The 61,386-nt window shown below is 38.8% G+C and overlaps 1 protein-coding gene across 1 annotated transcript; it reads right to left on the bottom strand.

The window, feature by feature from the left end:
* Window positions 1-1,047: 1,047 nt before the first annotated feature.
* RORB (RAR-related orphan receptor B) lies at window positions 1,048-32,251 on the bottom strand (the record flags this gene model as incomplete). The annotated part of the gene is made up of 9 exons (XM_009581866.1): window positions 1,048-1,182; window positions 1,403-1,420; window positions 2,071-2,181; window positions 3,297-3,404; window positions 5,336-5,468; window positions 6,738-6,859; window positions 23,598-23,999; window positions 27,667-27,808; window positions 32,144-32,251. Coding segments are annotated over 9 exons (1,279 nt in total), but the record flags the coding sequence as incomplete, so codon positions are not given.
* Window positions 32,252-61,386: the final 29,135 nt, after the last annotated feature.

Genomic DNA, 61,386 nt, shown 5'->3' with positions numbered 1-61,386 from the left:
ATTCTATGATTCTATGATTCTATATCAGGACTGAAATTGCATTACTAGAGTTAATGGAGAAGCTTTTACAACACATGCCTGCAATACAGCTGGCTCAAAGCCAATGCTGAGTTGCTAGCTTTTTCAAGTACTTAGTACAGCTGCAAGAAGTAGAACTGAGTGTGGATACTCAGGCATGAACTACTGGCAGATTGCAAGAGATTTTGGTGCTTTGCAAACTAAAGGGACATATGTAGAACAGCAGAGCTGAATCAGGATTCTGATATCCATCTAATGACTACCTGCAGCTAAGCACATTTCATAAATTACATGATCCAAAATCCACTAAAATCAATGGGAAATTTTGCATTACTTAAATAGGTTTTGCCCAGGCCTAAGGCACAGGACACTCTGAGATGCTAGAAGTTTTCTGCAACTAGATTTTGTTGAATAGGGCTATAACTTGTTCTCCTTTCCAAGACTACCTGGGAGACAGAAACAGGACTTCTTTTCAATTTGGCTAGAAATTACACAACCGAATTCTCTTTCTCCCTACAGATGAGATGCCCCCACCTGATCCAAAGTGCTTTGAAGTCAGCTTTGAAATAATCTTATTGTTTCTGTCTGTTCTGCAAACTCCTACTTTTCCTGTTCTTAACTGTAAGAAAATAAACTGAAGAGAAAAAAAACCTCCAGCCGTTACAAAAGAGAAATACAGATCCTGCTTACAACGATCCCACCACCCTCTTCCTGCTTCTCTTGGCTTCATAATGTGAAGTCAGCTGGAAACACTGAAACCATCTTCTGCAGCCTCTGTTAGCATCTTACTGAAGAACGTCACAGCCCCAGCCCCAAACAAATTTCCAGGTTGTCTTCAGCTTTGCACTGAGTCAGTCTGCTGAACAGGTCACTAGTGCACTGACAAGCACTGACTGCACATCTCTGTCAGGCTCACAGCTTTGGTCTTTTCAGACTGAGGGAGGGCTGATGGACCCATCAGGACACTGCAAGTCCCCTGTCCCAGAGGAAGTCAGGGCATCTGGGGGACAGTGCACAGGCAACTCTCACCCTTGCGCACAGTTGCCAACACCTCTGAGGTGGAAATGGTGGCTGTTTGGAGGGTCCTGTCTGGAACGACCTGGCCTAACGCCATGAAAAGCCACTGGCTCAACCATTTCTCTTCTGAGCAGATGACCGCAGGAACTGTCAAAGGGAAAACAAAAGGAGCAGAGTCCTTTCAGTAGGTGTTATTAATGATGAGAATGAACATGTTGACACCATCTGGTCTAGTCTAATTCTGCCTAATATAATCTCCACCACAGTTGTGCAATAGGGCAAAGTGACCTAGAGGAAGTCTTTAGCAGAACAGGCTGGAAAAATAATTAGTGGTGGGATTTTTTGTAAAGGCCTTTCAAGGGGTTACTCTTAGTAACCTGGGGGTCTACCTCCCCTGAGGCATGTTTAAAAATACCACACTAAACTGTAAGCTTATCTACTAGATCCACCTTCTGAGTCACAAAACCCTCTTTTCTATGGTCAGACAGCCAGCACTCACTGAATGCATGCTTACCTGTGCAGAGTTATGATATGTGAATACATGAAAAAGAGCATGTTGCCTCTGGAATCACCACCTCTTACCTGGAGCTAAATTCAGACAGGACTTCATACAGATTTTTACTGCTCATGTTCTTAACCTCACAGAAAAAGCCCATCACAGTTAGGGACTCAATAACCTGCTCAGGGCTGTGAGGTCTGGGATCCCTGAAAATGATAAGAGGAACATGCACCTCCTTGAGTACCATGCTTCTCTGTATGTGGTTTGGAGGAACGCCAGCCTCCGTTGCTTGTCCACACAATCCTGCTCCATGTCTGTTACCCCCACACTGTGGATCTATTTCCAGTATGTGTAATTGCTGATAGTCTACCAAAAAGAGAGTGAGTATATTTGAGCAATTCAGGTATTCTTCCATTGCTTAATATATTGCTTAATATCGCTTAATACAGCTTAAACAGCTGTTTAAGTAGGTAAAAATAGACGTGGACAAAGATGAAAAAAAAAAAATCATTGTGGTGTTTGGAGTGAATAATTACCTGGTGATATCAGAACAGCAGATGAAAACAAGGCAATCTCCTCCTCAGTCAGCTGTAAGGAACACAAATTCTTTGCAAAGTCAAACGCTTCATTCACCAGATCATCAGAACCTGCAGACCACAGAGGATAAAATCAATGCTAGAAATTTATCAGCTCTTTAACCTGCCATGAAAAGTGGATTGTTTTGTTGTCAAAAAAAGTTGTGAGTGAACATCTGTACTTCTAAAACAAGTACCTTTCATCAGCTATTAAAATTCCACCTACCCTGAAAATGTATCACTAAAACACCCATTGAAGCACAAAAATTATCAAGAATTAGGGGCATGACCTGTACAAAAATTGCACAGAGATCTTAGAAGAGGGTTTTCTTTAGCCAGTGTGGAACTAAATGCTATTTCTAAACAGATATTAAATCTAAGAGGCATGAATGACTAGTCCTAAATAACTTCCACATATATAATTTTATTAATTAACAGTCCCAATATTTATGAAAATCTGTGAAAACATCATAAAGACCGAAATGAATCAACTAATGCACATTATAAATGCTTTAAACTTTAAAGTAATGTTATGTTTATCCATATGCAAATAAGAAAAATATATACCTATATGATAAATGTACGCATTTGAAGCAAATATCTCTCTTTGAATTTGGTCCTGAATAAATTTCTGATAATGTATCAGTCTCATGGATGGGCAAAAGACATCCATTTAGCTATTAACATTTCAGGTAGCACTCAATATCATGTTGAGAAATGAAGAAATTGTTTCAATGTATGAATCTAAATGTGCTTAAAAGTTTTAGGCAAAACACTATTTTAGGTAAGTCCTTGTTTATATTTTGTTGTAGTTCATCATTTTAGTCCCCTCATTGCTGGGGCTAAAATTGCCTTTTGCAAGACACAATTAGTGGGAGAGATTTGATACATCAAGCATAACTGAACTGTGAAGATAAACGGCTTGGCTCCTAGCATAAACTTACGTTTTATCAAAACTTCAGATGGCAGAGTAAGAAATCTGTCTGAAAAACCTTCATGCTGCTCTTTTTTATTAGAGAAAAACACCATCACTGCTAGCACTGCTTTTTCAGTTCAGCCTAGACGTTTGGAGGTTTGGGGATTCAATATTTACTAGAGATTTTCATTGTGGGTCACTAGTTTCAGAAAGACAAATCTGTCACTATGCGGCTCAATGTAATTGGTTGAAAAGAAGAACACCAACGTACCCAAGGCTTTAAACATTTGCATCCCTCCATACTTTCCTTCAAACAGAACAGTATTGTTGAGTGGGTTGAAGGCACGGCACATTCTCACCAAAACCACTTCCAAGCAGCCTATTTGACATAAAAAAGAGCAAAAGGTCCACAAATTACTGCAAAACATCAGAATATAGGAAATGTCAGGAAAATATTTAGGAAGACATCAGTCATTAGAAACATCAGCAGGGATAGACACTCTTTGAAGGCATGCAGATGATATGTCTCTGAATGAGAGGAAAAAATATTTGTCTGCTTTGAGTATAGAAAGGGACAATTTCTGGTCCAACCTAACCACCTTTTCTTTAGGCTGATTTTTCTCCCATTGCAGCAAATTGGCAGTCTGGACTTAATCTGAATTTAGGCCTGGGAAAATATTTCAATTTGAAATATTTTATTCTGAAAATCAGGCATTTATTGAAACTTCTTTTTAATAATTAAACCTTTTTTATACAAAAAAGCAACTTCATTCAATGTGTATACAAATCCCAGCTTCATTTGGGTGGAGGGGGAAAGCATCACAAAGTGTTTTTAGAGAGAAAATAAAAGTTAAAGTACTGTCAAAAACACCCCTAAATTGGGTTTTACTTTTGTTTCCCTTGTTTTTCTGTCAGGTTGGGGAATAGCCAAAGGAACCTTTCTTTTTTTCTCCTTATCTTTCCTTTTTATTTCCCAACTGCAAAAATATACAGTTTGGGAAAATGAAAGGAAAAATTTTAAGCATCCCCTAACTAAATCCAAGACTCCTGTAAGAGGAACTTTGAATCTGAGGATTCTTTTGAGTGAAAGGTCCTGATTTCTAACTCCTGCTCAGCATTAAGAGCAAAACAGAAAATATAAGGTGGCATATTTATACATGCTGAAGCTAAACAGAGTTGTTTGACAGTACGGTGAAATATAACTATATCTTTTGCTGAAGATGCAGTTGTGTTAGCTTTGCCAGCCAAATGAAGGAAGTTACTTGGGGTGCACTGGCATCTGCAGAATATTTGAAATTAGTACGAACTTTAAAAAAATATTTCTCATGCTACGACTCTGTTTTTCCAGGAGGTTGCCTGCGTGTTCCCAGGGTCTCTCTTCCCAGGGTCTCTGTATCCCGTCCCTTTGCACCTGTGCCCACTGTCTCAGTCCAGCCCCACACCGAGCCACAGCCCTCTGTGTACACTGCTGAATCACACTGGCTTTCGGCCTTAATGAAGAGGTGTCTCTTGAAATAGGAAACACTGCTTATGCTTTAACGAGCCACCTCACACAGCATCCTGCCTTTTACACATGGAGGGAGCAAGAAACTGATATGACAGGGTAAATGCAGTTAATTACCAGTAGCAGTTCACTTGGTCATACCATTTTGTCTTCCCGAGTTTGGCGGTGTTACTACATAGTCATGATAAATCTTGTCATGATTCTTCCGGAGGACAGAAATTACCGAGTCCCATGACAGGGAAGGAAACCCTTTTCCCCCTTGCCCTTATGCACACACGTGCACGCCCAGGCATGCACAGAGAGCAGGTCTGGAGCACACCGCTGTAATCCGCTCTCATTTATTCTGAAACCAACTGGCGCCAGCAGGGATTTTCCCTCCTGTGCACTGGCTGGAGGGTATTTCTGTAGTCTCATTAAAAAGATTAGAGATGACCACAGAGGCAGGCCCCCGTGAGCCTGCATTCGTTTCACTAATGACAAGTGGGGATTTTACAGGGTGGCAGATGACTGATTCGACCAGCTCAATTCACAGGGTCCTTCCACCACATGTCAGGTTGGAGATTGCAGTTTCTGTAACGATTGTGTGCATGTGTGTACTTAACAACCACAACCGACTGTAGAGGGAAGGGGATCAGAAGGCAGTAACATGATTAATGTGGAGAAATACGGAAGGGTTAATATAGCTAATGAAACAGACTGAAATTAGGGCTCCTTCAAAATTAAAATGATTTGTAGAACAAGACAGCAGAGCATGTTTCTAGTGTCCTGGGTGCTAAATCAGTCTCGAGCCTCCGGCGTTTACTCACCTGACTTAAGGAGGAGAATTTGGTCATTCTGGCAGAGCTCCATGAAGCCTGTTATGCGCTTTGCAAACTCCACCACATACTGGATAGCATGGGTGATCTGAATGGCACACTGCTGCCACAGAGCTTCTCTGGTCTTCCGGGAAAACACACACAGAAATGCAAAGCTGTGAGCAAGCGGGTTCATCAGCGCATTAAGTTCTTCAGGTGACCTTACAGAAAGGCACACTCCTCAGACTCCCCCCCCATCCCCAGGCAGAGCTAGCAGCATCTCTGCTTCTCAAGGTACCCGACACTTGTCATTAGAAGGCTGTTTTCACAAGCCGATTTCCCCAATGACCTGAACTCTGGCATTGCCTTTTCAAAGGGGCAGAATGCGTTGTCCAATGTTAAAATGTGATTCTAATGTTGGCTTTTGTGCAAGATAGACAAACGGTGGCACAAACAATGTAAACAACCCAGAATACTCTTACGGAAGAAGTGGCATAGTGGTATTAAGTTATCTAACAGAATATTTTTGCTAGTTTGAAACTTAAAATAATATATACTTAAAGTATCATTGCAATCTGAACACTGACTGTGTCAAAATTTTGTCTCCTTGATAATCATTGTCCTTGCACACACAAGTATGCAAATGAAAACTGATGGTCTTCGTTTGCATGCCACAGCTCTGCATACCGTGGTGTATTTTTATTCTTGCTAATACTGCATAGCCCCTCAGCTTTCAAAGAACAAGTTGGAGTCTCTTCTGTCTCTTCCGTGATCAGCTAATGTGCCAATTGAAATCTGATTGAAGAATCATTGCTAGTGATGCCAGTGCAAGAGGCACAAAGATTTCTGTTAACTGGACTACATCTGAAGAGGTGCCAGTGGGAAATAGTCTGAACTTGACCTGAGAATCTCAGAGGTAGAATAAAAATGTAGTGTCATGAGATAATTTTTCCACCCAGTTTTGAACAACTTCAATTTAAGGAGTACTTTCAGTTTGTCATTATCTATTGTCTATAAGTGACAGATATTTGTTATTCACATAAAAAGGGGATGCGTTCTCAAAATAATAAAGAAACAAAGTTAGGTTGTCTTATTTTCTTAAAATCTTTATAACAGAGGATCTAATCTTGATCACATTGAAGTCAGCTGAATTTCTGTAGTTTAGAATTGTGATAACAAGCAAAGCATGGAAAGCTGGATTCCATAACCATGCCTGAACTTTGACATTAGCAAACATCCCAACATGCTGGAAAGCTGCTGCTTCTTTTTATGAAGTGTCAGTCCTTTGCTTTCAGTAACCATCTCCTCAAAAATATTTAAAAGCCTGTTTTGACCTATATGAAACTCATCAGCATATCCTTGCCAAATACATTACTATAGGGAGCAGAAGAAAAAGCATATTACAGGATTGTACCTTGCTCTGGTAAACCTTAATTTCTTCATATGTGTGAGTCTGCCACGCTAGCTGGTGTAGTTCCTCCATTGTATATTGACATGTCTCCAAATGAGATTTAATGATATTCTGTGCAATTCGATCTGTGAAGAGGAGAATAAAAAATAGCTTGCATGAACAGTGAACAGTGATTTGCAATAGCAAAATGTTGAAAACATTAAAGATGTTGGAAAACGCAGATTTAAAAAAAAAAAATCTTTTCTTTCCAAAGCTACCTTTCTTATTTTTTTCATTTCTGAAGATGACTGTTGCAAAATGTTTCAGTATTCAACCCAAAGCCAAAGGATGCTTGATAAATAGTGGATCTGCACATGAAAATTACAATTAATCTTGTGAAACTATTCAGACTCTTTCATTCTGGAAGTGATTTTTTTTTTCCTGTGTTTAAATAAATGTCATTTGGAGACCCTGGTTACCTGATCACTTCTGTCTGCCCCAAGCCTGTGCAGCTGCGCAGCTCCGGCTGCTCCGTCCTGACATGGGCATTTGCATTGCTTTAGGGTGACCCATATCAGAGAAATAGGAAACAGGTCTCTTCTCTTTTTTCTCAAGTTAGTTTTCAGCTGGATCAGTTTCTGATTTAGCTCAATGAACACGAACATGGAGACTGGTGCTAGCAAGGGGTGAAAGCTAGAACTAGCATCTTGGGTTTTAGAAGGAGAGATGGGGGGAATAGATCTCACATACAGGATTAAGTTACCTTAAAGTTATTCTGAAATTGCAGCCTTAGAAAGTACTGTGTAACATGGAATACGGGATGCAAGGGGAAAGGGAAGCATTCAGTGGTGGCCCGAGACCCCACTGAAACTAAGAGTAAACTTCTCAGGGAAGTATTTTAAAGTAGATCTTTGCCCTTTAGGCCACTTGACTGGATTAAAAAGTTTTTCCAAAAAATTTCCAACATGAATTCATTAGCACTCGAAGTTGAAATGTCTTGATAAAACATGCTATAGAAATGTGATGATTTCTTATATTGCAGCTTTGAGACCTATATTTCTAATGAAGCTCAGTGTTTCAGCCTAAAGACGTTGCTTAAGCTGAATACCTTTTAAACAATGGAACAAAGTCACAGGACTGAACCGAAGCCCTTTCGCAGAAAACATGTTTGTAAAAAAGGAAAGGACATTGACAATGCATTAGCCAAACCTGAGCATGGGAAGTAGAAAGAACTAGGAATGTCATCATTTATTCATTTACATCCTCAACAGTTTGCATACAGTGGGTGGATCTGGTGCTTGGAGTCCCAAAATAAGACACTTTCTTTGGCCAAATGTTGACTGGATTTAAAAACACCAGGAAGAAGGAAAGCTGAAAAATGAATGTAAATGTGTATATGCTCCCTGCAATCACTATTAAAGGAGTGTTATTTAAAGGAGAGATGCCTGCGCTACTGTCACAGTTAGTAAGATGGGACTCAGCAGAAAGGCGCTGAAGAAAACACAAATAAGGTTTTTGTAGGAACAGTAAAACCTGCTCAATCCAATCTCTACAGACATCCCTTTAAAGGTCATCACTGTCTTTAGGTTTCCTGATGGAAGAATTGACTCAGGTATAAAGTGAGTACAGGGATCTATCCATCGTTGTTTTATGGAAGGTTGGATGCAAGTCTCAACCCATGATTTTAAGCTGCTGCATTTTATACTAAAAACCTTAGAGATAAATGGACATGTTGGAATAAAGGGATAATGAATTTAAACAGATTTTTTTTAAAGGATCAACAAAAGTTTATTTGCATTTCTTTAACCAAGAAAAGCAAGCAAACCCCACCTTTTTTAGAAAGATCAAATTTCAGATATTTATCCCCATATTGTTCTACTTAAAGTACAGTTTTAACAACATCATCTTTCTGGTAACCTCCTTAGCCACAGTAAACCTGAGTACAGAAGTTAAGCTCAAGCTATAGATTTTGTCACTTATCTTTCTGGAAGGATTTAACCAGACAGAACTGAGGGATGGTCAGAGGACCATTTAGGCCTTGTATCTAAAACACCACTTTTTGTTTTAGTACAATTTCATGGAAGTATGATTTCAACTTGTATTACACTGCTACAGCCTGAATGGTGCACCCATTGGCTGGTCTTTTGTTTGTTGTGCTTCCTAGCCCAGCTCTCCTAGCCTCAACATTTGTTACAAAAGTTGGAACAATTCACATACTTGACATAAAGAAAATGCTTACAATAAATACCTCAAATACTTTAATATTACTGCATAGACAGATTTTGAATCAGGTAAGGTGACCTGATGCCAACAATCTGAGAATAAGACCTTTTCATTTCACTGACCTCAAAATATACTTGATTAGCCGTTCTATATTACTGCAAAGAGGCTCAGCCCCACTCCTTTTCCTACCGTTTATATTTTTACCTTAGGACCGGAGAGCTGACAAACTCTTCAGGGTTTTGTAAGGATGGCATCCTGTATTTTACCCCCATACACCTTTTCCTTAGGTACCTGTGCTTGTGTTCAGCTGACATTAAAACCCATTTAGATGTGCGAAGGCCTAGGGCAATCGCAGCAAGCAGCAGCTCTGAATGCTGACATCCAAAGAGGTATCAGGTGCAAGACAGACTTGAAACTCTTGTGCCGCAGGCTAGGCAAGGCTGAGTGTGTGATGGAAAGGGTACACTGGGTCTCAGGGGAGGAGGGGACTGCTTATTCAGCATAAGCAGCAGAGGAGGCTGCTTGCTTACACTCAACGCTGGAGTCCCTGGAAGGAGCTTTGTGCAAATATAGCATACACTGGGTGTGCAGAGCTGACATGATGCAAAAAGTAAAAGAAGTATTAGCTTGTCTTGGCTTCTCAGTTGGTCCACCAAGAGAAGATCCAATGCAGGCAGAGCAAAGAATATCACTCTCAAATGTTTTCAAAGACCATAGCCTTTTTTTCTGACATTTTCAGATTTTTTCAGATCTTTTCACTAATGAAGTTGGAATCAGTACACATCTCGGCAAATCCCATGCAGAAGGAAGTTCCTAAACTGTGGGGAATAATGTACTGACATCTAGTGTAAACCTGTCCTGTCACACGGCACAGGTACTCTGGTGTACCCAAAATATGATACATTTCTGTGAGACGTGGCAGCTCTGAATCACTGCTGCCAACTGAGTTCAACAGATTAATTGTTTTGGTAGAACTAGAAAGAAAGGGACAATGAGGAAAGAAAGCAAACAAACAGCTTCATACAGCGGGAGGAGAGCTATTGCCTCGATATAGAGGCTGTGGCCTCTATGGAGGTACCCTGCTGGGGTGATGCTCAACAGCTATGTCCCTCCTGTTCTCTAGGCTAGAAGAGTCCACTACAGTTACTCCGCTCATTAAGTCTTTACTTTTGTTCATTTTGTTTTCAAAAATCTGGAGCCAGGGATTTCAAGGGTCCCCTTACACTGTGAAGCTGCATGGAGACAACTAGGAATCCTGTTTGGATGGGCTGCAAGGACTATGAAAGACAACTGCAGGATTTGTAAAGCTTATCTGCCATAGTATGTAAAAAGACAAATGTAGACCAGGTGCTTTACTCCTCCCCTTTTGTCTATATACTGGGCTTATTATGTTAGGGATATATCTCCTACCATGCATCATGATCACTTGATACTACATGATACCATGGGGAATCTGAAAGCCACGACACACCCTGGCAGATTGACTCTTTCTGGGAAACAGGGCTCACAGAAAATAACGTGTTCCCAGTGTCTGAACTTCAGTATGCACTTACATTAGAAAGCTTGGTTCTAAATTTGAAGATTTCTTAGTATTGGTACCTTGAAATTTTTCAGAGAAAGCAGACACTTTTTGTACAAATGCTATGTTTCATTTAAAAAAAAAAAAAAAAAGTCTAGAAAAATGTATTTGCTTCCAGAGAGGTAAACCAGAAACAACATACTCAGTCAAGCAGTCAATAGTTGTAGCCAATATTTTCTCTTGAAAAATCAGAAATAGTCAAACAAGATGCATCCTGGAATGACCACTTATTTCATTTCTGTCCTGAGTATATCTGACTGGTTTTCTGTAATGGCCCACTATGCTAGCTGTAAAGTCTTGTCCATTCCTAGGGGTGACAAGGAAACCTACATATTGTTGGTTGGCGCAGTTGGAAAGCAGAAACCCGGGAGGTCGGGCTGGCCTCTGCGCCCCGCAGCGGGTGGGAATGCTGCCTTTCCTGTCACAGCAGCTTGGGTACTGCTGGTGGGGTCCTGAAAGCTGCCAGCTGGATGGGGAGATAAATTAATTGGGATTTTGCAATGCAGCGGTGTAAAAAAAAAGTCAAATGCATAGTAGGAGATGTCCAGAAGCAGCTGAAAATTGTACATCAGGAAGCTGAAGGATTATCTGTCAAAAAGATTTGTTCTTATGCAGTAAAAAAATTGTGGGTTTCTTGAAAGAAATACTCTGTTCGTGTATGTAATCACTCGTCAGACAAGATGGCCTCAATGCCTACAACTAGATGGAGCAACAAAAATGTAACAGAAGGATGTGCATGTATTGTGGGTGAAACAAAGGCTGTACAACGTACAAGGGAGCATGGTAACAGAATAAATAAACATCTAGAAAATGTGCTCCTGGGCTTGTGGCTCGGTGGTTATGAGTTAGACTGTTGAGGCCAATACCTAAAGAGGCAATGTGCAAATATTGATGGGAACTGTCCTGAAGCATAACGAGGGATCTCACTGGAAGTAACAGAATTAAATGAAGCTGTCAGGGAAAAGCAGCATCTGAGGGGTGAAACGTGGAATATAGGACATAGACAAGATAGGGATGAGGAGGACTATGAGAGATCAATGCTGCTTTGGCAAAAGAAATGGCTTTTACATTTGGCCTGGCCTACCTAAAACTACAGAGAGAACAAAAAGACTTGATTCTGTGAGGACGGGCCAGTGAACAGCGGAAGTAAGCTATACCACAATTAGTGCACAATAAGTGCAACAAACCCTGGTTTCTTACAGACGTGTCAAATATCACTTGTCATTCCCTCTCTGACCTCCCACCCCCCGTGTTTGGCTGGGTAAGATGCACCATAAACAAGGGCCTGGTTTGCTCAGGCCCATTGGCCAGCAGCCAACACCTTTTGGAGTGAACATGGGCCTGGGTCATGGCTTCTGCCTTCCCCTAAGATTGCCTGTCTCCTTCACCTGCTTTTTCCAAAGCTGGTGGGAACCCAAGTACGTGGGACCTCTGCTTCCCTTCACTAAATCTGGAAAATAGCTACAGAAGCATTGGATGGTCCTGACAGAAGGACCGGGTAGACAGCAAGACTGCAAAAGCCCTATTCCATCAGCAAAACAGGCCAAAAGCATATGTTGCGAGGGAAGAGCAACAGTGCAGAAGCTATACACCCTCCACATAAACTTGGGACTACAGCTCACAACTTCCAGAACAGCAAACGACCTTTTCTGTTTCCAGTTTTGGCTACTCTGCTGGGCTCTTCTTTTTTTTTTTTCCCTCCTTTCTTTTTTTTTTTTTCCCTACTGTAATTTCTTATTTTAGATTTCAGTAGACACCTCACAAAAGGCACTCTCCAAAGGTTATGATAGCTCAAACATGTATTGCACCAGTGGGTTAGGAGCTGCTTAAACCCTAAGTATATACAGAAAACTGAACATTGCAACCTAGATAATATAAATCAGCATAGCACAGACCTGCAGGGGTCTATCATCAGCTGATGAGTCAGTCCTGCCTTTTTCAGACATTTCCTTGCAATTTTCAGAGATCTCAAACTACAATACTGAGGAAAAACTTCAACTTGGGGTCAAGTACAATGCTGGTGGGAATGGGTGTAATAACTCCATGGACTGCACACAACATTCACCAGCTGTGAATTTGGCCTGCTAAGTGGAAATTATCCACAGAACTTGGCAGTGTCTGCTTCCTACAGGGTCTTTAGTTCTTTCATTTGTCTCTCTTTTCTCAGGAGAGACTCTAGTTTTTCTCAGCTCTCCCTTCTTTTGCACTGGGAACTGAAGAACTTTGAAGTGTGCCTCCTAAAACACTGATAATCATTCTCAATTAAAATGAATAATGAATTTTTAATTTGCCACTTACCCTTAGGATCCAGTTGAGTAGCTAAGAGCTCATCTCAGCTTATATCCTAAGTTGAGCTCTCGCAGGGATCCACTTTGAATTAATGCTGCAATAACACCACAGCTTTGGCTGGCTGCTGTAAGCATGCATATCAGTTCGTACAACTATCAAAATTCCAGCTGGACATTTAAAATAAAATCTCTATTCTAGGACCCAAAATAATGCCAAGCTAGTATCAGATCAACACTCTTCTGTACCCTAATTCAAGGGTATTATGACTGCAAAACGAAAAGTTTTGCAAACTGGTTTCATTACACAGATTACCTCAAGAAATTCTTAGATGGTAGTAAAGACAGTCACACAGGGAATAAAGCAAAAGCATGTCTTGTGGTTGCTGTCTAACATGAATAACAGGTCCCAATTTTTTTAAACGAACTGGCTGAAAAGTCTGAACTTTTTTCACAGAAGAGCAGGAAGACTTTTTCCTAAAAGTGGTTGCAAAAATCTCATCCCATTTTTCATCTGTCCCTGGCATTCTCAATGTCTTAATGCACAAAAGATTTCAATTTCAAAAACTGTTCTAGATAGACTAGCAAGATTCATAACCCCCATTTGTTTAATAAATTTGTAACACTACACAATATGCAGCCTAGGAAGATGATATGAAACATTTGAACACTCATATGAGACTAGAAGCGCTTGAATTTAGTTCAAGGAATTTAGTTGAATTTAGTTAGGAATAACCCTCCCTTGTGTTCAAGTTATTGAATGCTCACTGTCAGGAACAGATTGCACATTGAGGCAATGTTACGTGTATGAATTCTGTATTTCCTCTCTCTCCCTTCAAAATAAATCAGTGTTTCGTTTGCCTTTCAAAAAAATGCTAATAAATTACAAGAAACGACAATACAATTAAATGAAGTCCTGATCTGGAGGAACCTAGAGGATGGACCCACAATTCTGTTAAATCCTAGAGGATCTTTATAAATGCTTAAAGGTCTCCACTTAATAATACTTTTCCTGGGTCTCAGCCAATTTAGTAAAAAAAGTATATTTTGTACTAATTAGAAATCATTTAGCTGGCAGCAAAAGCACTAACCAAGGCGATAGCTAGAGCTTACGGGACATGGACTCTACAGGCGCCGTATAATTATCACAAATTTATTGCGATGAGCTGTTTCCTAACTTCTTCCAGCACAGCTTATTCAAAGAGATCTTTATATTAAAATTGAGAATGTTTTGAAACAAGAATGTGCTTTCATTTATTACAATTAAGCAAACATTGCTTGGAGTGGACATTGTTCACTATGAAATCTAGAAATATGCATGGAACAATTGGAATATTAAGGGTTTTAAACTAGGGTTGGAAGGGTTTGCCCTGTCATAGTCTGCAAAAGGCTGGGAGAGGTTAGACATATAATTTAGCACTTTTTTCACTGTCACAGGCTTACATTTAGCTTTTTATGAAGATTTTAAGCAATGTAGGTATAGAAATGCTTTAAAAAAGCAATGACAAAACATTCCACCATGGTTCTATTTTCCTGTAGTGTGGCAACTTGAGTTGAATCAAAGTGGTGTCAATGTATAGTGTCAGAAAGTGAAACAATTTGGTTATCATAAGTAATGCCAGAGATTTCACTGATCAAGAGAAAAAATGTCCATACAGTCAAAAAGGAACACAAGACAGTGCTCCATGCCTTAATATCTTGCTTTAACTATTCTGGTTTACACATGACTGTCACCCCTGCAAGACTACTGCACTATAAAAACTGTGCTCTAATAATCAGTTTCAGCATTTGTCTGAGCCCTGTGTCTTGTTGCATTGCATTTTTCCACTAAACACATCCATGTGCCTCTCCAGTGTGTTTCACTTCAACTTTTTCTCGTATCTTTTCACTCTTGTATAAAAGAATTGCCGCTGTTCTGTGAAATAAAGTATCAAAACTGAATGGACTGAAGAAGGACATCATTACCTATAGAGCTGGGAACAACATCACAAACTGCATAACAAGCAGAATTACATTATTCTCAAGAATAAGGTGGAAAGTAGTGAAAAGCATGAAGTGAGTGATGAAATCTGCCAGACAGAAGGCACACAGTGTGAAAAAGTGAACTATGGCCTCGGGAAGTCAAACTTAGGATGTTGCATGTGTACTGTGAAAGAAAAAAATTGTAAAACCAAGCTTCTGTTGGCGTCCTTGTGCCCGAGGATTAAAGATCGATTGAACAATGTTGTCCAGGATGACAAAGAAATACAGTATGGACCCCAGATTAGGCTCTCAGAAAGCACGAGGTAAGTATGCATTTTGTCGGTGCTGACTGCCCAGAAACAACACACACAACATTAAGGACAGGGAGATTGACACTGAGATAACGGGATTGCTCAGATGAGGAACTAAGCAACATATCACTACTAATTCAAATCGTACTGATTTTTGCAGGTACTACGCCACTTCCATATACTACAGCGACTCCTAAATCATCACTGCCTTGCCCTCTTGATTCTCACCTGCAGTGTTTGCCTCCTCGTGGGTTGTGTGTGAGACACAACCCTGCAAGACAACATCCTTCACATGTCCCAGGCCCTCCAGGCACTGGCACCGGCTCCGGCCTTCTCTTTTTGAGGGTGTCTTGCAGAAGGCCAGTTACCATTTCTTCTGCTATTGACATTGCTGCTCTGAAGCATACGCTAGGGAGGCAGCCTATTCCTACGACTGGCAGCAACAGCACGCCTCAGTACTCGTTATACCATTAGCTTTACATTGATCTTTCTGTGTGATTTCTATTCTGACAATATTCACAGCACAGTGCTATTCCTGAGAAGATTGTCATGATATATGGTAATATATGGGATGTATGATACGGTATTTTACATATTTTGACTGCTACAAACGGTTGCTTTCTAACTGGTTTTTGGATTCTCAATAAAATGAACATATTTTGTGAAGTTTGCTTATGCAAGAAAATATCCATATCTTTTGAGAAAAGGAGGAATTTTATATACTTGCTTTAATGGATTAGAAATGTACCCACTTCAAGGAACTATATTATCATGCTTTAGAAATGTAAGCTATAGATAAGGTTGGTTTTAATATTGTTTAATGCATCTTTTCAATTAATTTGTAAAACAATCTGAAAAGTAAGTAAAACAGAACAAAAAATCACAAAATGTTCCCCATTCTCAAACTCAGTTAAAAGGTGTCACTGATTTTATTAATTTAATTGCTTAATTCAGCTGCCTATATTGTTCAAATAGTCATAACCACAATTAAGATGGGCCCTCATTGTCTTGGGTGCTGCAGAAAAACACAGTAGAAAATTATCAGTAGAAAATTTTCATTTCTTGAAAACATGCGTCATATGCCAGATGTAATTAAACTCTACCTCTCTGTGAACAGAACTCTTGATTGTATTCCCACTTGCGACACTTACCCCCACAATAAACATAAAGGGCAATATTTAAAATGGCATTTTCTGCAGCATCTGTAGTACATGGTCTGCAGTGTGATCAAACCCCAGCTAGGAAAGCCATCATTGCTAAAATTAGTGTGACATTACTAGTTGGCCTGCATTTGATATATTAATTGACTTAACTGAAAGAAAAGTCAAATTGCTTTCAGAAATAGCCAAAAAGCTTTATAATTTGCAGGAAAACCCACTCTGAGGTATATTTTTAGGCTATTTCTACTGCATTTTCAAACAGTTTCAGATTAATTGCTTTACTGTATAAACTTGAACAAGAGTTAGTAAAAAGGTACATTCCATTGTGCTTATTGAACTTTCGTAATTTGTGTTAAGTGTAGTCGAGCAGGACTACCAGAACCAACATACGACTGATCCAAAGTCCACTGCAGTTACTGTGAGGCAATGGATGCTCGGTGATTTGAAAATCACAAGGGTGAAAAAAGTGGTGCTTATATATAGTACCTTCTAGAAAGCAGTCTTTATTTTCTAAATCTACATCAAGAGTTATAACACAAACTCTGTTCTCCCTAAGTCTTCTTAAATCAGTAAGTGCTAAAATATGCACTTAGTAAAAGATAACAACATAATCAGTTATTTATGAACATTTGGAGCATTTAAACTACCAGGTTGGGCAACATAAATTCATTAAAGCCTTTATGTAAATCTGTAATTAGGCTGGTTTTGGTCTAAATTTGCAAATAAAGAGAGATTACTAATTTGGACATGGGAAAAGATAGAACTAGAAAATTTTACAAACTTTCAAAAATATTACAGTTTTCCCAACATTTCTGCCAAATTATTTGTTGATTTTATTGGTTAAATATATTTCTAAATATATGTTTAAAAAGCCCAGAATCTACAATTATAAAAAACTACCCTTCACTCCAGCATCAGTTCAGCTAGAATTCTTCAGCATCATAATGCTCTAATTTATTCCTTCACTTTTCTATCCATTTTTTATGAAGTTGAAGCATTTCCTAACTGAGCAGCGCTGTCAAATTAGTTTTAAATCTTGCCATTCTCTGTTCCCTTCTTGAGTGTATGAAAAGAGAAAAAAATTAATTAGTTAAAAAAACAGCAGAAGCAGCTCTAAGTTTTGTCACATGAACAGAAACGAGTGCAGAACTGAAATATTAATTTATTCTGATTGTCACCTTTAAATAGGTAATGACGGTAAGATATAGTGCCCTAAGGGTATCTGCGCAGAAATGCATGCTGCACATTTTTAATTGCTCACTAGATGGCAACATAGCTCTGCTGAAATACAGCTGTCCTGCTGTAGACACCTGCCCTGCAAAATTTGACTATCACCTTGGTAGGAGAGATATTAAACCATGGCTTAGAAAAAGAGGTGAAGAAACATTATGCAGGACTACAGTAACAAAACCATAACTTCTTCTTCACTGTGTGGTGTGTAGGTGGCCTTGTAAAGGGAACATTAACAGTCGTGGTTAATGTCACCTTAGGTATGGGTTTTAGAGTTCATCGCATTTTGAGTGTGCTGGTCCCTACAATGTCCCTTCGAATAACATCGAACTGACCAATACATGTTCAGTAACCTGTCTATTAACAATTGATTTGGCACAGGCAATGAATCCTGGAGATATAGAGAACGGGGTTAAAGAATAATAATAAAAAATGCTTATCATGTTGGAGAAGTGCTTTTGCAACCTTCAACAGCAAGGCACAGCATACTTTTTAAGACATCAGTCTGATGCTGGTATGTATATTGCATATGCATACCATATGCAACATACAGTCCTGCAAACATCCATGAACAGTATAGGCATGGAGGAATAAACTAAATTCTTCTACTGAAAGGAGAAAGGTGTAGGAATGGCTTTCAAATACATCCTCAGCAGAGGAGTTGAGAATGTTTCCAGGTGAAGATCTCCTCTCAGGATGTGATAGCCAATGAACTAAATGCTAAGCTCCTGTTTGTATGATATTGCAGCAATGGAAATTTAATAACTTTACAGTATATAAAGTTGTTCGCTATAGGTCCTGAGATGAATGTATGAACCCAGCTAAATTAAGGTTTACATACGCACAGGGTGTCATCTGCAGTTATCAAGGGGGCTTTTCTTTTACATACCCATCCTGAGCCAGTATTTCAAGCATTTTTGAAGGTTTTGTTTTACTGTCATTTTCCAGTCAATGGGTCAGGGTCAAAAAACCCGTGCACTATGGTGGATTTGGTAAGTAGGGCAGGTGATGCCTCCTCCAATTCTCATCACATGGCTGCCCTAGTGAGCTATTGCCCGCCTTAAGGTACACAGAGCAGAACAGTATCAGAGGGGCTGGGGAAAGGGAAGATCAAGCCCGAGCCTACTAACCTTACTTACTATTTGACTTTAGTTTTGGTAGAAATGTAAGCTCTCCAAGCCATTGGGTACCTTCAAATAGCACTAATGTTGAAGAAATGTCATGTAGATATACATAAACAACACTTTTTTCTGTAACTATAGAGGCTGGGCTACGTGACCTCCTGTATATTCTAATGGTGCCTTATTATTAACCTAAATACACGCAGCTATAGGGCACTCTTCAATTTGGCCTGGAGTGAACGCTTAACCAATCTGTTTTCTCTACAACAGTGTTCGCTAATAATTTTTTCTCATCTTTAAGAAATCATAGGCTGGTAATCTCAGCTGCAGTCACGGCAGTGAAGCTTTTCCATTAACTTTTACAGACCAAGATCTAAGCCACATATTTTGTGAGGAAAACACAATGCTCAGCTCAGTGACAGATAATATTATGCACATATATTTAAACAAGACGGCCTTTAATTTGACCAAGTCTAAAAATAAGTCTTTAATACCTGCTAATTTAAAATCACACTTGGGAGCAAGCGTTGCCGTCCCTCTGTGGGGCTAGCAGGGTGAGGAAATGGAGCTTCCTTCTCCCTTTAGGATTTCCCACGCACCAGCTGACCTCTGCGTCTCTCTCTGTGAGGAGAAAGCTGTTCTGCAAATGACCAAATTCTTGCTTTCAACACCCCGAGCAGATTTCACCCCCATGGTTTGAGCTCCCACCACAGTATGAGGGATTTCTGCCTTCCCAGATGTGCAGATAAGATGGTGGTCAGGGAGAAACAGGACCGTGCCGAGGGGTCCCTGGCAGCATGCACCTTCAGGCCATAGGTGGCAGCATTGATGGCTGGTGGGACGCACCCGGGTCATGCCACCTGTGGACAGCAGGACAGGTAGAGAAAGAGCCTGCCCAACTCATCTGGTCACTGCATCTGAACTACTTCGTGCTCTGCCCACTTGACTACAAATCCAAATCAAGTCTCTAATAAGATGCCTTGTGTTAAGGACAAAAATACCTCCTTTAAAAGAAAAAAGGAGCTGGCCTGGAAATGCAGCTGATGCCAAGCTGAGGCTCTGCTCCCGTATGCTTATTTACAAGCTTTGGACTGATTTCTTCACGCTTTAAGTTTCTTTTTGTACAGGAACTGGAATACTGACCAGTGCTGAGCCTAAGGCACAGTTCTGCCTAATGGGGAATTACCTGATTTTATCTAATTTTTCTCTCCTAAGCTCTGGCAGTTAGATGAGAAATTCGTGTTTATTTTTCTCTTTCTTATACTCAGCCCTCTCTTCCATAGGAGACATTACCTATCCTGCTTTTCATTGTGATCAGATAATGTGCAGTTATACCCTTGACTATTCAACTCATTTGGAGGAATATACTAGTACTAAATATGTGTGATGGACCCCTATACAACTTTAATTTGTCAGCACCTCTTTCTCCTACACTTGTTCCCTGGTACAGTGTTTAGAGATACTAGTAAGCATGCAATGCAGGATAAGCTATATTTTGCTTGCTGTGCCATTCTAATACTATGTGTTGAAACATTTGCTGTGTAAAAATTTTGAATTTCAAAACTGTTAAGTTGAACAATTTCCATTTCCACTACGAAGTCTACTGTCGATGAAGGTATGTTCAGGAAAAGGAGCACTTTCACATTCAAATTAAAGCATAGAACTGTTAAAGATCAAAGTAGGCCTGACCATTTTGATTCCTTTTGGTGGAATTAGAAAATTAACATGTGAAGAAAAGAATGTAAGTAATGTGTAAATTATGTCATAGACTTTCTTAGGAAATATTAATTTTACAACTGAATCAAACCGACAGGGAAAAGAAGACTTGTTATTTGGATTTTTGAGAGAACCTTACAAGCATAGCAAGCAAAAAGTAAATACTAAAGTAATTTATGCAATTGCAGCAAGTTGTTTAGTCAGGTGCAGCAGAGACCATTGTTAGAACTTGTTTTACAAGCATTTAACATTTTCATTAATAATCTGAAAGAGAGGGTTCACAGCATGCTAATTAAATGAAGAGATAATTCTACGTTGAAAGAAGTCACAAAGCATCAATGAGGACGGAAACATAACATAACAGGATTGAAAAAGTTAAAAAAATAAGAAAGAGAAAATGAGATGCAAACTTGCAAATGTGCAGTCAGAGGTATCTTAATAAAAACTGCCCTATACATTACAGAATTAAGTGAGAAACAAGTAAAGCAATAACACTGAAGTGAACTGGATACCGGTTGGCATGCGATGCAGAGGCTGCAAAGACGACTTTGATTCTGGGCTGCCTGTGAAGAAGTCTGTCCCTTGGAGAGCTTACAGCAACTTTTAGGAGCTCAAGGATGGAAGGAGTCTCACGCATTCATTTATGAGGAAAAAATTAAGAAGGTTGCACTCGAGATCAGGCAAGTGGCAAGCGAGGTTGTGTTTAAAAAATACATATATTGGAAGAATATAAATACCAGAGGAAAACTAAGACTGGAAATTTGAGTCTGGTATAAGGTCTTCAATGAGGAAAAGAACTAACATGATCTGGGACACTTAAAGCAATGGTTCAGTATATCACTAGACAATGTAGTATAAAGAAATTTCTATCAGGCATGAGGATCAATGCAGTATAGCTTTTCCATCTCCCATATATTCTCTATGATTTCATCTAATGGCTAAGGCAGTAACTTCTATTTAACATGAGTTGAGCTTATTCCTCACTCACTGGAGTGAGTAAGATACAACGCTGCGGTCAAATTTAAACACACTGTAATATGAAATCAATGCGTCCCAGTGCTTAGAGTTTTCCTGCTTTGCCTGCAAGACTACAGCTTTACAGATGGTCCAACAATCCGCTGCAGCATTGAGAGGCATTTTCTGTTTGTTTTTGAACACTGAAAATATGATTCGCCTGTGCACTAATCCCAATATTTTGTGGAACATCTCTTCCGTTTTTTTTGGCTGTGTCAGCTGATCTGTTATATTATATTATCTCTCACTAACACCCTTACTTCTCTGCTGTAGGTGCCGCAAATGACATACAACAGTGTTTGGGTAAAATCCTAGCAATTTAGGAGCCCCACTTCCAATTTCAAAAGGAAGAGAGGTAAATCCCAGCACCCGAATTTTGTTGTCAGCTCAGAAACAGTCTTGCTCCCTGAACTCTGGGGTTTTCCCTGCTTTGTGTGCTCCAGAAGGGGAACAGTGGCCAGATGACACAAAGGATGAAAGACTGGGAAGTGTGGGGTGGATTTAGGGCTGGCTGGTTTAGGGCTAGGAGAGAAAAAAAAAGAGTGAAAATTTAAGAATGATGCATTATTTCTAAGCAATCCTGCAAGAGTTCAAACTAAATGACTCTCTAAACGTCCATGAGTCAGAAGATCCCATTGACTTCAGTAGGAACCTTTAGGCACTAAGAATATAGTCCCACGGCCATATTCTTTCTTTGGGCTCACTTCTGTGACTGAGTACAAACCCTAATTTATGGACTATCAGAATTGTCGTATTTCTGGTACCTGCTCTGAGTCTCTCTGGGAAAATTCCCCTTTGGTACAGGGTGCTGCAGGGAAACAGTTCTTATGACTGTTTAAATTGTCTCTCAGCTGATTTGGAGTACCGTGAACCACTGTTGCAGGACTGAGGTTTGCACAAGCTGCACATGAGTAATATTGCTACGGCCACAGGAGCTGAGAGGGAAGTTGGAGCAGATGTTCCTCACTAATCCTCTGTACTGCTATGCTGTGGATGTAGGACTTCACTGGAGAGCAGCCTAGGCCAAAATTGGTAACAAAATGTATCCCGCTAAACAGAGTGGCAGAAAAACATAACTTTCCTCTGAGCATTTTGCAACTAAAGCACACAATTTGTTACACAGCTTCCTGCACATAAGCATCCGTGGGTAGAAAACATGCTACAGATTCTAGCTGCACCTTCATTTTTTTATCAGACAGTAACTACTGCACACACCCTTTCTGCAATGCATATCAAGTGCATGCCACATCTCCAGGGCCCTCAGCAGGTCTGAGTACACACATATATTTACACATCTCAGTTTACATCCATGAGCCAGCAAGGCCAGGCCAGAACTATAGAGGTTTTTTATGACATGACATGAATTCATTTGTTACGGGTGCTCTTGAATACCATCTTTTTTTTTTTCCCTTCTTCTTTCTTTTTAATTAAATTCCATTAACAAAGTGTTACCCTTTGATTATATTCTCAACCACAACTGATTCAGCATACTTCACTTGTTGGGGTGGGAAGTACCTAATTAGGATGCCAATCTTCTTTCATGTTATTTCTTTACAATAGAAGTAGTACTTCCAGTTGCTTTGGAGAGGTATGACTAGAGGCATTAGATAAACAGAATTCCTTCTTGGTGAAGAATCACTGTTAGCCGTTGCCTTTCAAACTGTCTCGTCTCACAGAGAGGTCTCTTTGCTACTTTTCAAAGAAGAAATCAAGGGACAGATTCTCCAGGGCATTCAAGCAGAGGAGCAGGGGTACCCACGCAACTACATTCAGAGTTTGTGCATCTCATGAATTCAGTGAGCTTGCTGTGCATGTACATCCACACACCAGAAGTAGCGAGCTGGTGCTTTTTGACAATAAATACCCTAGAATTAGCTGCCATGGGGATTTTGGTGTTGACAAGAATACGGCTGGCTGGCTGAAGAGATCATTTAACCCTGCTAGTAATGAGCTCTTTTAAACAAGCTCCCTGCTACTAATTATCACTTGGTTCTGATTGATTCATCACCTGCTTTGGCACTCCTATTTCATAAACAGAACATGAATTGCTGAGTTTAAGAAACTGCATAATTTGCAGATTTTGATAAAAACAGAACTGCCTCGATATGGTGTCAATTACTGCCAGACTGGTTTTCTTTCCTTTACTCTCTGTATGTGTGTGCACATATACACACGTGTGAACATGCTATTATTGTGTACCTGTGTATGGAATGTCTATATAGTATTTTAATAAGGACACCTTATATATACACATTACCCTACAGGAATAAGAATTTTCCTTACCTATTTCAGTCATGGATATCCCCGGAGCTAATTGCCCATTGTTGAAAGAGCTATAGGTAAACAAGTTTGGTACAGAGGTGAGGTCATAGATAGGTTCCTGCTTTATCTGTTTGATTCCAGTCATGTCTAACCCAGACTGGTCTGGGGAAGGCTGGGCAGAATCCACGTTATAATAACCCTCAGACTTCGGCAGGTCGATGACGTGCCCATTTGAGTAGGTGCTGCCAGTTTCATTATTCAGATTGCTCAAGCCGTTGCTGATGCTGTTGCTGTAAACCCTGGCGAGGGCTTCTGCCTCGCCGCTCTGCTGCTGCCGCTGTTCCTGCAGTCGCTGCTGGTGCTTCTGCACTTCAGCATACAGGCTATCCCTCTGCTTTTTGGACATTCTTCCAAACTTCACAGCTGAAAAGCAAAGCACAGTGCAAACCATTGTTGTCTTTCATTTTTTTCTTGACTCCCCTCAACCCCACCACTCTTTTGATATTTACTTTCACCGTTACTTTTGCTGTGGAAACTTGTCTTTTTCTGTGGAAATGAGAGAGGATGCAAAGCTTTACACCATATGCTTCTCACAAAGGAAAAAGTAGTGTGTGCTTGGATTTACAAGGTGACGACAATGACTCCTATTTGACAGGAGGGCCTCAGTCAAGCAACTCACTTCACACTGTGAATGTTAAAAAGACCATGCATCCTTTTATATCTCAGTGTTCACTGAACAACAACCCAGAGCTGTATGAAATGTACAGTCTGTAGATTCATATCCCATGTGATTTACCAACTTTTCACAAACCTTTGAACAGTGCACTAACAGGATTAGTACTCTGGATGAAAACAAGCGCTAAAGCCCTATTATCACATCCTTTCAAGGGGGTGTTATCTTCACACCTTTTAAAAAAAAAAAAATCTTACAGGTTAGAGTTAGAACCTAGAGGAAAATAACAGATTTGAAGGTAAACAGCACAAATGACTGTCATCTTTTCCACAGAGGAAAGTCTCAGGGATTTACACAATCAATTTACATAATCTCCATGCACAAATCCATGCATTCCTTCTGATGGGAAAGGGAGGAAAATATCAGATTGCAAACCACTCTCCCAAGGAACAGTGTTCATTACACCGAGATTGAAATTTTCAAAAATGATAGGCTGATTGCTGTGGAACTAGGAGGAGTAAATCCACAGCCTGCATATACAGTGCGTCACAGCTGATTATCTTCCTCCACCCCCTCCTCCCATCTCTCTGTAAGTTCTGGCTTTCTACTGGGCTAGATCTTGGGATCTCAGAGCAGAGATAGTTGTTAATTGTGCTCTAAACTAAAAGAGGGATACATTCGGCAGAATTTATCAGATAACAGATAAGAGGACATTGCTCTGGAAATACTAATTTCTATGTATTGTGAGGTGTATTTTCCAATGCTGAGTACTTCCAGTCCCTCCGCAACTGGGATCCATTCAGAATCATCACATTTATTAGCACAGGATAGGCTTTTCTCTCTTTTTTGCTACCCCATAGTTCAGCTATAGACCTCCAGAAGAGTCTGAGCCTACACGTGTGGATGAATGTGAAAATCTTCAGTCAGGATTTTAGCGTAATAGGAAGAGGCAGTGCCAGAGTGCCAAGGAGATAGCAGCCTCTTCAATTTATTTGCACTTTTTTACACTAAGAAGTTTTTTTTCTTGTCACTAACCTCAGCTTACTCGTAGCCCTTCACACAGGCTGCAAGCTTCCTCACACGAACACAGCCTGCCCCTGGAATCAGTCCATGGTGCACTGCACACCCTTATGGACAATACACAATGACTGTATTTTGAAAAATGCAACTGTGTATTTTCTTCAAATTTAGAGCCTCAGTAATAAAAACAAACACCCACTGTTTATTCTCATTATATATTCATTAATTGGATTCTCCAGCTGCTGTCAATTAGCATCCTGCCTCCGCATGATAAAAATGAATCTGTTACATGGCTGAGAGGTAAAAATCACATTCAATTTCTCTGTTAAAAAAATCCATACAGCCTATTTTAAACGTGCAAGAGCTTTTAATGTCATTAAGTATAAACACCCTTACATAAACAATGACAGAAGAAAGTGATGCTGTCAGAAGAATCACTCCCTTTGTCTGTACGCAATGGTCCCTGAATTATAGGTTGGGAACACAGTGCTGTCAGTCACATTAAAATGTCCCTGTGATGCCTCAAATCATTGGAAGATACTACTTTTAGAAGGAAAGCACGTGATGTTAAATTACTGAAATGTTACTACTTCAATCTCCTCCGGGAAGAATCGGGAGCTAAGGCATCAAGTAAGCTGCATGCTAGGACCAAAAAGGGTTCATAGATTAAAGGCTAGACTGCAAGGTCCCTCCCAGACTGGGGAGACTGGTGAGCAAGTTGTTTCAGTGAGACATGGTACACACTGAGGTAAGAAAAGACCTATTACAGTGCAAATTTAGAACGAGTTTATAAGCTGTGGACCATCTGAAGAAATAGCTCTTTAAGTAACTTCTCCATCAATGACTGTTAGTTTCAAATGACACATTTTATGTAAACTTTCTAAGACAGAAAACTGCTGCCAGGCAATAAAAATTAATATAACCTGCCTTCAAAACCAGAACGTTTTATTCTCATACTTCCTGACCTTTTGAAACGTATCTGTGAGCTGGAGAAACGTGTCTCTGCCCTGCACAAGCAGTGGTGACTGGGGCAAGTCGGCTGTAGGCAGCCTTGCCCAAGCCTCCCACTGCCTGCAGCTCTGGTGTGATGCACGTTCTCAGCCTGCCGATCACAACTCGTCACACCACAGTTTGCAAGGTGGACCAGAGCTCTGTAAGGGCTGAAGGATACAGCTATCGGATACATTGTGGAGCTTTCCTCTGGCGTAGGCCCATTTTCAGTGCTAAACTATGAAACATTTCTTTTATAGACCCAGACAGGGACAGGGGACAATGCACAGGTGAAAGAAATGTTTTTTTAGCAATGCAAAATATTTGGTCAAGTGCTCAGATAAAACAAAGAGAAACCCCTAATTCTATCAAGGTGTAAATTTCTTCTTAAGTGCCTATTTGCTGTCACAGACCTTTAGAGATTTCAAGGAAAGGGATGCTTTCACACATCAATATTTAATGTTAAGATAAATGTTAATGTTTAATACAAGAGGTTATCTAAACTGGAATAAATATCCACCTCTTCAGAGGTGACCTTTTTGTGCTTTTGATCAGAACAACACATTTCACTTCTGACTCTTTCTGCTCCAAACTAATACTGCTCTCCATTTTGTGATTTCCCGACCCTCCCCATGAAAATAGCCTCCTTTGTTAACTGAATGGCAAAGATCCGTGCCTCACAGTGCATGCATTCCAAAGCAAGGAGTTTCTCCTCTCTCTTTTTCCAGAAATCTACAGGGAATTTAAGTAAGTGAGTGTGCTCGTTTTGACTGGGATAGAGTTAATTTTTTCCATATTAGCTTTTATGGGGTTGTGTTTTGGATTTGTGCTGAAAACAGTGTTGATAACACAGGGATGTTTTAGTTACTGCTGAGCAGTGCTTACACAGGGTCAAGGCCATTTCTGTTTCTCACCCCACCCCACCAGCGAGTAGGCTGGGGGTGCACAAAAAGTTGGGAGGGGACACAGCTGGGACCCAGCTGGCCAACGGGGTATTCCATACCATATGACATTATGCTCAGCATATAAAGCTGGAGGAAGAAGAAGGAAGTGGGGGAAGTTCGGAGTGATGGCGTTTGTCTTCCCAAGTCACTGTTATGTGTGATGGAGCCCTGCTTTCCTGGGGATGGCTGAACACCTGCCTGGGTGGGCAGGGAAGTAGTGAATAAATTCCTTGTTTTGCTTTGCTTGTTTACATGGCTTTTGCTTTACCTATTAAACTTTCCTTATCTCAACCCACGAGTTTTCTCACTTTTACTCTTCAGATTCTCTCCGCAATCCCAACGGGGGGAGTGAGCGAGCGGCTGTGTGGGGCTTAGTTGTCGGCTGGGGTTAAACCACGACAGTCAGCAGTCAGAAGAAGAGTTTCAAAGGGTTTAGGCGTGAAGCAGGAATCTGACTCCTTACCATCTCGAGACATTCCCAGGGCAAGGCATTTCTGCAGTCGGCAGTGTTGGCAACGATTTCTGTTGGTTCTGTCAATTAAACAGTTTCTCTGCCTTGGGCAGGAGTAGGAGGCATTGTTCTGCTGACTCCTCCGAAAGAATCCCTAAAGGCAAGAGAGCAAGAGAAAGAGAGTATTACCATGTGCATATATGTGCACGCACACATAGAGAACCATGTAAACAACTACAGTAAACTCTTATTTAGTGCAATGCTACTTATGCTATGGCTTTGCTGATATGTTGGCCTTGTAAAGTAAAATTAAAGAACATTTACTTATAATAAGGAGAACTGTGCTTTATTTTGTAAAGAATGTAGTTCTACTTTGTTAAAATGCAAACAATAATATTACAGAATGCATTCTTATTGTGCAATAATGACCATGTATCATCTAACACTTACTCCTAATAGAGGAAAAGCTTATCAGCATTTGTAAACAGATGACTCAAAAGTACTTGTTCTGACTATTTTCTTGCTGTAATGAAAGAGCCTGGTTATAACCGGCACTGGCTATGCATAGCATTAGAAGCTGAAATCTGTTGTTCAATTTAACCTGGCAAATGTTGATCTGATCTGGAGGGACCATACACTTCAGGAGTGAAAAGTAATTAAAATTCAAGCATCACAAAAGCACTAGGATTTAATGACTGTATCAAGTAAAGCCAACACACAATGGAGAAAACAACACCTTTAGACACTACCATGAGAAAGTAATGACATTTTCCATTTCAATGGAATATAACATTATCCATTTTATCTATGTAGAAATGTGTAGTTATTCTATCTCCTAGAAGGTTTTTCTGGCCAGCTGTGGGCTATTTGGCTAAAGATCAGAGGCTGGGAGGAGAGTATTAACCCATACCTAAGGCCTTACAAGCTCCCAGCTGCTATGAACAACACCGAGAGGTACCGCTATGGTAGAAGTGACATGAAATGGCAGAGGTGACAAGAGGAATGAAACCAGGAGGTGAGGATTATAGAGAGGAAGAAAGAGGGAGAGAGAGCATTTTATAATATTCTTGTCTTTCTTGAAAAATAAAGGACAGTAGGAACACCAAGTCCAGAGAGAAAGAAACAATGAAGAGAAGTTCCACGTTGGCATCTTTAGACGCAGGCAGCTGCAGGGTTGTGTGGTGGGAGAGCTGAAGGACAACCTAGCCACCACAAGAAACCGTGAGGAGAAAAAGGGCAGAAAGCATCATTACTGCAGTTACACTAGTCACCAGAAGTGATGCCAAAGTCGTGCCTTTCTGGGTTGGTTTGCAAACAGCTCTGAATGGAGCCAGAAAGCAAGAGCTGACTTCATTTTTCAGGCAAAGCCAGTGTTATCTCTGCAGGTAGACAGTAATACAAGACAGACGGTAATACAAGAACTCGCGGCAGCTGTGTGTTTTGGGGGAATGAGAGTGGGGAAGTAACAAGGCTCCATTCGCTTGCTACATGTAGTGCCTGCATTCTCACTCAAGTGAAGTGAATGGTGAACCCAATGAGGATGTCAGTGACAACAGGTGACAGGCATGGTGTCCCACCAAGGACACCGGCAGCGCTTGTTCCTGAGGTCGAGCGTAAAGAGACTCACTTCATCTGGCCCGTGCTGGTTTTATCAGTGATTATAGTACCTCTAAAAACTAAATTAAGTTTTATGATTTGCACTTTTGAGAACACATATATCCTTTAGGGGAACTCTCAGAAAAAAATCTGGTAGGGACTTATCCGATCCTGGCTGACCAAAACTCTCCTGAAACCGTGGAGCTGAATTTAATTTAAGACTAAATGGACACTAATTGCAGACATTTCTACTCTGTTTGCTGAACTTTACAGCCAGTTTTGTTTTTAACATGCAAAGGATTTTCTGGTTTAAAGGTTTAGATTTTAGCAGCTCCTATGTGGATATGGATTTGAGAGAACAAATGAATTAAATAAAGTTAAAAAACCCCACAGAACCATCTAGCATTGACTGTGCCTTATCCTGTAGTGCTGCTTTTCCTCATTAAGGTTGATCTCATCTCAGAAGAATTTGTTTGTTCCTTCTTTGCCCCTCTTAGGAAAAAATCAAGGGTTACATAATAAAATTAATCTACAGCAGGTAATTTATTTTTCTGAGACTTTTGTACTCTCTTTCTCCTGCATAAGATCTAAATGTTGTCTTACAAAGTACAGACAATCCTTTCATTTCATTTTTGGGGGATCTTTATATAATATTGGCTATATTTACTGAGAATAATTCTATTTGAGAGAAGGAGGATGCAGTTCGTTACCGAGGAGCTACAAACTTAAAGACAGATTTCCCAATACTCCCAACCCAGACAACAAGTCTTTCTGCATCCTGAACAACTCACTTTATCCATCACCGACAGTCAGTCTGAGAAGAGAAACGGTCACGTGAACTACTGTCTAAATCACGACAAAAGAGTGATAGCAAATGCTTTGCTTTGGGGGTAGGCAGGAGAGATGATAAAAGGCTTCTCAGCAAAAGAGGGAGCCACAGAGACAGACAGGATGGAAACCTTCAGTGACGATAGTGGCAGAGCCACCATTTTCTTCAGTGGGTCTAGCACATTATTCAGCATATGCAGGCATGAACACGGGACAGCAGTAATATTTATGATACCACTTAAGCACTTATAATATGCATTTGCAGTGGCATAGCTAATGTAAGGACACAGAGTGAAAGGATTCCCTGTTCCTTGAAGTTTGTAGCACAGCCACTGGCAGTACAGTCCTTGGACGCTGTGTCCTGAAACGCTGTGGCTGTCTGGTGCCTGGCTCAACCTGTGTGCATGCTTGTGGAGCAGTTCTCATCTCTTTCTTCCACACATGGTCTCCCTTTTAATTAATTCAGATTTCTAACGCATTCAGACAAAAGGAGCCAGAAATGACAAGTTATTAGTATGTGGGCCGAGCAAATACTTATTTAATTGCTGGGCAATGAACAGCAGAGTTGCACTGCCTGAGACAGTGCTTACCTTAAAAGAGAGCTCTGACAGTCTGAGATGCCTCCCATCGGACCCCATGTGAAAACTGACATCTTTTTTCACAATAGGCACACAAAACAAGATTAGACTAATTGTTCTGATACTGCAAAACTGGCACAAAAACAATAGGGCTAAAACTGTCGTAAGTGGAAGAGAAGCTCTTTATCTCAGTAAGCAGTCTACAGACAGAGCTGAGGGGTATCATCTCCTCTTGGGGCACACACAAACGCCAGCATTAACCCTAATCACATCTACAGGAGACTCTACCCCTAACTGCTCTGTGGGCACTAAGACACTGTTTTTCTGCTTAAACCATTTTTCTCCTGTAGCTTTTGTGCCAATTCTGAAGTATCACATCAATTAGTCTAATCCTGTTTCATGTGATCATCATAAGAAGACGCTTATTTCTAGTCCAGTGTCACAATAAGGCAGTGACACACTGCGGGTTGTTCCGTTTACAATTGTTAACATTTCTGAAAGAAATCTGATCTTTGACACTGTGTTGTTTCTCAACGTGTTGACAGTAAAAGCTTTCTTTTGGGAATGGGTGCACCCGAACTTTCAGGTTTTTCAAATGTTCTGAAGTTCCGTGAAGTATTGAGTAAATACAGACCTGCTGTTTCACTCTACAAATATGCGTCCTCTTTCAAACGTACTAGTTTGTGTGTTTCCACATAGAAGAAATCAGAGATGCTGCCTCTCCATCTTTGCAATTTCACACTTACTGTCAAAGCTGAAATACCAACATGTAATATGAAATTCTCGTTTTCCAAGAGTAATGATATAATTCCTTAGATAATAAAATCACAGAGTATTTTTAAAGTTGAAAACTGAAGCTTTTCTTGTCTTGTGTTGTGTTATTTGAACTAATGCCTGGGATATTATATTAATATGACTAAGCAACATGGAAGGGTTTTTTGCCTTTTTTTTTTTTTTAACCTTCAATTCCCAGCAATTGCTCCGTGCTGGAGCATGTAAGGAAGAAGACAAAGGATCCTTTTACACTACTCATAATGTAAGGCATTTTTTCTTTTGGAGGTTACAATTTAGCCTGCAGAGAATACAAAGGGGATAAAATAGGACCAAACTGACACCTGTAGGCTTTTAAGATGTTAAGATACCGCGCCAGCTTTTAATGCTACATAGATTGTATAGGAAACAAGATAAGAAATCCATCTCTCAAGCTGATTTATGGTAGAACAGGTGTGACTTACAGTTGCTAGCCTCTGTAACAGCACTTAATACTGCATCAGATGCTATTAATTCATGTTTCAGATGAGGAGGTAACTCTAAAGACTATTTGATGAAAAAGAAAGCAACTAGTAAAATTAAGCATGAAACATCTATATCAGCAGCAGGCTTTACAGCTTTTGGCACCACTTGCTTGAAAACGTGTAAGAGTGTATTATTGTACACAGATGCCTGAGGCTAATGCAGATGCTGATGACTGTGTTAAAATCTCATACCTTGCAGCCTTCACATGTGATGACTCCATAGTGTATTCCAGAGGACTTATCACCACAAATTTTGCATGGTATCACTTCAATTTGTGCTGAAAAGGAAAACAAGACAAATATTTTGAGTACATAATTCTTTCTTTTCTCAAATGAAGAGCTTAAAAACTAGACAGTAGATAACCTGTTCACCCCCCTGACAATATAAAACTGCTTTGTTTTGTACTGTGTGTTTCTGAATGCTTTAATTTGGCAAATTTTAATTGCTTCACATGATGTAGTTTCTACCATACCTCACAAAACTCTTAAACAATTTAAGATATCTCATGGTTAGCAAGTTTTTCCTCATATTCTCCTTTTTTGTTTTCACTTGTTAATTTCATCATCATTATTGCTAATGACAGTCATTGGGGTCCTAAATAATTATCTAGATTGTTCTTGCTTACACATTTCAAATATTCACGACTTTTCATTTTGCTGAGGTAGAATTACATGGTATATTTTGATGCATTTTTCAAAGTAGTAGAGGTGATGAAGTTTTCACATCCTTCAGATTATGGCTTCAAGACACACAATGATACCAATCCTACCAGCAGAGATGGGCTTGCAAATGATTGCTTAACCTCTCCCTCTCTTCAGCCCCAGCTCACGGGCAGGCAAGGCCCACAGACTGAGTTTAAGTAGCCAGTGGCTGTGTGCTGGGAGAGGCAAGTACTATCTGTAAATATTTGAATATGGATATGCTTCAGATCCTTTTGTAAACATAATCGTCATCTACTTCAGAGAAGGAAAACATATTTCGCTAACTTCCATATATATTTTCTTTTGCTAACATAACCGTTTGCTTCCCTCAACTACTTTGAATCCTGTGTGTTTCCTTTGACAACGCTGTAAAAGCGCCTGCTTTGAAATGTAGGGAAGGATTGTGCCTTTATTCTAGTCAGATGCGTTGAGAAGAAACAGAAAACCTATTTTCCTTCCCTTTCATTTGGTTTCCTATATGGAATGCATGCCTCCCTGTAATTCTCCTGCCACTTGGAAGTAGCATCACACTTGGTGAGGATCAATACTCCTGACAGATGTCTGTCTTCCATGCCCAGGGCAACAACAGCAGCAGTCTTCTGCAACACAAGTCACTCATCAAATCCTTGGGTAGCAAAGCTGAGAGCTTGGGTATGAGCTGAGAGTGTGTCTACCCTGAGCACAAGGATTGCTGACTGTTAGTACTTTAACTGGACACATTCAACTCCAAAATGGATTGGGAGACAGGGAAAAAAGATTGTTGTCCAGATGCTCATCCTAAGAAGAGCATCCCATTTCAAACCTGTGGGCACTTTAGGTTATAAATGGTTATAAATTAGGTTATAAAAAGGTTATAAATGCTGGAAAAAAAAGTACTTATAAATGACTGCATTTTATAAGCTAAGCACTAAGCATGCTTGTATAGTGGATGTTGTGACAATGTAATGATATAGTCAGGATTTTGCCCTGCCTCTGCCTATCGTTATAATTTATCACTCTTAGCAGAAGCCAAGAGTTTCCTAAGCGTTACCTTCCTACCATCGTGTGGTAGGAACAACCAAAATTCAGAACCGTGTCCTGCAGAGGCACCACACTTCCCACTGAAAGGTGCATTACATCCCCTGCTCCCTTAGTCCTCTACTTAGGGTAGAGGCCTACTCAGGTAAACTCCACAAGGTGAATGCTAGCAGGCCCTCTTCTCTGGAAAGTCAAGTAACCATGTCCCAAAGGAACCAGGGAAGAGGGATGTTCATGGATGGCTAAAGAGACTTTAGTTCCCCACTGTGAGCTCAGTTTCCTGAGATGCTGTCTGTGATAGAGCACATTTTTAGGCAAGGTTTAGGCAAGGACACCAGTTTTTAAACTACTCCTAATCAAGGATCAATAGAATTAATTTTATTGTAGGAAATAGGAATTTGTTGTTAATATGTTTTGGATGGAGATAACCCAGAACCAAAATCTTTCCTGCCTTTGTACTTAAGAAAGTTCATATCTAGAAATACAATTTCGTAGGTCATCCACAATTTTTGGGTTAGCTTCTGTATCCTTTTTGTTTCTGATAGTTTCTTTCCATTCTTAAGAAAGTAATATGCATTTGCCATCCTGGCATGATAGCTGCATAAAATAGAAGGCAATTTCTTATAGAAAAGCATCTGAAGTTCCTTGGCAATTTTGCTACGTTGATCCTGCTCAAAAATTCCTACGCCTTATCCCCATTGAGGTAATTAAAACATTTAAACATGCACCTCAGGTACTGCTGTTTGAGAGGCTAGTTTGAATAATTGCTCACAGGTCTCTGCTTGAGAGCCGTTTGGAGGGAGCAAAGCTCAGCTCTGGGACCACCTGCTGCTTTATGTTGACAAGCCTCAAAGACATATGTCAATGTCAGAAGCAAGAACTACAGTGGGAATGTGAAGAGATCTTCGGGAAAGAACAAGACAAAGGAAGAAAAAAAACCTCAAAACAATATGAAGGTACTTTTAATATGACTTGCGTATACAGTTTGTAACTGTGATAGGAACAGAGACAGAAGAATTGATCCTGTGACACCCGTTGCATTTGGCACAGTACTCATTACTGTGAGCAATCAATAATTCCATGCATGACTTACAATTATAAGCACTATGTGTATGGTAAATATTTGTGGACCAGGTCACTAAATGCTACGGCTCTGGGTTTCAATTAATATGAAATAAATACTTTAGACTTGCGACTCATCATTAATTCAAATCCTTATTCAAAACTAACCATTCTATAAATTAGTAAATACAGGATGTCTAGGAAATTGCTACCATAGCTCCTTAGAGAGCTCACAGAAAAGGCAGCATCTTCAGGACAGAGAAGGTATTTGAAGAAGTTCGGAAAAGTAGACTCTACTACTGTCTTCTAGGCATTTCTTTTTGTTCATAAGACAGCAGAACAATTTAAGGATTCGTAACAGAAAGCTTGAGTCATTAATTGTACAGGCCAGATGAAAAAGAAGCCTCCGTATTCCCGGAAACATCTTGAATTACTGTAATAAACACCCAGTGTACCAGCATTCTTTTGCAGATTTAATGATTATCAGAGGCTATCACACCTTTTTCACATTGTATCTTTGTTCAGCTGCCTATAATTTTATGTTGGTTTTCTTCTTCCCTTCTCCTCTTTGTCCAACAAAAAAATTAGGGACCTGTATATCCTACATCTCTTTATAGGTATTATAAAATAAGCAGCTCGCTTCTGAATTCCTTACAAGTATGAAATGCATTGATTCAGTACCACTTCCTGAATATTGAGGCAAAAATGGAATTTGTGGAGTTGCCACAATGATAATTTTCAGCAACACAGGAATAGAACTTATTTTCTGCCAATGTAGTAAACATGAGGAAGGATATAAGACCAAAACTACTTATCTCCACTTTTAAAGTCCTTCCACTTGCCTTCTTACCCATCAGCTTTAATAATGCGAATAAGAATAATGGCTCCTGCCTCTTTTCAAGCAATAACACAGGTTTCAGCTGTCCATTTGTCCAATTTTTCAAGAAGCACATTCAATTTTCATCCTGTCTTGTGACGTATCACTAACAAAACATTTATAATGTTTGGGTACATGCTGCATTGTGATTGCTCCTTATCAAGAACTGTAGTTTCTCTCATCAATACCACAGGGTCATCTCGACTCTTTGCAGTATTCACCTCTTATTTTATACTTAAGTTTAAAGTTCTTTGGGGCTGGGAATGGCCTCTAATTTTATATGGCAGCCTACAAATTAGAATGCTGCAATGAAAATTAATTAATTCTACATGACAAGTAATAATAATCCACTGATGCTGGGTTTACCACCTGGAACCTAATTGTCCCAGGACAACAGGACAACAGGAAGAAGGGTGGAATTCTATTAAGGAAGCAAATACAAAATCATCTCACACATTTGAAATGAACACTTGGATAAAAACAAATACGTACTTAAAACCATCTTCAAACCAAGCATTAGCTATTGTCTCAAATGCTGCCCCAAGAGGAATAAAAAAGTACACTGAGCTGCTTTTTTTCTCTTTTTTTACCAGAAAAAAATTTACTCATGGGCACAAAATTCTTTATCCTAAAAGTAGGGCAATATTCAGGTTACAAGAATTGTTATATAGGTGAAATTAGGAATAAATCTGGAAGGAGATACAGTTAATTTGCTGAATTCCTCTTGAAACAAAGATAAGAGTCAACAAGGCAGCTAAAGTGTCCATTGTGTATTTGTGAGGACTGCCACTCACATGCATATGTTGTCTAACAAGAAAAAAGCAAAGCTCACATTTTATGTAATCTCAGTTTAACATCTGAGGAACTTCATTCAGGAGAGACAGGACTATAATCTCCCAGACCTGTAGCTTTCGTTCCAAGGGGAAAAAAGACTAGAGCTTTCAACATTTAGTTCCTGATCAAAAGAGATACTAAAGCATGCTGGGCATGAACTTTGAAGAGGAAGTCCTCTCTTTAATTTGTTGATCCAGGAGGGATTGCACTTGGAACATCAAGGCTAATCAGAGAACCGATATCAAAAAAAGCAACTCCTTCACCTTCCAAGAATTCCCATCATCCTTAAGCTGGAGTTCTTTGAAAAATGCTAGTAGATTGGCCCAGTTCACTTTCATGTTTGTATCCCTAAGTGATTTCAAATTAAATATATTCAGCATTTTTATCTAGTTGCCAACTCTGCTTTTTTTATCTTAACCTCTGTGAGTAAGACAAGCTTTTTTCCTTGCACATTACCATCAATAGAAGTTTCCACTGTAAGTTAAGCTGCCAACTAGATTTTGGTATCCCCTTTACCACTGGATTAGATATTCTGTGGCTTCACAGCAAGACTTCAGGTGCTTTACACTTGTATTTAATAATCTGAAAATACACAGCTGAGGGTACTAGTTATGTTTTCCAGCCTGTCGTACCTCATGCAGTGAAAGCTACGTAGTTAGCAATATCTCAGCAAGCTAATTAATGCTAGCTAATGTTAATTAATGTGTCTGTAGATACATTTGTTGTCAGCCATACCCCAAATGAGCCATTAGAGTAAGCAGATATGATGGAATTCACCCAGGAAAATAATGTTCTCATAAAATATTAGCATTTTCACACAGTGATACACACAACTCTGACTATGAGTCTGGATCCTGGATTTTGTTAGAGCTACAAAGACTGTCAGGTCCACTCTGCCCAGGGCCCTCTGCATGTGCGGCAAGGCTGATGATTCCCAAATATGCCAATCCTACAGCTCATGGGCAGGGATGTATAAATTCCTCAGAAGCAGCAGTTCTTATATATCTATATGTCTCACTGGGCACACAGAGTAGATTTGATCTGTAATGATCTGTAAAAACTTGTCATGAATTTCAAGGTAAGTGGTAGTCCTGGAAGTTGGATATTGAGAAATCTGGTAGATCATTGCTCAAAATAGAAGAGTGAAAGATTTTTGCTAGAAATTTTTTTTTTGTCATAAATCCACGCAATTGTAGGTCTGATTTCTTTCATGGTCTCACACTCTTAGCCAAAGTTTTTTTAGCTTATAATCAATGTCACTTGGAAAGCTTTTTAGTGACATGTTTTCTTTTCCCCTTCCTCTTTTCTGATTTTCCAGTGAAGAAAAAAAAAAAAGAAAAAACACTGAATTGTACATCAACTCGTCTTACAGATCAACTCTGCCCTTTATTGCATGGTTATTCTAAAGACTATTGAAAAAGAACCTTTTAAAACCTCAAGTTTTTTCCGAGAAAAAAAAGTCTTTATGTAGTTACCCTGTGCATCCTTATTGTGTGCATTTAAAATTTATCTTTTGAAAGAAAAAGCTAAGATCAAACCTTAGAAATATGCATGAAGATGTCTGTAGACTGATGAAAAGTTTCAAAATTACATGCTATATATTAGCATTTTTGCAGGTTTTGCTTATGAAGGAAATATGTTTATATCTGCACTGTAGATACATACTTTGGAAGACTTGTATCTGTTTCATGGCCATAACAATGTTTACAGATCATTGTCAAATGCTTTGAAATAGACAGATGAGTTAATATGAGGTCAAATGATTAAGGCTGCTCCAGAACTAAAGGTAATCTCCAAACTTCCCATATTACCTGATCTTTTTGTATATTATTGTTACACACTAATTTTGGAACAAGTCTGGAAAGAATGATCTGCACAGATTACTTGCCTTTACATTCAGCAGAGAAGGTAAAATTATAGGGGAAAAAATGAGTGCAGTAGAACAACTTTTTCCCATCACAATAAGAACAGAAATAAGAAAAAATGTTTTTGTTCAAATGCCCTTTCTTTCCTTTCCTGAGTGTAATTACAATGGATCTAGCAGTGTTATTCAACAATTTGTGAATAGTAAAAAGTTACTATGCTTGTGGTGGTCCAAGGATATAGATGAGCTGAGATTTTCAGATAGATGTAATATCTTTCATTTTACCAAGGGATATATTCTTTTAAAAAGAAATGCTTTTGGACCCCTAGCTTTTTATCATAGCATAGATAGGAGTAAAGGACGTCAAGCTTAAAACAGGTTAAGGATAATTGCTCAGAGATGAATTTCATTATGCTAATCAATTAGAAAAGCTGCAAGATTTGCAAGGTTGGATGATTCTCTGTGGAGCAAAGGTTGTTGTGAGCAAGAGGACCATAAGAGTCTTAAGAGCAGTGATGCAATGTTGTGAGATAATTGATAGATACTTATTTTGGGTTACCAGTCTTTTTTTCTGCAGACATGATGATTTTAATGAGTTAAAAACATATGTAAATTAACATAAAATCTGGATTTCCATGGGGTTTTTACAAGACAGTGGTGGTGATGTTGTTTCCTGGACTCCAAATAAAAGCTGTGCAGCTTTTTTGCCAGGAATGGCAGCCCAACACCTGAGGAAACACCAAAAGGTTAAGAAGATGCCAAAGGCACAGAAATTGCTACCTAGAAGCTTGTTTGTTTCTTTATTTTGGACAAGATAGTGGTTGAAGCGCATAAGAAGCACAAGTGTTTAAGGCTGTCCTGGACTTTCGTGGGATGGTTCACAAGCAGGGAAGACAGCAGAAGAAAAGCAGAACTGCCTGTATCCTCTGCAGTGTAGTGATAGCTAGCACAGGCAAGTACAGCCCAGTGTCCAGATCCAAAAAGATGACAATCAGCTCCCTTGTCAGAAACTATGGCTCAAAGCTTGTCCCCTGAAAGGCTGTGCTCAAAGAGGTCAAAGGATCAGTAAACTTTGACAACTCACCTAGCACTCTGTAAATCTGTACAGAAGCATTTTCATCGCCTCTTACCATGGACTTCTCTATATTAATCTATGAACTCTTTTCCCTTGTAACTCATATGCATGGAAATTATGTGTGTAGCTTCAAAGGATGGTGCTACAGTAAAACAAGTTACCACACAACAAAAACAGGTTGCCAAACCGATGATTTGGGCTCCATAGGTGAGTTCAAATCAGAGATATTTAATTAAATTCTCAAAGTCTTAGCCTGGGCCCCATAAAGAGCTCAGAAACTTGCCTTATTCACTGGGAAAGGTTTAAGTGTATAATAAATGCAGAATTATTACTGTACAGTTTCTACTTCCCTCAAAGACTCAAGCAATGGTTCTGCTGATACTGCACACTTTCCCTAAAGAGATTATTATGGTAATCCCAAATATTATACTACCCAAGCTATCTTATATTTGAGCTCATCAGATCCAATGTTCTGCAAATAATCTCTAGCAGCTTTAGCTAGTGTTTATATAAGCTGGTCAGGATGGTATTTGAGCAGTGATGACCATGTTTTCTGTGCAATTCTCTACACAGTAAATGTGCACTTGCTCAAAAAATAGCAGCCTATACAGAAAATACATTGCACATGCAAAGTTCTTTCCCATGAGAAGTACACTTAGTATTTACTCTGTCAACCTATTTGTCATAATTTGTAGATGTTTCCCTGAAATGGTTTACAATATAGTAGGCATTTAGCAGGACAAATTCTTTTCCCTCCTTACTTGTCTTTATTCAGAAAGCTACTCAGAGTGTGCCCAGTGTTTCTGAATTACTGTTTCCTGACAGACAACAATCCGTGGCTATTTTTTTTTTTCCTCTTCTGGATAAATGGACTAATGAACTTTGCAATTGAAGAGCCCAGATAGCATGATAAATATTTACAGTCAATCTTGCCTGTTGAGAGCTGGCTGAAATTGTCATATAGTACTCAGCACCTTAGTGGGAATTCTTTATGTTAGATATGCATAGATCACTGCTGTACATTTACAAAGCCTAGTAGCACAAAGCGAGATGCTGCAGGAACAGGCTCTGAAGATCTTTTGTTTTCAAGGCTGTGGGATCACACATGACCTTATCTTTCCTCACACTCAGCCAGTGTTCCTTCTTGCTGGAGTGGGGTGGAAATGAACTTAAAACTTACTTCAGCTTGCAGTGCAAGGAAGGTGTAGGGCTTATTCTTAGCTCTGTCTGTGACAGCACCCTCTTCTCCAGCTCTTTGCTACTGGGCTGCAGCTTCAGCACACTCACAATCCTCGCGTCCCCCTCCTCTCCCCCCCACCTGCATTGTTTTGTTCGAATGTCCCCAGTTTCCTACACTTCCAGTAACACCCAAACACAGAATTTGATGCCATGCAAAATCATCAAGGGAAATGAGGACCATTGCACAGTTTAGGTCTCCACACAGAACAAGCTGACACTCAGCAATTTGAGTATTCATGACTCAGTTGCTACTAAAGGGAGCCTGAAGCCAGCCTCTGTATAACCGGAGGCTTCAAGTATAATCCTATTTAACTCCTCTTCTACAACTGTTTATTTTCCGAACTGCTTCTCAAGCACTTGCTCTGATAAAGCGAAGAACGGCTGCACCAACATCTGGGATGGACAGCTATAAGAAACGGCAACATCATGCGGGATGGGTGTTAGCAGTGCAATATTACACTGCACTGTAAATGATTAAGGATTTAGGAGGTTTGTTCAATCTGTGGATACACACAAAATAGAGTTGCTGGATCTGCAAAGAATGCAGCTTCAGAGAAAATAACAAAACCGTCTTCTATTGTCCCACCTCTCAAATATTTATTTTTTTCAGTATTTTAATTCATGCAAAAGTTGTCTACAAATTATGAAATAGTCTAAAGTGCTTTCTTCTTTTGCAAACATGTAAGATAACAGAGAAGAATCAAATCGTCTAAATCTTTACTTCTGAAATTTAGTAAGTTACACACTGCTAGAAATAAATACAATTAAAAATATGATAGAAAAATCACTAAGGGATACTTAGAATGGAAAAGTACTTTACCTTCATATAAGTAAGTGAGCTCATCATTCAAATAACTGGATATTTATGTTTTATATTCTTCCATTTCTATGGAAATCCTTACTGATTTTTATTGAGGTCTCAGTATGTTCTACTTTTTACAAACAAAATATTGGAAAAGGAAAGAAGGGATGTTGAGATTTGAAAAGGTCCAAACCTAATACACACCCAACGGGAATAACTAGTTGCATTTTTAAGATTTCATAGGAAAAAGCTGTGTTTAAAATGTCAGCCTCAGTAGGAACAAAAAAGCACTTCAAAGTCTAGAAATCACTACATATGGTAGCATACATAAAAAGTCTAATAATTTTGTATACTGTATGCACCTTTAAAAAACAAATTTGATTTTCGTTTGTAACCATTGTTACAGCTACCTTAAATATTACCTCTCAGGATACTGTACCCAAAGATGGCATTTTACTTTACAAGTTATGAAACTGTGACTTGAAATGACTTAAAGACAATTTTAAAGCATACTTGGTGGTTACTAATGGCTCTTGCAAACTTTGAAAAACATTATTTTCCAACTTTTCTCTCTCTTCTACACATATTATGTTATAGAGAAGATACAGAAAAAAACTTTCACATCTAACAATGATGTAACAAGGATATGTTTCACATGGTAAGTATTCTGCCGTGGAAATCACATATAAAATAAAATAATGTTTCTTTTGCTTTATCAATTAGCCCAATACCTTATTTGTCAGACTAACCTAACTGATTGCCTACATCACATCATTGTTATTAGCAAACCACCCCTTTTTATATTTCTTTAAATATGCATGCCTGCAAGTTTGTTTAAACTTTTAATTATATTAATTGATCACATCACCAATTTCCCCCAAATATTACATCCCCAGTATGATTTTTTATAGTTGTATCACTTATTGTAGCAAGCAAATGTCATAATAGTTACGTTTCTGGAAATTTAGTCCTGGGAGTTTTCTTTTATCTGAAAATTAAGCCCAAAAGGTAGCCCAGCACTAACCAGTGAAGAAGTACAAACACTGAGCCATCTGAACATGTACATTTAATTACAGAAAAGCCAAAGGACTTTCAGGAAGTCCTGCACAGAGAATATCAAGCACTACAGACGGTGGACCATGAATGAAGGTGTAGAGAGTACAAAGGGTTATTTTGCACATTGATAAGTAAAATTCTTGTCAACATCCCTGCTTTTCCCCCCCTGCCCTCAACACTCCTATCTTGTGGAATGTTTCTCACCCCTGGAATCTCTGTAACTCTATTTGTCCATTACAATTGAAAAGGCTTAATTATACTGGTTTCTGACTGCCTTATGCAAGATCTCTTCAGGAAAATTTTAGCTGGTTTTACTATTACAATCATATACTTTGATTAACAATACTTTGGTGAACCACAGGGCATGATGCAACTTAAAAACCCAAAGCATTTTAGAAAGCTAAATATATTGTATATTTGCAGTGCTGATAAACCACTAATTAATGCAGCTTTTAATGTTAAATGTTTTACAGCTTAAAGATTCTTGCCAAAATAGTTAACTGTAATGCTTAAGGAAAAGTTGAGAGGGAAGAATACATAAGCACAGTTTAGTCTTTATTTTTGTTAATGAGCATGATTCAGTAGCAAAAGCCTTAAAAATGGGAGTTGCTTTTTTTTTTTTTTCCTTTTTTTTTTTTTCTTTTTCCTTTTAAGACAGAAAATCATCAAGCTGGCTGCCCAAGGGAAAGAAGGGATGGGGAAATGTGTTTCTGCTGGTACAGATTTTGGTTCTGAGTTGCACTAAGTAAATGTGGAGTAATTCAACACACTCAAGTAGAATTATAGCAATGCAGCAAAAAAGAGGATCTAACTTGCATTATCTGGGACTTTATGTAACTGGAATCACAGTCAATGGGATAATTTCCCATCCACTTTCCTGGATCACTTTCCTTACAAAACCTTCCCCCATAATTAGACACAATATAACTCCTACAAGGCAAAATGACGAGACACATAAGCAACAACAAACAAATAATAAAAGTGATTTCAGTCTGAAATGACTCTGAAATCCTTCTGATGTTCCCTTTTTACAGCTTTTTGAATTTGACCATATTTTTGATCATCACTATGGATTTTCACTTTTGCACATTTTTATTTAAAATCTTTGCCCCATTTTTTGAAAAGCAATCAAATCAGCTGGAGATATTCTTGGATTTGCATCTGTTGCTGTCTGAAAAATGTTATACTTCCCAACTGTCTACTTACCAATTTAATCTGCCATCTTTTAACACAGTAGGAAGAATTAATCTTTACTAAAACTCCAAGTGCAGTTGTCTCAAGGATAGATTTGGTACAGCATGATTAATATTTACCTGTTTATTCTTCATTGGAATACCTCATATTGTTAAGGAAGTGAAGAAGAAAAATGTTTCAACTCACCAGTTGCATCAGTTTTTATTCTGGGTTGAATATCACACATTTTGTCGTAAATAAGACTCCTAGGAGCAGAACAGTGTTCTTCCTACTACCCTACTTATTCACAATTACACCTGTGCTGTTGCAAAAGTGGAGTCTTAACAGACTGCATTAACAAGATTAAATGGAAGAAGTGATAAAGGCATAGACTGTTCCATTTCATTAAGGAAGGGAGGAAGACTGCTGGAGGAAATAAATAATGAAACAACATTTTCTTTTGATACTATCTTCATGTAGAATGCATTTCTTATTCCAGCCTAATCATTTTAAAACAATACTTATTTTCTGAAAATTCTGAAAATAAATCTCAGCTTTCCTTTACCATCAGTTGTTTTTGTTTCAGACATGTATAAGAAATAGAGGATTAGAACGGCAGATGTAAGATGCCAAATTATTACAGATAAAAATCCCATCTTGTGAAATAACACCTATATCCTACCTACCTGCATCCAGAGCTAAAAAGTTAATTTGCCTACAGTGTTTTTAGACTCCATGTGACAGACCTGACTGAACTGAATACCAACTGAATCCCAGTTGCCCTTAGTTTGTACGTTCAGGGGGAATTCATGGAATTTAAAGGTGAGCTCTCATTATGAATCTCTAACAGAATTGCTCAGAGCCTAAAACTACTATTTGTTTTTTCTAGGCTCCCACATTGGCTAGGATTGCATCCTGGTTCACAGGTTATACTTGCAAGGGCATGCAGTGGCTGTCATGCACCAAACACAGTGTAGACACATGCAAAGCACTGCCAGCCTTACACAGGCTTTCTGTCAAAAACAAAACAAAGCAAAACAAGATATAAGAAGAGAGCACTTTTACAAGACAGCTAATACATTAAATACAGTGCCTCTCACTAATTCACTTTTCCCTTGGGAGTCTTTGTGGGTTTTCTGTGCTTGGAAAGAATTCCCCTCTCCTCCCTGTTACACATTCCCAGGCTTTTTTGCTGGAAGAGCTCTGCAAGGTTACATCATTTCCAGGTAACCTTTCCTTGTTAAACCATTTTCTCATGTCCTAACCTTTTGCATAAAGTACTTGTTGGAATAAGAGATGATTCAGATTTTAACAGTCCTGGCCTGCTAACTCTGCATATTAATTCCCTCGGAATTTGTGCCAAAGATAAAACAGAGGACTTCATTTTCAAGATTCAATAAGCCTGATACATACAGAAGACTCTTAATCCTACCTACTATTAAAAAAAAATGTTCAACATTGCCATCATCTCAGCCACTTTGCTTTGAATGTTTGTTCTGGTTAGATACAACAGTTGAGGAAAAACTGTTCTTTTTCAAAAAAAGACCAATGCAAGGGGAAATATTAAGGGAGCGTTCCAAAGTTTATCAAAATAAGGAGAATTATTGAAGATTAGGAAAAGTACAGAAAAGAAACAAATACATGAGCTGGGAATAGGCAGCCTGAAAAAATATTTTTCCAATAATGAGGAAAACATTATTTAAAGAATAATAAGAAACAGGATGAGTTAATTACTTATAATAACTCATTTAAATCTGCATAAACATTACACAGCTATTTTTTTCGTGACTGTTCCTAGAACCAGTCACGTAGGCTACATGTGATGCTGTGGGATTACAAACTTAAATAAGGTCCCAAACTCTTGGCCTGCTGCATTTCAGATGAATAAAAATTCCCTGGCTTGCTAAAAGAATAGGAATTGCCCTCTCTCTATTATTTCATAAATGGAAGCCTTTGATGTTATGGGGCATAATTTTTCTTGACTGGATAAATAATTGGTATATAATTTTTCTCCTGTTGCAACAGCATTTCATTCTGCTGAAGTAGTGATTGCCTAACAAGATTTTTAAGTCTCACTGTTTCATAATATATTACAGTTGCCCATTAGACACACCATTTTCCTCTCAGATAAAAACCATGGATCAAAGAAACAGCCAAAAGAAGTGAACAACATTTAAGGTTTTTTTTCCCCTTTTCTCCCTCTCTAATTTGTGTAACTGAAAATTAGTTCTGCATGAGTCAGAAAAAAATCAATAGATTGTTGCCAAATATTACAGACCTTCTGATGCAGGAATTAGTATCAAATTGGTGCTGAGCAACGATTCCAGACACACTGGCTTTCAAATTGAGAATTATCACTTAACTAGCAGCCTAACAAATCACCTTGTATGTCCTGTCAGACATGTTCTGCCTCTACAGGCATCAGGGCAGGCAGAATTTGGACACAGAAGTCTTAGGCAATGTTTGGGTTTTGTAATGAGAACTCAGTTCTAGAAGAAAATGGTGATATTTAAACTCTTACAAAAATATAATGACATGACATAGTTTTCAATTCTAAGTTTGTATTTCTAGAAATGTATCCCACTGACTCTCAGCTAAAAAAAAAAAGATATTGAGGAACAATTACAAGAGCTGAAGAAATATAAAATGAAAACTCGACTCATCTATAGCATAGAGTAAAGCAAGCTCTAACATTCATGCATTGTCAGCTGCCTTTTGACCAGGAAGCTGTCTTATGAGCTGGCTTAATAGCCTGAACCAGTGGACAATCTCAAACAGGCTATCATGCACTTAGCTTTCTTTTTAATGGTTTCAACACAAAGGGATCATGAAAAGGTCCGTTCATGAAAAATGTTGCCTGTGTTCAGTTCTGCCTGATCATGTTCAACAGAAAAGAGATTTTTTTAATATGATAAATATTTTTAAGATCAAGAAAGGGAGAAATTTGACACCAATGAATGCTATGGAATATAGCCTTATTCCTTAATGTCCTGACAGTTAATTCTCTCACCAGTCTAATTTGCTCAGCAGTTTACAGTGTCTTATAACACACACAGTCACAGCATTAACTGTGGAAAGGAGGAATGTAAACAATTTATCCTAGTAATTTAGAAAGAAAATAAACTATAAAAGTTGTTGCACAGAAAATGACTATTGCATTACAGTAAAAAAAAAAAACCCAAAACACCCTTGTGAAAGACAAAGGTATTCAAATTCAAAAAGGTAATCAATTGGATATTACAGTTTTTTGTAGAAACTACAAATACTTAAGGACACAGTCTGCTGGAGCCACCTTGTGCACTTTGATAGCTCAGGGAGTCTCAGCTGTTGTAGGCAAAATCTGCTCTGGTAAAAACGATTTGGCTAAACCAAGGACAATCTGGCCATCACTTTAGAGGCCAACAAATGTGGAGATTATGAGGGAGGCACAGTGGGATTCACTTCCATCCAGCCACCTTGCTCTTGTTAAAAGCAGGCACCAGATGCGTCCACAGACAGGAACTTTTTTTCTCTTGCTGTTCTTCAAAAAGCATCCATCTGTCTGGGGAGTAAGAGGAATGAAAAAAATTGTGTGTGTGTGTGTGCACGTGCACGTGCAAGACCGTACTGGTTCAGAAACTCATTTGGTGTGAACTGGTGGAGGGCTGCTGAAGTCAGTGAACCTGCGCCAAATTATATTAACTGCGGGTCAGGTCCTCTTCTCATTTATTCCTACCTTACACAACAGTTTAAAAATAAAGGAAAAGAGTGTTATTAAAGAGGCTACAGGTAACTGTATCACTCTCCTCCTGAAGGCTGCATATGATACATCGCCTGGTCTTAACTGCCAGAGCTATAGGAAATTGAGGAGCAGCTTCTATGTTGTGGCCCTGCACAATTTCAAAGAAGGTACTTTTGTGCTTTCTTTTTAGGAAGTAGGTATTGTCCTTGGGGAATATGAGGAGATGAATCTTGCTCTCTTTTGCTTTGTATATTCTTCAGCCATGCAAGCTCTGATCTACCTTGCAAATGTCCTTTCGGATGTTGGCCCTCCTCCCTTGTGGATACAGAACTGAAAGAAAAGTCTTACTGCATCCTGAAATCTTGTGATCTGTAAATCTAAGTCTCTGCAGTCTGGGGACATTTCAACAATGTGAATCAATTTCTATTCCACTTGCAGACCAAAGACACAAAAATGGTGGTGCTACCTCCTGGTTTAAAGAAAAATCAATACAAATATATCGAGAACCCAGGTGCTTTAATCAGGGCTTCTATATATGGGGAAATCACAGCAAAAGGATTAGCACAAGAAATTGGCAGCAGGGCTTTCTGTCTGTTTTTTCTTTTTTCTTTTTTTTTTTTTTTTTTCTTTTTTCTATTTTGTTTTCTGGTGAAAAGTGACCCCACCAGACTGGGTGAAGGAGAGTGGTGAATGAGAAAGAGCATGTTCTAAAGGTCTATTAGTCCATTGTGCAGAGCATTTTAAGTTCAAAGACTTCAGAAATGATAAGAGAGGCTATATCTTTATGTGCAGAAAAGAAGGATCTTTGGAGAACCTTGTAACATTAAGGTGACAGACTTCCTCTGTTGGTATGACCTCTAATGGCTTTGAAAAACACTGAATGGGTTTTAAGAACCAAGGACTAGATGGTTATCCATAGAAAATTTGAAGAAAATCATGGACATGTAGGAAATAGTATCTTTGAACCAAACTGAATGTGATGACCTCAGATTTTTAACTGGTCTGTTATTATACTTCCCTGTGGAAACTTGCAGCATCCAGGTGACTTGTTCTGAGTGACTTTTTTGTCTCACCACTTCTTGTTTCACCTTCCAAGGAGTGACAGACCCCTCTTAATAAAAAAGTCTCTTCCCTAAAATGGATGTGCATCTCCTTGGCACATGTAAAGAGAAATTTATGGCTAAATCCATTCAGAAGTGAGTCAGGTATTTCAGACTTTCACAGTCCAGATGTTCACACACCACTTAATCAGACTACCAAACTTTTGATAGGAAACCACTGATTTTCCAGAACAATTATCATTGTTTTCATGATTTCAAACCTCACATGTCACTGTGTCACATGTCTCATGTGTCAATCTCTTGCTATTGGATTTTAGCATTGGAGCAAATTGTTTGTGATCGGCTATTGCCTGTGGAACTACTGATTATTTGCATAGGTCCATATACTTTTTCTAGTGTGACCGTAACTATAAGTACCATGAAGTACCTAACAGGGCTCTTTTGGAAGCAGAGTGGCCACCTGTAACAGTAGAGCAATATAGGCATATTTTTATTATGCCTGGAGATCATCAGAACTACCACCAAAATTCATATTAGGTTGGACATAAACAGAGCACTCTTTTCCATCCTACAGCCAATATATAATAAATTGCAGCACTTCTGTACAAGGAGCTGACTCACTCTGCATTCAGACACATTTCCAAGGATTTGAAGCACTTGGATAGTCTCAATCAACATGCTGTGTTCCAATCTTCATCGGTTGCTCAGTTTATTGATATTTTTATTATGATTAAAGTAGTCAGCAAATGTTCTCTTAATTGCAAGTCACCTTCTGAGAAGTAGGAATACTTCGACGGCTGCTTTCAGGTTGAACCCATTGATCTATCTTACTCGCTTTTTGCTTGAGCGTCTGAATAAGAATCACATAGTTTGGCTATTTAAAAGTAGATTTATTTGCCTGCATGGGATAAATAGTTACATGCCCCAAATTTTGGCCATTTACAGAAATGATTTTATTATGATGGTTGGATAAAAAGCCTCACAGTGCTTCCTCCCATGAACCAAAGCATAATTCTGTATTTAAGTGTATATGTTATTGCCCCTCCTTTGCCATCCACTGTGACTCTAATAAGCCTGTCAGCTGTTAGCACATATCTCTTCTTCCTCTAGGCTGACATGTCAGACTGATCTCAACCTTCCTCAGGATCCTGGGGGCTGATGGATATCATAAAGAAAGAGTCCAGGCTTTTCTGGACTCAGAGTAGGAAAAAATCTTACTCTGGTGGAGTCTCACTGACCATATATGCAAGAAAGCTTCACAAGGAAGCTGTCAGTCGGACTGCTGTACAAACATGGGATGGGGAGAGGAAAAATAAGATTTTACCATATTTTGTAGCTTTGCTATTGAGGTTCAACAGACTTGACAAGAATCAAGGATTGTTTCTTCATGGGTTTCCTAAGCTTACAAAGCCTCATTCTCTTGCCTAAGTCTTTCTGCCTCCACAATAAATTTCAGCTTTCTGAAGCAACAGAAGCATTGCCTCCTGAGAACATGGTCTGACCTGTTAAGGAAAGCTGTGGCTTACCCAGGCTTGTGTCTCACAAGAACAACAGAGATAAATCTAAGGTGGTATTTTGGTTTTTTTTTGTTTTGTTTTGTTTTTTTTTTAAGAATGAGTAAATTGCTTTCTACAGTTCTTTATAAACCAGAACCAGAAACCCAAATTTCTTCTGTAATTACTGAAGCGATCTGTTAAGAAGAGTAGCCCCTACATCTTGGAAATAAAACCCAAAGCTGTCTCACAGGAAGAGCAGAGATAAATCTAAGGTGGCATTTTGTTTTTTTTTTCTTTAAGAATGAGCAAATTGCTTTCCACAGTTCTTTATAAAGCATAAGAAGCAGAAACCCAAATATTTTTCTGTAATTACTGAAATGATCCGTTATGAAAAGTAGCCCCTACATCTTGAAAATAAAAAACAAAGCAGAAGGATTTAAGCAAATTTGGCAATTAAATAAAGGAAATATTTTCAAGAGTTTTCTAGTATCTAATGCAATCCTTAGTCTTCAATACCTTAAGCTAAGTATGAACTGAAACCTCTTGGTTTTACTCCCATAAACTACTGTGACTGCAGTCTGCTTCCTACAATGTAGTACACTTTAAACTCTCTGGATTACACTCTATAACCATAATGTCTAGCTGGAAACCTAATAAGATGGGACAACTTACCTGCCAATGACTACAATCACCTTCAGTAAGTTAATGAGGCTGGTGTAACTATACATAGTTCAGTCTGAGACCTGCATATTTCCTTTAATATAGGGAAACAATAAAATGTCTCTGGCACCTCTGTATTGTATGTATCAGCAAATGGTATCTGATTGGCAGCAATGCTGCTTCTGAACTGGGCTTGTATCGTGTCCCTTCAGTCTGCCAAACCCAAATATTGGAAATAGTGGGGTGAAATGACAAACACAGCAGAATTATTTCAGTGGGGATCTTGAAACTCTCATGAATTTGTGCTACATCCAGCTGGGGGGAGAATGGGGATTTTGTGTCTTACATTAAACTCAAATAAGCTTTCACAAACGGGAACGCTGCCTGCCACATTATAAGGTCAACCACAAAGAAAGCATCACTGCTGGGTTTCTAATCTTGAGTCTCGTGCTCATTAATAATACACAACAGAACATCAAACCTTTCTAAAACAACAAGCCCAGAACTTTGCTATAATACCTCTGTCAGCACTTCTTTGCACTCCTGAAGATGCGGGTTGTGCTTTTGACAGAAAGAGCGAGTGCTTTTAAGTCACTCTTCTAAACACTACCACAGGCTTCTGTTTCCAAGTGCAGCATGTGAATAATAGATGCAGAGGTCAACAAATTTAAAAATAATGAAAAAAATTAATTACTAACTAAAGATCCTGTCTGTTGCAGGCAGAAGGTGTGTAACTGAGGGTGAGCATGAATCACCCAGTATACCATGCTGCTATTTTATCTGTTGCATTCAATAGGATTCATAGGACAAAGCTTGTGGCACCATCCCTGAGAGTCCTCCAGGAAGACATGAAATGGAGTGGAGAGAAACTGAAATCATTATTACAGCTTTGTTCTGACTGGTGACATGAAAAAGATATTCATCCACACTGAGATATGTTAGGGCCAGATCCAAAAAACCAAAGAACAGAGACTCCTAAGACTTTGGTGCTCAGACACCTGTCTTTTGAGAACAGTTTGATTCAAAGTGGCATTAGTAAAGCTGTATGAACTGCCTAAATGCTTCTACAGGGTTAGGCAGTCCAGTGATTTGCCATTGGATCTGGCTGTTTGTGGACTGGTCACACACAAAAGCTGGAGAAGAAAACAAGGTGCCTTAGGTGCCTTGGGTAACCTATTAAGGGAGGTTTTAGTTTTGAAAATTTACCTAATTTCCTTTTCAACAGCAACTAACCAATAAAATTATACTTTTGGCATCAGAATATAGGGGAAGTAGTGAATAAGCTATTCTTACATAATCATTAGATACACCAAAGGTAAAGCACCTATTTAAAGTGATGTTTTTGCCCCTCTGTCTGCAGTACCTGACTTTTTTTTTGTGGCAAACCTTTAACGATCATAGCTGTAACTTCATTAAGGCTAAACGGAATACAGCTTTGTCATTCTAGCTGTATAAAACAGATAGGTTTTTTTCTTTGTTTGTTTGTTTGTTTTGTTGAAGCTACAGGCTAAAGGAGAACCTGTTCGTAACTCTGTGCCTAAGTGGTATCCGGGATGTGGCCACATCTGAGACAAAGTACAATAACTTGTAAGCCTCAAACAGCAGCACAGCCCAAGAAATGCAAAATGTTCTAGCCACACAGAACTTCAGGGACATTTAGCTAATTAGGCAATTGTGCCTGATGTACTAGGAACAATGTGTCAGAACACTTTCACAAGACGCAGTGAGAGCCCTCAGTAAGAGCCCCTCACCCCTTTCAGCACCCCTATCACCATCTACAGGATAAAAGAAAAGAGCAATATCAAATGAATCACAAGTGCAGCTTCCTGCCACGCTAGTGAAATAATACATCCTTGTCAGAAGCCTTTCATACGGCCATTTAAAAAGAAATGAGAACAAGCTGTAAGGAGAGAAGAGACCACCAGTAGAACAGTGGTGTTACTGTAATTTTTTTATCACTGTTGCACTGCTCTGTCATTAGGTTGGGTGTGTTTTTCTGGCTTCCCCTTCCAGAAGCTGCCAACGAATTTAAAGAAATGAAATATAAACCTTTACCATCTACCTCTCAGAGTCAGAAAAACCCCTCAAAATAATAAAAAAAAAACCTAGGGACAAAAAACTGATCCATTGTTAGTCAGCTTCATAAAACATAAAAACATTCAGAAAGGAGATTCTGCTTTTCTAGGCCTTGAAATATAACCCTTCTTCACTGGTATATTTTGATTGTTCTTGAAAACAATAGAAGATGTAAACTTTGATGAAGACACTGAAATGACTAGATGCAAATTTGGTATCTCCTAATGAAATAGGATAGCTGATGAAATCTAAGACTCCAGTAAGAAAAGTTACAATCAGTCAAAAATATATTTCTTGGAATTTTTAATTCTGATACTTATCTAGACAAGACACATCTACTTGTCCAACTGAAAGATTTTCCACTCTAGATGCTGATCCTGAGAACATAATTTGCTTTAAAGAGTTAAACGAAGGGTACAGCAGAACAACCATATTTATCGAGGTTAAGTACTAAGACACTGTCTGTTGTATTCTTAAACATGGAACTACAGTCATATTACACACGTCAGAAATGGCATTGCTATTAAAAATGTTTTAATGATATGGTATTCTCAGGTCTGCTTATAATGACCTTTTTACCCATTTTTCTTCTCTCTACAAATGCTTTTTCTGAGGGGGGAAAAGTGTATATCATCTGCCCCTTTGCACAGTTCTCATGCATAATACAATTACTATGATTTTCTGCACCTCAGAAGTGCAGCCATTTCCCATAACTACACAGAGAGAAAGAAAATGACTCAAATTCAAATTACTGTACAAGAGACAGACCTTACTAACATAGCTTATTACTTAAGATGACAGTGAATAACTACAGATAGCATTAGTATTTTCAATTCAGGTGGTTCTACGTTTGATTATTAACCAGCCCTAACTCATGTTCCCTTGGACACTAATGACTTCTGATCATGTGACTCAGGAGATCTGAGCAAAACTGTAATATTGGTCCCACCGAGAATTACCTACCTAGGTAAGGGGAAAACAATATGCCAGGGACATAAGCCATAACTGCAGCCCATGTTAACACCTTCTTATTCAGCATAGCTTTAGCTGTTAGAGCCAAGAAGGCAAAAGAAACATAAAATCCTGCAGTATTTGGAGCTTTTCCTCTTACTCTCTTAGCAATTATTGCTAAGCAAATCTGGCATTCAGACACAAATGTTTTGCTTTGCAGAAAAATGCTGGAAAAACATTATTAAAAATGTCAGAAAAATTGTTATATCTGGCAAAAATCATAGACAATAAAAAAAGGAAAGAAAAGCAATTCAAAGCAGATGTTTTCAATATGACTACCTGAAACCTTTTATAACAAAGTTCTCTCTCCACATCATCGATCTAAAGCTTTAATTGGCAGACAGTAAAGTCTGATGGGAAAATAATGGTCTTTTAAATACCTGGGAATGAAAAGCAAATTGAGTTAGCACAGTGTAAGAGGCAAGTAATTACATAATGTCAATCCTGTTTTATACAGTTCTCTCTTTAAACAGCACGCAAAGAAAAGACATGTCTGGGAGAAAATATGAATCTCCTTACTTCAAGTGACTCATGTGCTCTTTTCCCAATAAGAAGTTAGGGCTATTACATGTAACAGCAGGCTCTTTGCTTAAGGGTTTCTCAAACGTGGCTGCTGCTAACACTGTTAGTTTGCGACTATTTAAGATTTTCTCTCCCTCTTGTCAAATCCAAATGTCAGTCACTAGCTATGACAGTATAAGTCTTCATTGGGCAACTTCCAAAATGATTCTCTCTGCAGAAAGAATTTCTATTATCTCAGAGAAAAGCCCCCACAAAAAGCAGACATAAAGTTAAAGGACTGATTGAACTTTCAAGAATATATACTATGCAACTGCATATTTTCATTGACATAATATTTAATAATTTGCTGAAATGTAAATAAATCATTGAAAACAAACAAAAAAGGGGAGTTTTAGATGGCTCATATCTCAGTTCTTTACTGAATCTGCACTTCTCTGTTCCTTGTATCTGCTGTGTTTGCACCATCACTTGTCTTTATGCCACATACGTTGCTTCAGCAAGATTTCACCTAACAGACTCAACATCAGAGATGGCGTCTAGAAGAGGGGGCAAGAACTGACAGGAAGACAGAACTCAATACCTCATGTCAGCTAATTTTTCTAAGCAAGGTGGTCATTTGGTACTGTAAGGTTTCCAGGAAATATTACCTATTAGTTTAACCTTGAGTATTTTGCGTTTGCAAACTTTTACCTTAGATTGTGCCAGGTGCAAGGATTACCCAACAGCAATCACTCATTTCCATTCTGTATAGGAAAGAGAAGACGATCCTGGTCCACAGTGGTATATTTACTTGAGCAAATTTTGATTATATGTGAAGACATGATCTCAGAATCCTTTGCGTAAGTAATGCACCTAAATATATTCTCAGTAGGATCACAGACACCGAGCTGATAAAGAAGGAATTGAGAACAGCTATTATGATCATGATTTGCTTTTATTATAGGCCTCCACTCTTACTCCTAGCAGGGTGCATACAATTAAGTTACAGTAAGGTACTGGATATCTCAAAAGGTGATAACCTTTGACCACTTGGCTTCCTCCAAAAAGGGATGGATTGGATGTTTCTCCAATTCAGGTCCATGATGAATTTGAATCTTTTCTTCTGTAAAGGTGCCTACAGGCAGCTAGAGGACAATGTTCGGGTTGTCTTTTGCCTTTCCTTTCTCCTCTTTCTTACTGATTTCAGAACAAATGAATTCAGCACTGTTGCTTGTTGCTCAGTCTCCTTTCCCAAAAGCCAGCTTAAGATGCCTTTCTGCTAGCCTCCCAACACTTTAACTACTCATCTTATGCTCAAATCCTGCTTGCCACCTCCTTTCCTGAAAGTTCTCATGGATTTTATACAGACATATATAAAAATATATTTCCCCTGCTTTGTCTCCAGTAGAAGTTGAATGCATGGGATCTTTCTTTCAAATTCTTCTTTCTTCCCTACAGCCAGAATAAAAAAATGGGAGACTCTCTCAGGTTGCTTTGTTACTCCCACCTCTGACTCAATATACCATGTGCAATTTTGAAAGTGGATGGTAGGTTTTGACTGCAGGGATCAATGGGCTCCCTATTCACCACTGTGCCAATGACTCATAGTTGCTCACCTGCCCTATACAGTGGTCAGTCATTGCAAGTATGTTACATTGCACACTGGGATTTTTCCTGCGATTTTTTTCAAACTTTTCAAAAATTTTCACAAATTGCAATTCTTTTGTTGTTCATAACAAGTAACTGCAGTGTCACAGTTCAGCTCTTGCCATGTGGAACTGTTACAGAAATAGTTCTTGGTGAACATTTTGAAATGAAATTTTTTGACATACAGGCCACGATCAGTTAGGAGAAAAATAACAACAGGCTACTGGAAGAGGTCAGAGTTGCAAGGCCATTAGCATCCACCCGCTGAGCTTTAGTAGTCAAAATGTGTTAGAGAGGCTCATGATATAACCCCCTGTAACAGAATTCCTTTAGACTCCAAATATAATTTGTTTTGAATTAAAACTATTAATGAAAATCACATATAAAGCGAGCAATAAAGACATAAATGTCAAACATTGTGAAAGACAATTTTCACCAATCGCCTGGAAGGGAGTATCTGTTACACAGACTTAATTGAAGAGTTAACTAGGGATTTTGAAGTAACAATCATGCCACAGTTGCTAATTATGTTTTTGTTGACCTTAAGTACCTAAAGGGTTTCTTTTTCAAAACTAATACATTAGTCAAGCCTTTTCTTTATAGAAACTTCAAAACAATGTGAATCAATCAACTGAATACCTTTTCTAGAACAGAACTACATTTATATTGTATTTAAGTAGTAGCTACTGACAAATTCAAGAAAAACATCAGTTGGCTGAGGAGTAGTTGAAACTGCCATGTAATGACTCAAGGTATTTCAGACCAGAGGTTTTGAAGTGTGTTGATGTAATATAAGACATGCATATGTTTCTTCTGATAAAGACATCTGGACTGTAGACAAGCAAACATACACTAAGACCCTTCTGATGGCTGGAAAATCAGAATTGTTAAACTGTGCATAACTCAAACCAAATGTCCATTTTTTTTTTTTTTTTTCAGCCATTGATATTTCCTCATTCTTTCAAAGAATTCTTTGCACCTTGACATTTGCCTTAGAGACCAACTTATATAAAATACACTGAATTCTTACTATTTATTTTATTAACATTTATTCCTGAGGCTGCTTAATTTTTCATTACTTAAGTGTGCAGATGAAACAACAAATTTGCAGTGCCTGATAAAGTGCTTAAAAACTTCTTAGTAATTTTAGGAGCTTCACTTTCAAAAGTGACATACAGCTTTTGAAAGCCTGCAGGAGAGCTACCTATCATTTCAGCAGGCACTAGTTAATGAAGTCTTGGTAGTACCAAGTGGTATTTGGTTTCATAGAACAAACTAGTTTTGGTTTCTAGTACCAAAAAATACTTAAAAAATTATCTTAAAGAATTTGAGTAGACAAGCTTAACTCTTTTTGGAAGTTGATGACTTTTAAAACCTCAATTTCCTGAATTACTTTTGAAAATGGCACTCAGAACTTGAAGACTTTAATCACCTACCTGCTTGAAAACCATGCCTGTAAAGACAGCTGTAAAATCCTTTCTGCTATTATATCTGTATCTCTCTATTACAGATGGAAAGGAATTGAGGTCCAAACAAACAGTAAGACTGTCTGCAGTCAGAAAGATGACTTTCCCTGGTACCTAATCAAAACTATATTGTTAGTAGTATTAGTATTAGTATTAGTCTTTTAAGGAAATGAACAAAATGTGATGATCTCCCCTACTCCAGGGTTTTTGTTTACTAGGTGTAAACTACTAGGAGCCTGTTCTGGAGCCAGAAACAATAATTTCTCCTTAAGAAAAAGACCAAATGTTTATGGATCTGAATGCAGAATCAGCAAGGAAATGGAGATGCTGACACTCCCTTTTACCCTATGGATCTGTTAACGACCGTGGCACACTTGCAGGATAAGTATTTCTTGTTGCCTAAGGGATTTGAAGGTACATCTCTTTTGTAAATTAACTTAACATGCTCCAGCAAAGTCTAAAATGGGATTTCCCTCTCACTCAGAGCCAAACTGTCTAATTTCTGGAGCTGCAAAAGCTTTCTTCTATTCCAGGACAGGGGAATTTTACTGTATATCAGATGTTGCATGTGCCCAAAACCACTGGCTGCAGGAGCACAATCATTTGGTTTGAGCAACCAAATGCATTTTACATAAGGAGAATTCACTTCAGAAGGCACAAGTAAAGACTCTAGTATTATGGATCTTAATGACCCTATGTGCAGAGCGCCTTTATAAGCCATGCAGTGTGGGTAGAAGAGGAATCATATGCCTGAGCCACTCCTGTCTCCACTCCCTAGCTTAGAAAAAAGAAAGTTGTGACTTGAATTCAGACAGTGCTTCTTAGTTTTCAATGTTTAGCAAAAGAACCTTCTTTTGAAAAGGACATTGTTAAATTTAACTATTTTGAGGTTAACAAAGAACCAGCTCTTTCGAGATTTAAGTAAATAAATAACTGTAAGGATCCAAACTGCCACTGTTGTCATTAAGCAGGGAGTTAGACAAAGCTGAGGAGCCTTTGAGCTCTTTTTGACATTAGTATTCAGAAAAAAGGTAAGAGGGATAAGGTACATGCAGAGTAGAAAGATGGTAGTTGGTAGAGGGAGGACTAATTTTTATTTTAGGAATGATGTTGATGCACAAGAATAAAGATCTCACCCCAGATGTCTCTGAAGAAAATATCTTATTTAAGCATATTTTTCCATTTAATCCTTGTGGATTACATTTCCATTAATGTCCAGATGAAGCCCTGGGTTCAGTTGTTTCTTTAACATACACTCCATTAACAGAGGCATCTTTGAGCTTCTTGATTTAGAGGTAAGCTTATCACCTGCTATAGCTCTATGTGAGCTGTATCCCTCCTTTGCTGGCCAGATGTCCATGGCTAAATTGGGAAATTTAGCACAGCTAGTAGCAACAACCCTGAGAAATCCTTCTGTGAGATGCACAGAAAAATCTTATTTGTGACTGCAAATCTATGGCAGCTTAGGTCCTGCCCAGATCCTGCCCAGAAAGCTAACTCCATAAGTCTTTTGTTGCTATTTCTATTTATTTTTCCACAGAGGATGATTTCAGAAAGACAAGGGATTTGTGAAATATAAAGGGACAGGCAAAACATCAAAAACAGTGTAACGTTCTAAGCCATGTCCCACCTCATTGAATGTAGGAGGGCGGCTTGTCCTGGGATGCTAGGAATATTTAGACTTGGTGCTTTATATACGCATTGAAAGGGCTCTGAAAAACTGCAGGAAAAAACTGCATTAAAAATTCCATCTCTGCTTTTTCAATGCAATTTTTTTTTACAGAAGATTTTATTTCCATTTCTTCTAATTGCAGGCCCTGAAAGCTCAGCGTGGGGCCTGAGAATCAAGCAGAATCTTTCTTATTCTATAAATAAGGCAATAAGTGTTATCTAGAAAAATAACATTTATTTCTGACTCCACTGTCTCGTGGTTAGTCTTCAGTGACACACAAAGTTCAGATTCCTTACCTGAGTGGCTATAGCTATCTGAAATTTAACAATCAACCTGCTGATGCACAAAAACAAGCAGAATGCAGTTCATCCTATCTCACCTGGTCTGGATCTTATAAGTGCAGAAACAGTATAAAGGATTAAAATAAATCCAATTAAATCTTCCTTTTTGACTAAAGTTACTATAAAATTTGAATGCACAAATTTCAGTCAGAATGTTTCATTAGAGAGGTTCTAATGTAATGGTATTTTAAACACATAAAAAAACTAAGAGTGAAGAATTTATTAAAATAATGAGAAATGAAAACTCAGACAACAAAAAGGCACCTCTCAAGACTTTAAAAAGTTTACCTAGCTACATACATATCTAGATAAACTTTCCTGAATCTGTGCTATTCTCTTTTTACCTACAATGAACCTAAGGAAAGTTTTCTCCAGAATTAACCTGCTAAGTAAATCAGTCTTCTATGTTAATCTTGATACAGCTAGGAAATAATTTATTTAACTACAATTTTAAAAGTGTATTTTCTGTTTCAGGAGCAAGTTGGTCTTTTTAAAATGCACTGTTCTGAAGTAGCAAACTCCAAGTTAATGTCTTCGTTTTCTTAAAGTATGTGCCTCCCTTAATACTATGATTAACAGTGCCGAACAACATGGATGGTTGTTTTGATCACTAGTGGGTGATGCCAGTCACCCAGTGGGTTTTTTGCATTTTTATTGTGTTTTCCCTTTCCCTTGAGGAGGATTCAAGATCTGTTAAGTTCCTGAATCACACATTAGGTATCAGGCCCAAGCTTCATTTGAGCAATATAACCCGGTTAACAGTTTACATAATATCACTCTGAGCAGTACAACTGAAGGCTGATATTAGCTGATCAGATATAAATGATTTGCAAGGCTGGACAGCCCTCATGGCAGGTTAGCTTTCCACTCCTGTTTCCTCTTCTCCTGTTTCTAGAGTTTCAGATCCAAGAGCTATTTTAGAGTGCTATTACATATGGGGACATAACAGCAGGTCTATTTTAAGCTGATGACAATATTAGCACACAACTAATGTGTCAGTGTGTATATAAACTCAAATTGTTAAAAACACCTCTTTTATTTGTCTAATAATTTCTCAAAACAACATTTCTGTGCTTCAAATTCTACATATCCAAAGTAGCTATTTCTTCAAATGAATTGCTAATAAGAAGCTGTCAGCATACATGTGATTGTATGCAATCTTCATCCATCATGGAGATCCAAATACAAAACTCAGTGCTCCAAGACATAATGCTGGTTTGTGAGTGTCCAAAGTACTTCAGACCCTCAAATGAATGAATGCCTTGCATTCACATCTATAAGCAGTTTATCATTGCTGACAGATATAGTATGGGCAACTCTAAAAAGGTAATTCAACTAATGTGCAATGTAGGTAACACATAATTTAGACACATTATGCCTTGCTAGCTTGGCACACAAGAAATTTCAGCTTCTGATGTATCAAGGGGTACACCTCATGTCTCTCTAGACATCCTAAGTGTCAAATTCTCAATTAGATAAACATCAAGCATAACAAGAAATTTGTGAGTACAGAACTCATTAAAGGAACACAAGCAATGGAGGTAAAGCATGTATCATGTATGACCTGGGAACTCATATTGGTCTGTCGTGGTTTAACCTGGCAGGCAGCCAAATACCATGCAGCCGCTCACTCACTTTCCCCCCGTCCCCCCCCGTGGGACGGGGAGAGAATCGGAAGGGTAAGAGTGAGAAAAACTCTTGAGTTGAGATAAAGACAGTTTAATAAAACAGAAAAGGGAGAATAATAATGATAATGATAAAATATACAAAATGAGTGATGCACAATGCAATTGCTCACCACCTGCGCTGACTGATAACCAGGTAGCGATCGGTACTTCCTGGATCATGCCTACCATTCATATACTGAGCATGACGTCACATGGTATGGAATACCCCATTAGCCAGCTGGGCTGGCTGTCCTGATTATGTTCCCTCCCATCTTGTGTACCCAGCTCAGTCAGTAGGCATGGGAGCTGTCCTTGGACTAGGAGGGTACTTAGCAACAACTGAAAACATCAGTGTGTTATCAACATTCTCCTCATACTAAATCCAAAACACAGCACTAGCAAGAAATTTAACCCT

Source organism: Fulmarus glacialis, unplaced genomic scaffold (genome assembly GCF_000690835.1).
Source record: "Fulmarus glacialis isolate BGI_N327 unplaced genomic scaffold, ASM69083v1 scaffold3027, whole genome shotgun sequence".
NCBI classification, from domain to species: Eukaryota; Metazoa; Chordata; class Aves; order Procellariiformes; family Procellariidae; genus Fulmarus; species Fulmarus glacialis.
This window is presented reverse-complemented; position numbering and strand designations above follow the sequence as displayed.